This window comes from Salminus brasiliensis, chromosome 18 (assembly GCF_030463535.1).
Source record: "Salminus brasiliensis chromosome 18, fSalBra1.hap2, whole genome shotgun sequence".
Lineage (NCBI taxonomy): Eukaryota > Metazoa > Chordata > Actinopteri > Characiformes > Bryconidae > Salminus > Salminus brasiliensis.
The window spans coordinates 25,688,935-25,761,023 of NC_132895.1; the positions used below are offsets into that span (position 1 = coordinate 25,688,935).

General features: G+C 39.6%; 2 protein-coding genes and 1 long non-coding RNA gene across 5 annotated transcripts; 2 read left to right on the top strand and 1 right to left on the bottom strand.

Annotated features, from left to right (window-relative positions):
* Nucleotides 1-764: 764 nt before the first annotated feature.
* Nucleotides 765-30,720, bottom strand: rad50 (RAD50 homolog, double strand break repair protein). 3 transcript variants are annotated; one of them, XM_072661635.1, is made up of 28 exons: nucleotides 30,637-30,720; nucleotides 29,807-29,950; nucleotides 28,715-28,798; nucleotides 28,220-28,374; nucleotides 27,631-27,816; nucleotides 26,953-27,157; nucleotides 25,970-26,098; nucleotides 22,310-22,475; nucleotides 21,555-21,748; nucleotides 19,403-19,609; nucleotides 18,874-19,056; nucleotides 18,571-18,728; nucleotides 18,148-18,323; nucleotides 17,234-17,471; nucleotides 14,887-15,076; nucleotides 14,218-14,344; nucleotides 13,356-13,549; nucleotides 12,964-13,074; nucleotides 11,242-11,334; nucleotides 10,724-10,837; nucleotides 10,507-10,634; nucleotides 9,448-9,672; nucleotides 5,773-5,858; nucleotides 4,046-4,188; nucleotides 3,095-3,228; nucleotides 1,389-2,935; nucleotides 1,212-1,265; nucleotides 765-887 (listed from the first exon to the last, which is right to left on the bottom strand). In XM_072661635.1, the coding sequence occupies exons 2-26, from the start codon at nucleotides 29,933-29,935 to the stop codon at nucleotides 2,749-2,751; spliced, it is 3,942 nt and encodes a 1,313-aa protein (XP_072517736.1). In that variant the 5' UTR covers nucleotides 29,936-29,950; nucleotides 30,637-30,720; the 3' UTR covers nucleotides 765-887; nucleotides 1,212-1,265; nucleotides 1,389-2,748. The 3 variants fall into 3 exon arrangements, with proteins under 3 accessions (XP_072517736.1, XP_072517733.1, XP_072517735.1); XM_072661632.1 differs by having other exon boundaries at nucleotides 1,212-1,268; XM_072661634.1 differs by having other exon boundaries at nucleotides 1,212-1,268; nucleotides 30,619-30,653.
* A 94-nt stretch (nucleotides 30,721-30,814) lies between these two features.
* LOC140539842 (uncharacterized) lies at nucleotides 30,815-33,828 on the top strand. Its single transcript, XR_011977849.1, has 5 exons — nucleotides 30,815-30,968; nucleotides 32,781-32,878; nucleotides 32,991-33,038; nucleotides 33,320-33,460; nucleotides 33,664-33,828. It is a non-coding gene; the product is annotated as an uncharacterized lncRNA (long non-coding RNA).
* Nucleotides 33,829-46,939: 13,111 nt separating this feature from the next.
* Nucleotides 46,940-51,887, top strand: drd1b (dopamine receptor D1b). The gene has a single exon (XM_072662507.1). The coding sequence runs from the start codon at nucleotides 48,502-48,504 to the stop codon at nucleotides 49,837-49,839; it is 1,338 nt and encodes a 445-aa protein (XP_072518608.1). The 5' UTR covers nucleotides 46,940-48,501; the 3' UTR covers nucleotides 49,840-51,887.
* The last annotated feature ends 20,202 nt before the right edge of the window (nucleotides 51,888-72,089 follow it).

The following is a 72,089-nucleotide window of genomic DNA, read 5'->3' on the forward strand; positions in this document are numbered from 1 at the left end:
CAGGATTAATGAAGTTTTCTATGTCGTTCTGTCCATCCATTGATCTACATTGATTTTTTTTTTTTTTACATTTGTGCTTTTTGGGTTATCATATTCATATTTTTTTTATTTAATAATTTGTGAGTGAACTCATGCTTCTACACACCCTAGAAGCTACATTAGGCATTATTATATTCCTGGAAAGCTGCTGATAAAGTAAGATGGGTTAATGAGTATATACTGTACACAGAAAGATAGAAATGTAATTATTTTGCAATATATTTATTTCCAAAACAAGGTATAAGGACAAAAATAAATACAAATGCTTTTGATATAGGGGCAAACAAGTAAATTTAAATATGTCCTTTTATAAATTAGAAAAGAAGAGTACTGCTCAGTTGCGTGGTGCATTGGAGATGTTTTTCTGAATACATTTCTTCAGGCTCTCCAGGAACTGATGCAGGCTGATTTCTTGCCCTGTGCTTTTGACGGTGCAGGTTTTCTAAAAGGAACACATCTGATTTTAGGACACACTTGTAACAATAAAGATGTGCTTATGTCTACTTTAGTTACACTAAAGTCAATTTTGTGCTACACCACTTGCATGCTATCTCCATGTTAAGATTAGAATGACCCTAGAGGTGACCTAATTAATCCCTGGATCAGGGATCAGGCCAACAGTGCAAATACTTGCTTTCTTACACCATTTGATTCACTATGCATTCATTCACAATAGATGATGAAGACTAATTATTAACAAAAGGATGTTATATTATATGTCATACCACATGATGCTTGTTGTGTGCCTCCAACTTCCTGATTAAGCTTTTAACGTCCTGGAAATTAGGCAGCTGGGGCACCTCTTTGTTTCCAGACAGGACTTTCTCAACTTGACAGAAAAATTCAGGCTAAAAACAACATTGGAATCAAAAATTAAGCAGATAATCTATGCATTTTTCTACTTCTTATTAGTATTAAATTAAATTAGTATGAAATAGAAGTAAAACATTTCTAAAAAACAAGCAGGAATCAATATTTTGTACTAGAAAGTTACAGACGCCACAGGAAATGATCAATTCACATATCTTATTCAGTTTCCCATGATGGTGAGAAAAATAGTATGTTATTATAAGAAGACATCAAACTGTTAGAAAGTAACCACATGCATCACTGCTGAATAGGTGATCATACACAACATTTGAGAAAATGAAAAGAAAAATGATGTGCTTCACCTCACACTGGCTGGCTATGTTCTCCTCAAGCTCGATGACATATGTAGTGTTTGGCTGCTTCAAGAGCAAAAAAGGAAATATTGTAATATACGTTGCAGAACAAATGCAGAATTTCTTATATCCTAGCCCCTTTCTCCCCAAGTGTGACTCAAAAGCAATAAACTGAACATGTCTTACCTTAGACAGGTTCTTCAGGACAATGTCTACTGCTATCTTCATTTCCTTTGCCTCTTGAATAGGCCCACCATAGGCATATGTAACAGCAATAGCGAGAAGCACAAAGACAGCCTTCATCTTGGTTGACTAAGTAAAGCTTGGTTGAGCCTAACTTGGAAGGACCCTTCTGATGGTCGATCCTAACTGAAGTGATCCTAACCCTTGCTGGGGGTGCATTTATACGTATGTAGTCGCAGACACGCAACCCACACAAACACCGTTTGTCCTTTCTTAGAATCAGACATTTTGCATTGTAAGCGTTAAGGAGCCGAGTGGCCTTGAGGCAGACTTGAGTAATCTTGATCTTGATGTGGTTGATTAGGTTGTTGGTCTCGCATGTAGTGATGCTTTCGAATTCTCTGAATAGCGGAATTGAGTGCCGAATGACAATTTGCCAAAAAGATTGCAAAGGTTTCAGCCAGGCCTGAGTGCTGATGAGACTACAAAATTCCCGCAACTGTGTCTGGCTGTGAGAATATGCAGTGGTTGTATTAGAGGATTTAGACAAATAACTATACTATGTACACATGGCTAAACAGTAGATGATCAATTAATAAAGTAATAAATAAACCATATAACACAGTCTGCATCTTAACGGTGTGTCAGATTAAAATGATACTGAATAATTATGCAAAGGCAGGACTTATTATGTTTTTTATGAAACAGTATTACAGAGGGCAAAAACCACAGAACATTTCATCTCTCAGTAAAGGCACAAGTATAAGTCGGTTGCTGTGTATGGTAACCAAAACTTTGGATAACACACAGACAAACAGCCAACTTTGTTACATTGTGACAGGATTTCCGTATTGACTACATGTCTGCAAGAAAACATAGGAATGGAAACTGAGTTTCAATTGTCAAGGGAATTTAGTGTTTAACCACTGATTTGGGCTTGTATCTGTCTAGTGATGGATTACAACCACATCTCACTAAGAAGAAAAAAAAGGGTGAGTATGAGTGTGCAGAAGCTTTTAAAGTTTAAAGAACCCCAACAGTAATGAGTATTGCTTATGAAATATCAACGTATCTTGATAGCTAATGTTAATTTGTTGATAAGAAACAAAACAGACCCTACAGGACAATGGCAAAACAAGGAAATCCATGAAAAATCTGAACTGATAATCTGATTAAAATGCTTACATCAGAAGTGTACAGGGAGTACTTTTTGCTAATTTACTAATTATTACATTCCATTTGCACTTTTTGTCATTTTGGCCATTTTGTAAGTCTCTGGTGTCTTTATCTGTACTTTCATGTGCAAGCCTCTTCTTTTCCATACATAACCATGGCAGGGTGGAGACATACTGAAAGTGAACTTTCAGTGCAGGTAGGTGTTTAAACTTGAAATGTTACATTTGGTGATCTCGGAACATTGGTCCTGGTTCTTCTTGATCCTGTAAAAGTGCTCCACGTAGTTGGACCGGCCCAGGAGCTCCACAAAGTCCTCATCGTGGGTGATGATGAGCAGCTGGAAGTTGCGCTGCCGGGAACGACTCTTGATGATTCTGCCACAAGATCAAGAATAATATAATTCCTGCATGTTAGCAAGGTGTCCCATTTCTGAAATGAAGCTCATAGCTTCTTAGATATTGCTTTGTGAAATACTGCAAACACAGACAATAACATCTTAAGGAATAAAAAAATTATTTAAAATCCACACTCACTCCACCAATGCGTGGGCTAAGGACTCAATGTTTTCTCTGTCCAGATTAGTGGTCGGCTCGTCCAGGGCTAAAATGCCACAATTTAGACAGAATGTCTCGGCCAAAGCCAGACGGATGATGAGGGAGGCTAACACCTGTGCAAAATGGGAAGTAAAATAAAAACTGATTAACTATATTAATAAAATAAAAAGCTGATAAACAGTTTTGACAGTTAAACCTGAACCTTTTATTACCCATCAAACAAAGCATTTTGAAAGTGATTCCGAAAGCAAGTCTGATGGCTGCTACAATTACTACAAAACAAACCACCTTAAACAACAACAGCTGCAACTAAGTGCTTTCACTGCAGCTCAGTTTTTTTACATCACTTTGGAGAAATGTGGGTCTACTCTTGGCAAAATTGCTTTCATTTCAGTGACAGTGGAGGGCTAAATGGGTGGCTGCAGCATGAACCACCCATTTAAGGTGCATGGCATCTTAATGGGGTTCTAGTCAGGACTCGCAATGCACTGTAAAAGCTTTTCACATTATGTATTATGAGTATATTCTGAGGCAGACTTGATCTTATGCCTTGAATTGTCTTGCAACTACACTTGATCTTCAGATCACGGATTGATGACTGGACAATCAAGGTTCCGTCAAGCATCCCCCCCATCACATTATGCTGTAAACATTCTAGTGCAATGTTGTGCTTATTTCCGCCAGCTGTTTTCTCTGTCTGAAGTCTGACAGGGCTCTCACTGCTGTTTTCTTACATTCCAGAGCCTTAAAAATGGGTTTGTAACCCTTTCTCTCTCATCTCTGAGACAGACCTTTTAGTCTACTTCATCTTGAAAATATTCTGTTTAAATGATATAAGTGGACAGTAAGCCTGCGTGTCTAGTTTAAATGATCCCAATTATGTTCTAAATGTGGTTAACTGGTTAAGTAACTAACTGCTTAATAGCACACCTTTTGTCCAGCACTGCAACGTCCTCTCATGTCTAAAGCTGTGTCTCCTTTGACCATCACGACTCTGTAGTTGTAGGTTCTTCTCTTTACGCCAGCAGAAGCATTCTCATCCACGTCGGACCGGATCTCCACATACTCAATGTCTGAGAGGAAGCATGCATACAGTTGCAATCGGAACATTTTAACCCCCACTGCAAATGAGGTTTATTAGCAAAATGTACAAAATGTTCAGCTATTTGCAAGAAACCAAACAAGAATAATTTAAATAGCTAATGACTAATATAACACATGCTTTGTCCACATTCAACACAAAATGCCATTCTTGTTGACTACTGCAGTCTCATAAGAGCACACATTTGCAAATCAGGTGGCAAACCAGGGGTTTCGTTAGTTCAGGTGTGCTTGAGATCACATCAAATACCTGGACTGGCTTGGGAGGGTTTGTTGACTGTGGAAATATGGCTACATCAAGTGAGTTTTTCACAAAAAAAAGAAAAGGATACAAATAGAGGACAAAAGGCACTGAATGTTTCTACAGATACAGTTGGAAGTTCACAAGATAAAAGAAACACTGGTCACACTACTTGATGTGGTAGGAAGTGGAAGCTATTCCTAGATTCTTGAGAAGGCAGGTGCTTAAAAACCCTTGAGACACTGCAAAACACCTGCAAGCTGCAAGCTTTGGTGGCAGCAGGCACTAAGGTCTTAGTTTGCACAGTAAGGCACATACTAAACACTGAAGATTCTCATGCATCACACACTCTACCGACGAAAAGTCATCTCCAGTCTGCTCAAAACCCATATAAATAAGCCGTGGCGGTTTTGGGATTTTGTTCTGTGGAGCATTTTCAGGCCTATGAATCATCGGAATGTCTGCAGGATGACAAATAAAGCACCTGCTCTAAGGCTGCTTTGCTTCTTCTGGCACTAGAAACCTGCAGTGTGTGGAGGGCAAGATGGATTTAATGAAGTATCAGGAAATCCTAGGAGAAAACATCATGCCTTCTGTGAGGAAGCTGAAGCTTGGACATCATTGAACCTTCCAAAAGGACGCTAATCTCAAGAATATCTCAAAGTCCACCAAGGCTGGGTTTCAAAAGAAGTCCCAAAAGATTTTGGAGTGGCCGCCCCAGTCAACTATGAATAAATAGATATGAATAAATCTGAGACTGCAGTAAAAATGGCACTGAATCTGGAGAAAGCACTTGACAAGACAACAAGACAACCATATTTACCATTTGTGATGGACACATATGGAATTTGGCTTTTGCTTTTATCACATCCGTGCAGTGAACACAAACACACACACACACACACACACACACACACACACACACACACACACACACACACACACATAACAGTGGTGGGCAGCCGTTGCTGCGGCGCCCGGGAAGCAGAGAGGGTGAAGGGCCTTGTTTAAGGGCCCAACAGTGAGCCACCACTGCACCCAAACCAATTATATTATGTTATATTAGTTGTGTTGAGCTATTAAAATTGGTCTTGTTTGGTTGGTTTATTGCAAACAGCTGAAACATTTTAAGAATGAAATACCAAATGACCAATTTATTAATTCATGATTGTTCTGAGACACACAGACGGAAAAGAATAGGTTTAGATAATCCCATGTATGTTTCATCATAGTCTATCAAGATTCATAAACACAACACAAGTTAAGACTCAATCAAACAAAATAAAAAAATAATAAAAAAATAATGGAAAAAGACCTTGTCCACGGTATGTGCTTCTCCATAGGTCTCGAATGATTTTGTTAATCTCTTCCATCTTCATACTGTGAAACTTCATGATTGTTCTAGAAAAACAAACATTAAAAGATCTTAGACATGGATTCTTTGAGCAATGCCATAGAAGGACCACTTTTAGTTCCATGAAAAAAAGGATTGTTTAAGGACTGTAAGTGTGAAGAACCTTTAAGCTGAAATGAGTGTTCTTTATGTACTGAAAAATGCTTTTTAGCTGCTTCTATGGCATTGCACCTTTATTTTTTTTATTTATATATTTTTGTGTAGCAGAATATGAAAATCTTAAGCTTGGTCTTTCCAATCAGATAGATGTACAGAAAGTGCAGTGATGCTATCTCATGAGAATCTACTGGTCTAAGCTGATAAAAGTTGACAAGCAAGTGAACAAAATTCTGCAAACAGCAACTTTCAGATTTCCTCTGGGGTAGCTGCCTACATGCATACTCACTCAATTACTATGTAAAAGTAAAAATGTATTTAGTAATGTTAGCCTATTTTTTAAAATGTCATATGAATGATAAACATAAAAAGAGTGGAAACATATGTGGTTGATAAGGTGAACACTTGTGATTCATTGGACAGCTGCACATTAATTACAATCTGCTATTATCTACAATATGCAAAAATAGCCAGCCAAACATGTTCCAAGATCAGAGCCGACCCGATTCCTCTCTGTAGTTCTAGATGTGTGTACATAGGTCTTTTACTGAAAAGTTAGATGTGAGTAAAAGATTAATGGTCTTAAGATGAAGCCAGGTTATATTTATACTGTAAAACGTGGCATGTTGGTAAATGTTCCCTCACATCCTATGGAACAGGAGGACACTGGTTTTCTCCTGCACAAGGGGCATTTAGTCATGTCATGTGTGGCAAAATAAATGTAGGTGAAATATGCAGCTCTGCACAAATCAAGCGGGTGGTACAAGTCTATGGCAAATGTGGAAACCCCTCAAGTGTTGTATGACGCAGCATTTAAGTCTTGAAAATTTTCTAAAGGACTTCTGAGAACTTCTGAGCCACACAGGCCTAAAGACTGGTCTGCCTGACATGGGTACCATACTGTAATATGTGGCTCCACCACATTTCTCTTCTTTTATCCAACCTGCCCTGCCAACAAAATACCCTTCGACATTGACACCTTTTCTGATTGTGTTCTTTAATAGTCTGCACCAGGGGGTCCAAACCCTGGTCATGTGATACTTTTAGCTCTGTACATTTTTGGTGTTTTCCTGCTCTCAACACACATGATACAAGTAATCAGCAAGACCTTCCTGATTTAAAGTGAGAGTGTTAAAGCAGGAAAGCACAAAAGTACACAGGCCAGAGGGTAATCCAGGACAACGGTTGAGAACTTGCAGTCTAGACATAGAAATAGAAAATACTATACTTGACGGAGTGGTGTGAATGAACCGTAGCTTCTTGGTTAGGAAAAAACTAAACAAATGAAAGGATTTAAAAAAATTTATGTTCAAAATTAGGTTAGGATCGCTGAGAAGGACATACGTGGCAAATACAATTGATTCATGGCTGGCATTTAAATAAACTGAAGTATTAAGGCTTAAGGTTATTAATTATATGCCACTGTCTTTGTGAAATAAAATTAGAGGTGTAGGCCCAGAAAACCAATTGCACAACTTGCACCACAAAGAGAGAGTACCATGTTCTAGGACTAAGGTTGCTAGGTCTGAGCTGTCCTAGGACATGGTGTAGCAATATTTAAAAAACATGGGAAAAGGTGTGAGCATGAGACCTTTGACAAAAAGAATGCTGAGGGGGAAAACTAGATACAAGGACACATCCTATACAAACATGACAACGCCAGACTGCGTCAAAAGACCCCACGCATGCTTTTGTAACCTCATGCTCAGTAACTGGATGATGGTAATCTAAGCCAACAATGAAGCGAGCTTCCTCTGTGCATTCATTACAGGAAATGTGCTTTAGGGCCATCAAGAACTAGAAGCACAAACGTTTAACTACTTACACTTTCTTTTTTATCATATAAGCACAGTCATTTTTGTTCCTGTGTGAAAATAAGTCCATTGTCCACCCCAGATTTATGTAATGAAAACAATCCAACTGGGCAAAAATGCACATACAGAAACATGTACAATCCTATTTCTGTGATAGGAGCAAGAAATTCTCTCCAGTGATTGTTCTCCGCATTCTCACACTCAAATTATTTTGCTGGTATATCAGACGTAGCCTAGCTAGTTTCTTGGCCTTGCTAGAACGTACAATTTGATCTACAATGATTGCTCTTACTAAAACCAAACTTTATGTTGTCATTTTTATTAGCATTTTCCTTAGCTAATATTCAAGGTTCATAATGAAAGAGCATCCACAGGTGTACAACACAGTCTGCCCTTTCAGGACAACTTAATATTACATAACAATTGCTCTGCTCAAGACCATAAAGCATTACAGAATGCACAGATGATCACTCAAACAACTTCCAAATGTGTGGGCACACCTGGCCAAATGCCTGTGTGCATCTAGAATTTGCTCAAAAGTAGTGGTGTGATTTTGGGGCTATATTTTTCCAAACATCTGTCAGCATGCATGTGTCTGGCTCTTCCAGGGGACCAATTCTAGGTCATATATGAATCTATACTGGTTTTATACTGACTTTTTGATCATGAATCATACTGGAATATCCCCACCTCCTCACTTCTACATCAAACCCCTAGCTGTGATCAGATGATAATGAAGCAGAATGGAATGAGTCATTCATCCTTTCTCTGCTTTATTAGTAAAGTAAGGCTTGCATTTGAACGAATCCTCATTGCAATCAAGGGGTATGCTGACCTTACTCGGGGAGCAGTCAATAGTCTCCAGTCTTTTCATGCATCTTAAAAGTAAAATATGTATAAAAATTACAGCAAAGAATGGTACTGTTCTTTTGGAGGTGCGGGGTGCTGGAGAGGGGATTTGCCCAGGGTGCCACACAAAACTAGAAGTACCACTTAGACCTAACAATCTGGAGCTGGAAATAGGGTGATCTCAAAAACTATGGGACAGAACTGGCAAAATTCTGGCAGAAAAAAAGACTTTCACATGCAAAGATTGGTGGCAGACAGTGGTTCAGTTTGTGTTGTGTTGAAAGCAACAACTATGGAAAACTGGTATTTCTTGCTTCTGGGCTTACCCTACAGTCGCAAAGTGTAACTTATGCTTTGGGCCAACCTGAAAAACATATTTTTCTGGACAAGCTGAGATATACAGAACCATCACTGAAAGTGACAGAAGAATATGGACTGAGACAGTAGAGTAATATTGCCAGATTTCACACAAATATGATGCTATCCTATTATTTGTTGGCACATCAGTGGAGCTTCACAATGATTCTGAAGATTCTGTTATTCTTACTTTAAATATGCTACATAGTGATGCTTTAAACCCTGACTGCTAGCCAGCTGTGTTGTACTCTTAAGATCCTACTGTTCAGATTGCGTAAAAAGTAAATTTATGTTTACTAAGATTTTATGCATTTAATGGTGTGTATGGTGTAACCCATGTATCACGATACATATCGTATCGCCAGGTGCTAGTCCAAACACAGCCCTAATATTGAATAACAATGTAGTTGTTTTGTAATGCACACAATAAGCAAACAAAAAATATTTGCCACCCACTTACTGGTCAAGTGCTTTGTAGTAGATGTCCAAGTCTTTGTTAGCCAGCTCAGTGGTTCTCATGACTATCATCTTATCCCGGAATTGCTCCTCAGCTTGGCAGTACTGGTCCTCACGCAGCTCCTTGCGGAAGCGGAGGATCTCCTCTTCAAAGCCCTTTTGACGGCCTAAAGCCACACTGCGGTTCTTTTTCAAATCCTCCACCTTCCGCTCCAACTCGCGCCGCTCACTAAAACAAAAATACAATCGATTGTCCTCTTTTTTTCTTAACAGAAACAAAGTGTCACATAGCAGTGTATAAAAAAAAGTGTCAAATAGCAGTTTATAAAACAGAAAACTCTCACAATGTACATAACAAAAAATAAGGTCACACTTGCAGCTTACAAAGGCACAACAGCTGCAGTTATGGCCAATATACTATGTACTATGGTTAGAGAATATCATAATATTCATCACAATATTTTGACACAAATACAAAATGCATCAGTAGCAGAAGACTCAGCAAAAGACAAAAACAGCAATTCAAATAGTACAGTGATTTGTATTCAAAATGTGCTGCACTTCCTCTCATTAAACAGGACTAGTTATACTCTTCAGTTGGTCAGTGTTCCTTAAGCACTGATGATATCCATGACACGCTCAAAAATGTATATTGTGTATTACAATAACATTTATCATGATACAATAAAGTATTGTCATATTCCCCAGCCCTACACTGAATTCACACAAAAATACACAGAAACAAGTTATCCGTTTACACTTCTCATTTTTACATTTTAACCGCTTGATTACACACAAAGAGGTTCCACTCACTTTTTCTGATTGCTCCGTAAATCATTTACCCACAGAACATTCATAGCACTCTAAGTTCAGGGTCACGGATCAGGTCACAGAAAATCTTCACACAATCTTTTATCTTGTGAACTGTGATTCTATCATTACATGGCCTAACTTTAGCACAACTGTACTTACAATTTTGTAGACACCTTTCATAACCTGAAAAAAGGTGAAAGTAATACACAATTCTGAAATAATAATCAACTTCTGACTAATATCTACTTACCTGCGCAACTCTATAACCTTCATGTTGCCCATCTCCTTGAGCAGGACCTCTCTTTTCTTGCACACCACCTTCAGCTCCTCCACACGCTTTCTGAGGGTCAAATTATCCTGTAGCCAACGCTCTTGAACCTATAAGGAAAGTAAAACAATAATCATTCACAGCTAGAGACAAAGGATTCGGACAACATCAATCTCTTATACTTTAAATTACAGAAAACCTTTTGAGTGTCTATATCTTGTCGGATATTGCCCATGTCTTTGTTGATCTTCTCCCGTTGTTTCTCTGCTTCTAGCAGCTGGCTATTTGTCTCCTGAAGTTCGGCTTCTTTTTGCTGAAAGAAGAAATAATATGAATGCATTAAATAGTGGAAACTTCCCAAAAAAATAAACTAACACAAACTATTGATAGTATTAAAGTGTATTTGAATATAACATGCAAAGACTGTGGCTCATTTTGTGTTAAATCCTGACCGCTAGACAGCAGAGTTGTACTTGCAGTAGCAGTGTTGTCTTCTGATCCCACTGATTGCATAACAAGTCAACTTTTCTTTCACTTAGATTTTATGCATATGGTGGTGTTTTTTTATACTATGACAGTTTGCCTAAAATCGGATTTGCTTACAGTAATATATAGCAATATATTAAATCGTAACCCCTATATCATGATACGCATCATATTGCCAACAAACTGATTATTTACTATTTAAAACAAACAAACAAAAAAAAAAAATCATACCTCCTTGTATTCATCTTTTCCTTCTTCAATGTACCTGGTAATTTCTCTTTCAAGACTGGACAAGTTCTTGATCCTCTCCTTGATAGTGTTAATCTACAGTGGGGCACAAAAACATAAATACACATACATACTAGCACTTAAAGGTTTAGCATCACTTATTATTTTCTTAGAGGTTTGTTTTTTACAATCTGAGTTCGTAAATCATAGATCAATCTTAATCACCCTCTGTAACTAACACTTATCCCAACAGGCTGTGTCGTTACACCGAAATTTTGCATAACTGACTTTAAAAAGGACCAGTGGATTTCCATTTCTTTACTTTGTGCAAAGTACAAAGTTCTTTGTGCAGTGCAATATTTAGAATCTCAGGCACATTAACATCTCACTATCATACACTATCATTTCAATTTCCCTTCTACTGTACTTCAGTGTTAATTTTAGGTGGTCTTACAGCCTAAAATCAATTCACTTCTTAGTTTAAGCAAATATTGAGTTGGAAGTTGCACAGTTGAAGAATGTCTAAAAAGTCTTCCTATATGCAGATTCGTTATCAGCCTGATCATTGTGGTACTGTCTGCAAACATAAGCAGTTTCACTGTCATCATAACGGTCACAGTCAACTGTGTACTCAGAGAGGCAATACAACATTAAACAATAAAACATTAAAGATCCAGAAACATATTGCCTTGTTCACCACATTTCCATTTATTCCATGAATTTCTATTCATCTGAAATAAAAGCCTATGTGGTATAATTTGTGTTGGATGCAGAACTATGTTCCACACAAAGATGCAAGGCCACACTTCCTCTGCTCTCCTGCACATATGTTGAAACAGTACAGACAACATATTCAGTGATGCAAGATTAGATGGGATCCTGCAGATTAGAACATTAAGCTACTTGCAAAGCAAAAATGTTTTATGTAATTATTGAAATGCAAATTAAGGTAAAATCCAAAATGAAATTTCAGGTAAAATAAAACAACTGACATATGGCTGATATGTACACTAACGGTCTAAGGTTTTTCTTTCAGTAGTACAATGGTAGTAACAGATTTTCATACTGCCACTCCACCTGAAGTCAAACCTGAAGCTCCAAATCTTCTCTTCAGAGTTGATACTAAGATTTGGTGCAGTGTTAAGGTTTGCTACAAGGTTTTGTGAATTGAGCTGCCTAGCACACACACTGTTGACTCTCTGAAACTTTGCTGTGGATTTAGGTCAGTCAGCTCTCTTTCTGTCAGTTTTCACCAGTTTCCAAGAGCCTTTTGATGGCGTAGGCTCACCGCAAACGACCCCTTTCTAGTCATTATGGTAGCAATTCATCCATGCAGTGTTGTCTAAATCCTGCTAAAGACAGTGCAGTAACACCATCCATTCAACACTGCTTTTATGCAGACAAAGACTAACTAATCAGCAAAAGTTTGGACATCAGTTGATTTGCGTTATTAGCATTATTATTGAAGTAAGGTGTAGAAGTGTGCCATTTGGGATGCGTCATCACCCCATGTTAAAAGGAATTTCTGCACTGCTGTTAATACTGAGGTATTTGTTGTTGCAGAATAATGCCTCTAATGTGTTTTAAGAGAGGACAATATATCTCATGTATTGAAGGCTGGAATGTTCCAAACAAAATATGAAAAATGTGGGGAAACATTATTGGAATTGTAGCTGTAGACTAATGAAACCACAGTAAAAAGAGAGAAGTCGCCAAGCCACACACCTTTTCCTGACCTTCCACTTGCTTCTGCCTTCTCTTCTCAATTAGCTCCAGCTTTTCCTGCTGGAGCTTCTCAAAAGTGGTTGCCAGTGGAGACACCTGCTCTTTTGCTTCCTATAGCACAAATCATGACAGCAAAGGACAAGGATATTTCAGTCTTTAAACTGTGTAAGAGTAAATTAGATCAAGCTTGGGGACATACTTGGGGACAGTGACAGTGCTGGGCGGTATTAATAAAGAATTCTATTAAAATACTGTCCAAATACTTTCCATGTAGTCACAGAAGTTTGGATTAATTAGGTAAATCAAATATCTATTTGCTGGTGGACTTAATGCTAAAAAAACAATCTTAATACTACGGAAAAAGCAGAGGCTAGCGCTCTTTAGAGCATTACCCGTATTTCTCTGTGCAGCGCCTGAATCTCAGTGCTTAACTCCACACATTGCTCTTCCAGCTGCTGCTGCTTCTGCATGTTGCTAGAGATTTGGAGCTTCTCTGCGCGTATTTCATTTACACTGCTCTTCAGGGTCTGGATCTGCTCTTGCTGGTCCTGGATAAGTTTGCGCTTTAGCTCCATCTTACTGCAGGCTGTACATGGAGCAACAGATAAAAATGAAATCTTTCTAATAGTCACATAATGGTCCAAATAATGTCTAGCCAAAGTAAGACAACATAAGAATTAGTCTCACTATTCATCTACATGTTACACATACAATTCAGTCATGCACTACTAACCTAATCCAATCTAATTTAATTATTTAGATTATATATAGAAGCTATATATTGTTGCACAAAAACCTCTCTAAAACAGCAACTTTAATGGAGGTTTGATGGGCATCAGTGTGAAAAGACTTTACGCTTTAAGTCATTTTAGAGCATTTCAATTGGACCATTCATTGTGACATTAGGATACAATGTTAAGAACTATTCACATTACATCAAAAAAGTGAACATAAAAAATGAAGATTGTGATCGTAATAATACAGCCTAAATACAGCTGCAACTGTGCATTCTCAATTAGGTCCTTAGTTAGCCAGAATAATTTGGGTACTTATTAACAGACCTCTCAGATTTGTGCAATGCTAAGATCCCCTAGTAGTTCTTAAGACGATCCCCATGGACCCCCAGATGATTGTTGTTTTTTACAATTCTGCTGTAGGGTAGGAGCAAAATACTATTTAATCTGGGGGTCCCCGAGGACTGGCTGGAGAAACATTGGTCTAAGGTGCTGGATGTGAAATGTTCAGTGCTCATACTGGTGTCCAAACGATGCTGAGTCTCCTGCTTTTCTTGGCTAACATGCTGCATTGTCCGGTTCAGATCCACTCCCTGAAGCTTGGCTGCATGTTGGGCTATCTTCCTCTCCACTTCCTTCAGATCTAGCTGCAATATAACAAATATACAAATATATTATATAATATACAAATACAACATCACAAACATATGTATACACATTGACCTAACAACAAAATTACATTTAATTATTAAACTAGACAGACAACTATACAGGTAGGGGTGCTATAACATGATTAATAAATAAATTAGGTCACTATAAGTGTTTATTGTGGAAACATTGTTTATTGTGGGAACATTTACCTTTTAACAGAGATTTAACAGGGATTCAGGAACATTTTAAAAGGTTGTAAGTTAGGGTCACAACCATGCAAGGGTCATTACTCAACTGATGCAGGATGCTAGATATAGTAATGCATAGTAAACCAGTGAATACCACATAATAATATTTGTGATAGTATTATAATTGCAACCTTACTGTTTTACTGGTGCATGGTCTTTACTGCAACTCATCAAACCCTATTATTATTTACTATCAAAATGCTCTACACAGGGTTATGTTGATATTTGACAACATACTGAACTGCACTGCAATGCATTATAACATTATAACCTAAGGATGTTTGTCAGACCTGGTAGCGGTCCATTAGAGAAATGTCCTGCAGGCAGGCCTTGGATGTGTCCTCCTCAGATATCAACATGGACAATAGAGTCTCCTGTTCCTCTATGTCTCCCTTTAACTTCTCGATCTCACGGTTCACGTTCTGCAGCTTATTCCTCAGCTCTGGCAGCTCCTTCTCCTGCAGCTCTGCTAGAGACTGCCTGTGTATGCAGAACACACACCCACACCCACATATACAGTTTAGTACATCTTCATTGTTTGGAACAAATCATCTGAGCCATAACTCTACCTATTGCATTTGTTCTAACTCTGTCTTTGTTCTATGTTTCAGGTCAATAAATAATTAGTAGCAGGATGGAGTGTTATTTTTATTATTACTATTTTTTTTTTTTTTTATAGATCAATGTAAATCATTCCAGATTAATCTGACAGACTATATTTTGAAAAACTCTAGAAAGTACACAAATGCATATGCAGAGATCAGCATAAAATGGGATTTGTACAGAGATGCGGGATAAGACATAAAGGTGAAAATGTAATGGATATTAAATCAATAGGTGTTATTCAGTTTAAAATGTTTAGCTTTATTTACTTAATTAAAACATATGAAATCAGACACAGAACATTGGATCTCACTTACAAACAGTTTTAAAGGGTATAAGTACTGAATTAATACATTATTCTGGTACAAGTTAAGCTCTGTTACACTCTTTTAAAGAATCGTGTTTCAGAACTGCGCAGGCTATTTTAGATGTCTTCTAGCAAAGACTAATCTTTGACCTTAGTGCTGACTTTGACACCATGGATCATGCTATCCTGCTCGATAGGCTTGAAAATGCTGTAGGAATTAAAGGATTGGCCCTCACTTGGTTTAGTTTACTTAATCCCTCAATTTGTTTAATTAAATAATGAATATTCTCACTACTCGAAAATAGCAGAATAGAACACATATTGGTGTTCGGGACTCAGACACACGGAGTTTAAATCTAGATTTTATAACCTACCTATTTGCTCAAGCTTTCGGATAATCCATCAATGCACTGTACTGTTATTCTTGCTGATGTAGCTTATATGCATACTAACACGTTTGGACTTGACTGCTGTACTGCTCTGTTCACAGGTTCTTGATCAGTACTGCTGAGCATTTCCTGCTGATGCAAGTCCATTTGTGGTTGGCTGCCCTTGCCTACCCATTGGATCCTGTCCACTGTGTCGCCATTAGCTTGCTCAAAAGAAGCTCTGACTTGGATCTCTGTAAAGCTGCTTTGTGACAACATTCTTTGTTAAAAGTTCAATATAATACATTTAAATTGAATTAATCTGGCCTTTCTATTTTTAAGTGCTAGCAGTAATTTGTATATCAAGGTACACCCTCTTATCCAGAGTGACATACATTTGAATGCTGATTTACAAGTAGGTGAATGCAGTGTTAAGACTCCCACAGAGTCTTACTGATGTAATACAGTATGCCTGCCTGACCAAGAAATCAAACCCTAATCTGCCATTGGGATAACATTGTTGTTGTTAGTCATTGTTAGTTTACACAGGTTTTTGAAAGAGGTCTAACATTAGTAATTGCAGCTTAGAACGGATTTGAAACCCAGGCACTTCAGATCCAAACAGGCGAACCACAAGTGACCTACTTATATTAATAAAGATGTCTCTTGATTGTAGACTTTGACAATGAATCGCTAAATCCTCTTGACTAGACTAGATGATGTGAGGGGTTTTTCTTATCCATAGAAATAACATCACTTAAAGTAGTACTTTCACACTTCAGACCTTTTATTTCCTTAATCTGTCATGAAACAATGTGGGAACAGGCCACATTCAGCTATGAAACTGCTTATCAGTCAATAACATTTAAGCATGTGGTATTAGTGTGACTATGTAAAAATGGCTATAATTGAATGAGAGGGGTGTACAGAGACAAAATGCAATGTGTGCAAATACTATACTATAAGATAAAATGTAAACAAGTACTATCTGCTCTGATCTGATCACTTTAGCTGTTAGGCAGCCGTTGACTGTAAATAATTAGTTTGTCTTTGAACCTGTGAAAATCAAGAGACTATGCAATAAATGGCTTATGAACTTCAAAAGCTATATTTGTTGTTATACTTTTACACACTTAATTGTATCTTGATTGTTTCACTTGTTTACATCCACTGCGTAGGTATAGAAAGGCAAAAGTCCTAATAATTTAAATCACTGACATTATCTATACACAACAAGTCATTTTTTGGTCTTAAATGCCCCCTTGTGAAGTAAAGTGAAAAATCTACTACTTGTGTCAGACTACATATTTACACAAAGCCTTGGCAATTCAACAAAAAGACTTTAGCTGAAATTCTGACCTGACAGGTTTGAGAGCCATCATGTCATCACGTTTGCGTTCTTTCCTCTTCAGGTCCTGCTCAGTGTTCTTCAGTTTGTCTGGAACCAGGCGCAGCTTGGACTGCATGTCATTAATGACATCCTGGAGCTCAGCCTCAGAAGGAAAGATGCGCTGGCACACCGGGCAGCAGGGCTCACCCTCTTCAGTCAGCTGACTAATGAATTGTGTGTACACAGCAGTAGCACCTGCCAGCATAGCTGATAGGAGAAAAGAGACAGTAAAAAGAAAAAGATAAAAGAAGTAGAAAAAAAAACAGACAAGAAGAGAGAGTTCTGTAGAGTATGTGGAAAGATTATTGCTCATTACATAATATGAAGTATTTGTTACTTTTCATTTAGCAAAAAGACTCCTTTAGTTTGCAATTAAAACAAATGTGAAAAGTAGGGATCGGGGACGTGCCAGGCATACATTAAATGATCAGGTATCTGCTATTTTAATCTCAATCCAGTCTTTGATTTAACCACGGTTATCAGAGTGTCATCTGGTAGACTCAAAGCACCATTAATGAACATTATTGGCAAGTCGGCAGCACTGAGGATGTTTTCAGAAGGTAAATAAAAGAGGTTAGTTAGAGTCTAATAAATGAAATTTTATGAAACTATTACAAAAACGCTCAGTTTTGCACACTTTTCTTTGTGCTTAAACCAGCAACGCTAATGCTAATACATGCACGCTATAGAAACCCAAATGACAGCACATTCACCCACTATAAAAGTTCTCTCACATCAGTAGTTCAACAACATCAAACAACAACAGATATCAGTCCAGAGTGCGTACCACTACACACACACAACGTGACGTGACTGCAAGTGAATAACCTGACAGGGACATCCCTAGTGAAAAGGTCTTCCTTTAAGTAGGGCAAAGCTATACCTCTCTGCTTGGAGCACTTCTCCAGGTCATCCTGCAGCTTGCTCAGGTCTGACTCGAAGTCCTGACTGCCACAAACATTGAAGAGCTTCTCCTCATAGTTTGCCAGCTGCTGCTCTTTGCGTCGGATCTCGGTCGTAAAGTGACTCTTATTCTGCTCTTTGGATGCCAGCTCTTTGCTGAAAGAGAGAGAATTGACATTAACCACTGAACCACTACATTTTGTAAATAAGCTTCTTAACTTCATGTAACTGAAAAGCAGGTGTTGCTACAAAGCAGCTAAACAGATAGCTGGAGTGTGCAGCAGTGTGTTACCTGCACATTTAAACTACGCTCTCATATTAGTGTTGAGAAGATGAAGGAGAAACAAAAGGAAAGTCAATTACACAGCACATATATAACAACCCATTTATCCTTTATACTTACTTAAGCTTGCCTAGCTTCTCTCTTAGAGAGTTGATCTCTCTAGATTTGCTATAGATCCAGTCCTCCAGCTCTCTCTTGTTAGGGAAGTGACCCATTAAAGACACGAGGTCTTCGTTGTGCCTGGACTTAATCTTCCTCACTTGATCTTCTTTATCCATCTAGATTCCGACATTAAAACACAACCATCTGAATATTTTACTCAAAAGTAATATGAGATAAAAAGTTTTTGTACTTTTTTTATAAGAGGGACACAGGTGAGTATAGAGGCAGGTTTCAGTGAAAGTACAGTGCACATGTCCTCACTTTATCCTTCTTCAGCATGTCCATCTGTGTGCGTGCTGTGGTGTGCACGTTGAGAGTCTCCATCTCCTGGTCCAGTCTGCGCTGGGACTGATCCAGTTCTGCCTTCTCTCTTTGTAGCTCCTGCACCTCTGCCTTCAGACTGTCCACTGTCGAACTCTGCACAGCATTATCCAGTTCTCGCTCCTGTACATAGTTATCATAAGCCTCTCAATCTAAATACTTGTTCTATTCAAAGTTTTCTCGACCTAAGCACAGGGTATGATGTACGTAGGTTCTCAAATTCCATATCTTTGGCACAGTAAATATATACACGATAAAAAACAAACAAAAAGAAAACACATTTTATTTGTTTATGGTAATTGACCCATAATACAATTCAGATAACTAATCTTGAATGCAAGCAGCCCTGCTGAATGCTGAACTCACTCGTATTAAAGTTTACTATAATGCAGTGGTTTTTTGTTTTGTTTTGGGTTTTTTACAGCAGACTAGAGACATCAGCAGATATATGATAGGGTGAACAGCTCACCGCTTTTGTGAGCTCAGTGTCCAGCTCCTGAAGTCTGGTGGAGGAGCCCTCAAGTCTCTGCAAGTCAGACTTAATGTTCTTGAGCTCCTGCTGCTTCTTGGCCTGTATATCTCTCTTCAGCTCGATGGTTCTCTCCAGGCCGGTCTTTTTATCACGGATCTCGTCGATGCTTTGCTGCTTCTGGGTCTCTTTTTCTTGCATGTCAACCTGGAAAAGAATTAATGTATGATCAGATAATTAGGCGTTAATGAGACCAGTGGTCCCTTGCCTTGCACCAATAATGTTAGGTAATGGGGATAAAGGGGATAAACCTTTATATATATCTGTGAAATACAGAGATGTTTACATTACGATGTACATATTCACACTGGATAGATGTCTTTGGTGAGTGCAGATCAGATGAGCTGAGCTCACTGGTCTGATAAGACCATTAAGATTCTCCTGGATTTCCTCAGACAACGGCTGGTGTATAAAAATCCAGAAGGTTTGGAGGCTGAACCCTGATGACATGCTGGGCTCCACCCTCTGCAGAGCTTTCCGCTCAAGAGCAGTGCAGTTCCCATATCAGGTGGTGATACTGTCAGAATGCTCTCCACAGTGCAGGTGTAGAACTTCCTGAGGGCGCTGGAATTCATACTAAATCTTCTCACCCGACTAAGGTTAAAGAGTTGCCGTTTTGCCTTCTTTGTCACTCGTGTTGTGTTCTGTCTATAAGATGTGTGAACACCAAGGGAACTTGGAAGCTACTGATCCTCTCCACAGTGGTCCCATTTGCACATTCTCCTGACTCCAGAGGTCCACTATTAGCTCCTTGGTCTTGCTGTCATTTACAGAGAGTTTTTTTTTCCTGGCACCAGTGGGTCAGGAAGCTAACCTCCTCTCCTTGACATTGTCGGAGATCAGGCCCACGACAGTTGTGTCATTACTGAATTTAATGATGACGTTGGAGCTGTGTCTAGCAGTGCAGTCGTAGGTGTACAGAGAGGACAGGAGTGGAATGAGCACATAGCCCAGAGGTGCTCCGGTGTTGAGTGCCAGTGAGCTGCCCATCCTTACCACCTGCTGTCAACTGTCAGGAAGTCCAGGATTCAGCGGCACAGACCCAGATCCCAGAGCTTGATGTCTTGGAGGGTATGACGAGAACCCTGCCAGCTCTAACACTTTTGTGCTTTAGAACATTTAGAGATGCATAATACTAAAATTTAACTGATGCTATGCTAACTGATGACGACATTTCTATTTATTTAAATGTGTGTACTGGCTTTGCTGCTGACAGCAAGTGGTGGCCAGTGGCTTAGTAATATGTGAGGTGAGCCAGTATGGTAACAATGTAGTTTCAAATCCCCAAACTGATGGCAAAATCCTGTTTTGCCCTTGGCAAGGCACTTAAGGCCACACTGCCTGAGGCAGTGCTGCTTAGTTGGAGACACTGTGCCCTTCCTGAGGCTGGAAATAGGTAGGCAGTCTTGTACATAGATTACCTTAAAAGAAGAGCGAGGGGGATAGAAACAGGACATTATAGTGTATTATTAATAAAATAACAATTTACCACAGTATAGTACAGCATATTCACAACATTATATGATGTGAAAACAATACTCTTAAAAGCCAACAACTCAGCCTAGTTTAAAGCACACTGCATAATTTTAGAAATCTTGCTCTTTGAGGACAACTCACACTGCATGTTTAAATTGTCTACTTTGTACGACCAAAGTCCTAGATTTCTTTGCTTACACTGTATGTGAAATGTGGTGTCTTTCAACACTCTAAGCTGCAGTCCCAAGCACAGCCACTTTACTAATTTCCGCCACACTTTGAACCTGAAAAATGAGTTAATGAGCATTTAAGGTGAGTGAAGAAAATACAATCAGTGTTCCATTTTGTTGAAACAACTCACAGGTTTAACAGAGCAAAGTGAACCTTTTTGCCTGTGATTTGTTACTTACGGGTGTTTACCTGTGTAGGGGCAGTGGCATTTGTGTTTACTGTAATCCAAGCTGAACTTTAGACAGATTCTGAAGTAGAAATGGTCCAACAACGATATAAATGATGGTAAAAAAACAGTGTATGCTTGGCTTAATACTTAAAATGCCCTTAAAGTAAAAAAAAAATGTAAAAGAAAGTGAAAGAAAACATAAAAACAATGAATTACCATAATCTTGTTGAGGGCCTCAGTTTCATGGTCCTGTCTCTCTTTGGCCTGTCTATGAAAACTTTGGAGTTGTCTTTCACTGAAAGGAGTCCTCTCATAGCCCTCCATTTCCAGATAAAAAGCCAGAGACTTGACCTGAGCATCCCGGTTCTTTACATGTGATGCCTGCCTGTCTGCTTCCATCTGGAGACGTCCTTAAGATAGGATAAATACATATGATTGAACAAAAATACAGATACAAATGTAATGGCTAAATGTCAAATGTGGACAAAAGGGTATGCAGATGCTGATGCATTACGTTAAAGCCCTTTTAAGGGATGTCTGAATCTAATTCAGTGGACTGGAATTGGAGTCGAGGCATGTTTAAATGGATTGGCTATTGTCTATTCTACGTCAGATCTACTTCCAATAAGTCACTTTTCCGGTCCTTAAATTATGGTTAGAAACAAAACTATCGAGGAATCTAAATACTGTGGCTGTATTATCTATTTAAACACAAAATTCAGATCAGAACAGACTGGCATTGGCCTATACTTAGAATTAAGGTACTTGGATTGGCTCAAGGGCAGAAAACTGGATTCCCTAGTCCTTTCAGAAACTAAGCTTAAGAAAGAATGTCCTACTCCTGGCCAAGCTGGCAAAACAACTCTACTTTCAGCCAGCTTTAATTCAGTGTCTCTGAGAACGCACAGTAAATCGCTGCTGTCCGCTGAAAAACATGAATGTCCATTTTTGTCTGTTTTTTGATTAGATACCTTGTTCAACAAGCAGGTCTGCCTTGATTCGGTTCATTCTCTGGCACTCACGACCCGCCCTCTCCAGTTCACGCTGACATTCTGTAAGCCTTCTCTCTTTCTCACTCACTGTGCGCTGGTGGTTCTGGTACATCTCCTGCAGCTGCTCATCTGAACCCTGAAATACCTACACACATCAAAGCAATAAAAAACAAAAATCATGAATATATCTTCAAGCCTTAGAAGAATATTGACCATATAAATTTATCTGAAAAGATCTTCAGGAATTTTATAATCATTACAATTAGATCTATGTCTACACAAACTGATTAGTCAATATTAACGTCCTCAAAATATCTTTTACATAAGAAATTAAACTTTTTTCCCCCCTCAAAATAAAAAATATAAAAAGATATAAAAATATAGTGTTATTGCACTCAAGGCAAAACAAAGTCCACTTCTTTGATTGGTTTAAGAAATTAAATTAGTTAGTTTTGGTTTATAGTATCTGTTAGCTTGCATTGTATTAGCAATGTGTTGCTATTGGAAATGCTCCATCAAGAGCACTGATCAGTTCTTATTTCTGCCAGATTCCACTGAGAGGCAGACTTGTGCCAACTATGACTACAAGCAATATGGCATCCTGAATACAGTGAAGTAATATCAAAACTGAAGTGACAAATTAAATGAATAAAATAAAAAAATTATTAAAAGTGTGATCACTCTGTGGGGTTGTACCTTCTGTTTTTTTTTACATGGGCTTGGAATTACATTGTACAATTGTTTTTTTTTATTGTATATTAAAGGAGTCTATCTTGGTATAGTAGCTCCAGCATTCTGTTTGTTTGCTCAATTAAACTAGCTTTTCAAACTGTTCAAACTTGAATCCTGTAGTGGCAAGTGAAGATCCCATTTTTCCCAGCAGCCTCTTTTTATAAACACAATTATCTTATCAAGGCTTGCTACCTACATAGTGTGTAGTTAAAATTAAGCCATTCTAATCATGAACATCAATCACTGTTATGACTGCGTCTCAGCTAAACTCAACAACACCAAAAACTACACCACCTCCACTAAACTAGATATGACTACTCAACACAACAGATGTATATGTTTGTGTAATTTTAGTGTACAAGGCAGTGTGTGTAGAAAGTATATAATATGCATTTTACCATTATGGGAGTGGAGGGCAGTTTTAGTTGAATTAAACAATTAAGCAACTGATCTAAAAACAGTTTGTTTATGTAGAAGGCAGTGACAGAAATAACTATTACATTAATGCCACATCAATAAACTCTACTTGTACGTTTTGATGCTGGAATTCATTCAAATCCCCACTCCAAGAGGGGTATCAAAAAGATGGCAAACCAGAAGGGTCATTCCAAATTAAACCTCAGGTTGGAATTACAAGAGAAGCACTAGCACAGAATAAGGGTTGGCTGGTAAAAAAGTATAATGGTTGAAGAAATCAAGGGAAAATTTTAAGGACCTACACTGCCCTCAGCTGGACTAACACATTATCACAGCATACATTCAAACAATGGGAAAAATGGTTATAAATGATAAATTAGCAATATATGAATTAGAAGGTTAGTAGCTGACTCTTCCATTTACACACACAACCCATCGCTGGTCTACATATTTCTTCCATTTAACTATTAGTATAGAACATATTTGTATATTTATTATTTATGTGTTTATTGTCTTAGTACTTGTCTGTCTATGCAACCTGTCTCGTTCCTGTCTATTGTCCTTGCACTACTGTACCATGTCCTACCTTGTGACAACAACAGTTGTAAAAAAGCACTATACAAATACATTTGACTTGACTTGACCTATACTGCACTGGAGATAGCCCAACAGTGTCTGGTTGTACTGCACAACCTTGTACTAGTATAATGAAAATAAAGTTGAGTTGAAGTGGGGCGTTTTGTTGGCATGGCTCAGGTCCAGTTGTCACTTTGGCCTAAAAGAAGTTGGTTGTGGTAATAGCACTAAGTGAAAGGGGTCACACCTTTAGCACATTATATTATTTTTTTTTTTAATAAGTATGCAATAATATTTAACCCAAAAATGTGGCCATGCATTTGGTGTCCACACTTTAAATCAATCAAGTCACCTTAAACACACAAAATCAGTTTTCCCTAGCATTGAACTCTATTAAACAGTCTATTAAAACGGGTCAGAGAAGATATCAGCTCATGAGTCAGTCGTCAGTGTGTATTAAGAAGTCCTTAGGCTTGACTGCCTGAAGTGATAGATTTGCCAGAAACACAAGTGCAAACCCAACTCCCATCAGGTGGAATTGCATGTCCCCTTCAAGCCACCAAACCACCAAAAACTAACAATTAGTCAGGGTTTACATGTATGACTCCAGACTTGACTCTAAGCAGCCGTGCGAGAAAGGTAAACTCTACTGCATGAAAATCATCATTAACATACAAAACATGCTTTTCCTATTGTTTCAGACACATTTGTTTCCTATTGCCCCCCCCCCTCTCCTTTTGTGACAGCTTATTGCTCGCCATATTGCAGTGTCTCTCATTTGTTCAACAGTACTGTGTGTTTGTGTACATATGTGTATGTGTTTAATGTTACAGGCAGGATTGTATATAAGCCAAATCCAGTTTGGACTAACTATCATTTCCTTTGTACAGGCTTTGGCAGCCATTATGAAAGGTATGTACATCATTCTGTAGACAGATAGAAAAAGCACCACAAAACCAAGTACATATTGTAACTGTCCAACAAAGGCTTATTACATACTGCGCCATTCTGCACTTTATTGAAATACAATATGAAAAAATTCCATAACACTATATGACACTATAGATTTTAGGCACATTGTCTTTAAAAACATCATGCATCATACATTTTCCAGCAGTGTAAGCTTAATAAACCTTACACTTACACAGACCATAAATACTGCCAAAGGGAAACTACCAGTTTGAAATCAATTATGCACAGAACATCAACTGTTTTACATATCTGCATGCTAATATGACCAAATACTGTGTCAGCTTTAACAGCCAGCTGAAAACACACTTGAGTAGGGCTGCATAATATTGGGATGCATAAAAACTGATCCTGCAATATTTTTTTTCTGAGATATATTGCAAAATTAAGATATTACCAGAAAACAATAATTAAACATTATATTTATAATGCCCTCTGTGTATCCAAGATTAAAGTAAAATAATGACATTGGGTAGATATAATCTGGTTATGCCAAAAGAAATCTGCTTTGTGAGAGAGGTCTCAATGTTATGTTCTATACTTCTATACACATAAATGTCATAAAGTTGACTTTCTGTATGGGCCTTGTTTTTTTTATTTTCACTTTTAACAGAATTAACCAAAGCTGCGATTTGAACCTTTGCTTATGACTACAGGCTGTTCTTTACTAAATTAATATTCTGAGGAATCCTATCTGAAAACCTGTGATTCAATAATCGTGCAACATCGGGATTAGCTCTGACTTGGATGCAGAAACAGAAATCCCTAAGAGGTCCTTCAAAAGCTATGAACAGACGGAAAATTGTGCAATGATTTCCCCAGCAACCTGCAAAGCAATGTACTTAGTAACTTCCTGTTGCTACTGCTGGCATTTAGATCTGGTTAGTGTGACTAATATTAATAGTGCTGTGGTTTCTTTATATAAAAAAAGAACACCTCTCTCACCTGTTCCATCTTCTCTTCTAATTCACGATTATCATCTTCCATCTGTTTCTTCCTGCTGTCCAGAGCCTTGATATCATTATCCAGTTTCATGACTTTGCCTAGGTTATCATCAATGTCATTCAGTCGATTCTAAAAATGCAGAGGAAGATGACATGGCATGAAATTTTGTCATGTGAGGGGACCAAAAAAAATCTGACGCTGGCCTACAATGCCAAGAACGAACCAGCCCCTCCATACTTGATGGCAATGGTCAAAAGCCGATCCGCACCTAGAGGCCTTCGAGCTGCAGGTACGGCTCGGCTCGACCCGCCATCCCTCAAAATCCGCTGAAGACAAGCGTCCAGGCGTTTTTCTGTCCTGGCACCAAAGTGGTGGAATGAGCTTCCCCTGGGTGTCCAAACGGCCGAGTCGCTCGCTGTCTTCAAACGCAGACTGAAGACCCACCTCTTCCGAGAATACTTGGACGATTAGAGTACTATGGTCACCTTGTTGTCTTGTGTTTAGTAATGTCTAAAGCTTAGAGGTATCCTTTGAACTATTAGTCTATTCTAACTAGCTAAAGTTTTTCTTGGGTAAATAGCAAAGCACTTTGTAAGTCGCTCTGGATAAGAGTGTCTGCTAAATGCCGTAAATGTAAATGTAAATCATGATAATGGTAAACATCATATTGCCCACCCATAGTGATTGGTGTTTGATGATGGCAAGCGCTTCCTAGTACAAACACAGATTCTAAAGCTAAAGAAGCCTCCTAAACTTTCACACGTCTCAAGCTAACAACTAATGTAATTAGATACCACTTGTTTAAAATCATTTATCTTGGCAATAAGAGTAATGAAGCCTTTTAACCATCTCCACATTAAAAAAATGAATCCTGTCAGAAGAGTTTGTGGCATGCTAGATTTGGGTTAAATGTAAAAGAAGGTTAATGACCAATACTTTAGACTATGTCCTTTTAAACTATATAAGCTGTCTTAATGCCTCACCTCTAGTGGATCAATCTGGCTCTCGATGCGCTGCACACTTTCTTTAGAAGCCGCTAGCTGGGCTTCTTTAGTGGACAGCAGATCCTTAATCTCCTGAGCCTTCTCCTTGTTCTGCTTCAGATATTTCAGTTCCATCTGACAGGACTTGACAGTGTTGGACTGTTTCAGCCTCAACTGCCGCAGGGTTTCTAGCACCTTGATGTACCTGTAGGAAAACAAACCATGGTAAAAATGGGTGGTCTGCTGCAATGCTAACGTTTGAAACACGTAACCGGGAACTACATAGCAAAGTAGTGAAGGACAGTCAGTCAGTTATTTTGACTTTAAAGAAGATTATATAATATAAAATAACTAATGTACAAGTTAAAGACTGACAGTGAATGAGGGAAGGTTCCAGGTAAATTTGACAGATTACAGGAAAAACTGGGTCAAGAAACTGGGTCAAGAAACTGGGTCAGCACTCAAGTACTGAAAGTGTATTACAGTGGAAATTTTACAAGCCTAAACAAACATTGTCAAATTTACAATTCTCACACAAGCAACAGGAGCTGTAATCAGCCAATGTATTTGAGTAAAGGTAATGCATATCTAGGTCAAAATAACACAGAAACAAACATCTACTCCAACTTATTAAGAATGTAAATATATTGGGAAATATTCATAGTGTAATATTATTACCTTGTGGCTGAGAAAATCTCATCAAATTTTTGTTTGAGAGCTTTTCCTTCGCTAAGTGGCCAGTTGGACTCTTCTTGGTGGCAGAAGATGACATGGTTGAGGACAGCTTTGGAAACTCCCAGAGCAGAGATCATCTCACGGTCAATCTCTGCACATTTAGAACTCAAACTTACCTTCTCTCCATGCCTGAGATGAACACAAGTTATTGTCAATAACTATACTAATACTGAACAGTGGCATAAATATACATTCATCCCATATTACACGCTTTTCATGGGTGGCAGCATGGATGAGCAATGTAGTGATCTCCAGGAGAACGAATGGTGAACACTGGTTTGGATTTTGTAATCTTTTTAGTTCCACAACTACAGTAAATATTCTGCATGTGGCAACCATTTTTGTACTTCCATATGTAAATCTCAAAAAGGCATGAATATCAAAAAATGTTTGTCACCAACAGGCTAATACCTAGACATAGCATTTTTAATTGTGAAATACAGCATTAGCATGCACCCAATGAAAGCTTAATAAAACCCATAATCAAAACACCAAGTCGTAAAACCGAACCTTAACTTATCATGAAACTCACTTAATTCTAGTGATGACTCCTTCAAGAGTTTTGAACTCTGGTGCTTTCTTGCCCTTCTGTGTGCTCTGCATGGACCGCTGAACAGCTACAGCCTCCCCGTTGACATCTCTGAACTGCAGACGAATCTGGGCACGCACGTCTGTCTCATGGGCATCCTAAAAAACAGTGATTGTTAAACACACTATATGTTTGCGAACACCCTTCTAATTAATGCATTCAGCTACTTCAAGCAACCCAGAGAATGCACACAGAGCTGGTCTAGTCCCTGTAAAGAAGCCAAGAAAATAGGACTCTCTGGAGCAGATAAGCATGAACCTATTGGCTATCGGTTTTAATACCCTTGGAACAAACAATAAATGAGCAGATGTCCTAATACTTCTGTCCAAACTTTTGAATACAAACTAGCACACTACTGTTTTATTTGTGTTTATATGCAAATGATGATATCTAAGCCAAGGCATGACAAGACCTGTCAACTTTTTAATATTTATCTACCTTTGGATCATGGACAAATGTATTTCCTTTGCTTCCAGGGGGAAAATCTCCAGACGTTACATACTTCAGGCATTCAATTATAGTCTGAGGAGAAATATAAGAGGGGAAAAACAACAACAAAAATCAGAAACAAGATAACTACATGGTTTAACCCAATTTCTAGTGTATGTTAGGAACGGTATTAATATCTGGCAACATGGCCTAAATGGCTATTGACACAATTCTACACAGTCTTTTCACAATATACAGTCATGGGGCAAAAGACACCCTCCTTCATTTACGTTTTCATTTATCAAGGCATGAATTACAGTTTACATCACTTGACCGACAGGCCGCAATATATGTTAATGCTCATGACACCACAATTAGAAAAAGACAGCACAAGCATGATATTAGTAGAAGGATGGTTAGCATCTGAACTGCATGTGAACAAACCACAAAAGCTTCTGGAACGAACTCATTCGGACTGATGAGACCAAGTTGGAGATTCTGACGAGAACCAACCATAGCATATTACCACAATCACTTTATGCCAGCCGTCAAGCATGGTGGTGGTTGGATAAACAGCTTGTTTTGAAGCCACAGGACCTTCAGGGAACTTGCAGTCTTTTTGGCAATGATGAACTCTCTGTTATATCAACATAATCTTGAGTCAAATGTAACTGCATCAAAGTCTAGTCTTTCACCTCGTTGAGAAGCTATGCTGAAGACCTAGACATGAACCTTCCCAGTTGGAATGATGACTACTCAGATATATTAATGCAAACAAACAATTAACTTAATTAGCTTTTTTTTTGATTATCAGTAAAACAGATTTCTCATGAAAGACCTGCAAGACAAGCAGACATGTTGCTAAGAGTAGATCTCACAGGTAGGGAAATTTCATAAATTTCAAAACTCAAGTGAAGGAGGGAGAGGAGCAAAAAAAAAAAAAAAAAAAAAGTTGAAACTGCACTTTTCTTACAAAGCTAAAGGTTATCCATGTATTATCTTTATCACCATCTTGTTGGAGGTCAGAGTGGTTTGCATGCTGTCATTAGGAAATGAGACAAGCTTTAAGAGGGGGAAAAAAACAACAGAAAAGGTACTAACCGTTTTGCCAGCTCCGTTAGGTCCTACCAGCACTGTCAGAGGACTGAAAAATGAGATCACTTGTTTGTCCTTGTCCTCTACACCAAAACTCCTCACCCCGAGGATGCTCATCTTCTCTATTTTTGACATTTTCACCTTTTACGCCTGTACACAAAAACGAAAGAAAACCAAGTCGATTCTAACATCATCATTGCTTACCATCTTCATCATCAACTCCTTCCTCAAGGACAAACTCTCATTTTTATCCTCCATCATGATGATTTGACTAAGAAAGTGCTGGCATGAATAAGTAACCATTGTTTGTCAGGCTTAAGATGTGATTATTGTTCTAAGCGTACATTATGTACCTCATTCAAACATGTAAACCATTTTGCAAACTCAAATAACTTTTATTACTGATGAGCTTGCACAAAATGATCAGAATCATACGGGTGGTGTTGTTATCATACTGTCACTGTTACTGTTGTTGTTATTCAGGCAGCAGTGACAGAAACGTGAACCAGCTAGCTAGCTAGCTAATAATAAAAAAAAACTAAACAAACGAAAGTTACCCCAGCAAGTTAGCTAGCTAGTTTAGCTGACCAACGGTTAACCTACCCAACTAAACAGTTAGTTAGCTACAGTTACTGCTGTATTCACTCTTCCACTGTTTACAGCCAAGTTAGCCTTGGCTAGTCAGCAACTACGAAAAGAAGCGGGTGCAGCGAAAAGCTCTCAAAGAACTACTGCTCAGAAACACCCGCAGTAAAACCCAGCTGTAACGCCAACACACGCCCAGCACATTGTCGAATACTGACTGACGTTAAATTTACTCCATAAAAGCTCCATACGTTCACAATGTGGGCTACTTTCCGCGGCTAGTGCTGACGTCCACTCGGATTCCCCACTTTCCCGCGTCGCTGTGACGTTCTTCCGCGACGCTCGAGGCACTCTCAAGACTCAAGACTCCAGTTCCCACAATGCACCAACGCTGCAACCCACCTGTAGCGAAAGTAAAGGGACTAAAGTCCTGCTCCTGCAGTGCTTCCAACACTGATGTTCTACAAGGGTCTCACACATTTTCGACCTCAGTTTTAAATGTTACGCTGTTAGCTATGCAAACAGAGCGCTTCCAAAATACCAAGGCTCTGCGACATTTGGCTTCTTGTGCTGTTTGCTGTCTGTAAGTAGATTATGGATGTACCCTGGACGTTCATTTGAGTGAACTGTTGTTTGCTAGCTGTGCAGCGGTCTTAATAGCCTTAGTCAAATGCTCGAATGTTATCTGAAGTCAATGAACTTAGAAGACGTTAGAGTTTCCCAACACTGGGAGTTATAAAAACACGCTAGCATGACTCACCCCATAGTGTTGAACAGCCGTGATATTTCCTCCTTGTTGACCTCAGTTCTGACTGACCTGTGATAAGAGTAGGTGGTTAGAGGGACCTAAAAGCACTCAAGAAAAAGTCTTGTTTCTGTAATGATCCTGTAAGGTTGAATTTTTGTGGTTCCTTGCGATGTGTGTGTGAGTGTAGGATGGCCTTAAATAGCTGTAAAACCAAGCATCTTCAATACGTACAATTTTACTCATTTTTTTAAAGATTAATAAATAGAAATTAAAGTCTCTATAGGCTAACATTTCAGCTTATGTTTTGTTATAAATAAATTAAATTTAATTAAAAAAAAAATTAAATTAAATTAAAAAGCAAAAAACTTCAGTTACATTTTTTAATCAGATTTTTTTTAAATGTATAATTAAATTTTTCTGTCACTGGACACTGATCAGCCCGTTTGCTGTGTTTGACAGGCTATAACTGAGTGCGTGATTGATTTGATTATTGATTTAAATCTTAAAATAATTAAATTAATGCTTTTGGATCACTTGGTTCTACAGAGACAAAACCACTGGATTTTTTTCTATAACTGACTTATCACATATTTACGTATGTCTTTAGTTATTTTTTTATGCTGTGGTCCATTGGCTGTTCTGGGAAGCAGCTTAGAACAGCCAGTATAGAACAGTTGTGCGATTGAGAAGTGTTTCATGTGTACAAATATCTGTATACTTAACGTGGGGTGACCGTAAACACTGATGTGAAATCAATGCAAAATCCTGCACATTAGGGGTTGGAGGGCAAAAGGAAAACATAAAAAAAAAAGAATGAACGTACTGAAGTTAAAGCTACGCTTACTACCTTACATGGCATAAGATAAAAACTAGTAAAAAATAATTAGCCAGTCTAAATGAGTGTGATACATCCGTGGCTTATGCTTAGAAGCAGGTGATACAAAGGAATGATCCGAAGATGAGTAGTGGAACACATTAATCTCAGATTCAGCCAAATGTTAGAGGAAATATTCAGCAGAATTCCACTGCTTTTTCAACATTTTAGCAGAATTTTACAGCTAAGATTTAAAAGCAATTGAGAGTGGTTTGCTGTAAAAAGCTGTTCTGTGGTAAGGAGTTTGTTGCAGTTGAAAGCTTAATGTTTTACCCACGTCAGCATAACACATAAAACTCAAAGACACAAGTCGCTTTCTGTAGAATTAAGCATTTTGCACAAAACCGCTGAATTAGCACTTAATGTTAATTTCCCAACCACAGAATTATGCTGAAACTTTGAGGATGGGATTCCCCTTCAAAATCACACATTTCACTTGTTAAGAATGAGAGTCAAATTTGTTACATTCTTGGTTGACCATTTTTGTTGGTCGTCACTGTGATCCCACTGGTTAGACGCTGCAAGGACGTCTACATTGACCCAAACCGCAACTCTAGATTCTTGTATGCGATTTACATAAGTCGGTCATATCTCTTCACACCCTCAACTTACTGAATGATCCACAGGCTACGTATAGGAACTGCTAGTCATTTGAATTCCTATCAAATTTCCCCACCTCAAGCTAAGTATATAAGTAGCTTGACGTTGGGCAAGTTCAGCGTGTTCCCTCATAATGCTCAAATTGTGTAAATGTGTTGTGTTCCTTTGCGTAGTGTTGCAGGATGCGACTAGAGGGGATGACGCAATCGGTGAAATACTCAACCATCTTCAACATCTCCAGCAAAACTTTGATCTCTTCATCCTGAGTAGTGTGAGTGATGAACCTTCATGATTTGCAATAGGCAGCTTCCCAGTGATAAGGTGATGTAGTTGCAAGAAATGATATGATTGATTAATTGATTGATTCTCTCTCTCCTTTAAAGGATGAAGGCACAATCTACCTCCCAAACATGCAGATGGATAGTAATGATGTAAGTGGCAGAGATCTACAGAAAGTAACTGACCATGCCAAGTATATCTTGTATTCTTAAGCTACTTTTACTAGACCTTTTTCTGTGTCAACTGATGTTACATGTTCTTAGATGCCTATGGTGAATGATCAATTCTGCACACCCTGAGAAAGGGTGAAAATCCTGATTACTTGAAAAGTTGTACTCAAGTCAAAACTCTGATTCATCAGTGGGAAGTTAAGTCTATCCGTGTTACCATACAGGATAAACATTACAAAACTCCTTTCTGCTTTGTTCAACAGTTGTGCAACTGTAAAGAATTAATTGCTCAAGAACTTAAGAAAAGTATTTCACTGATAAAGTATACTGACCAACACATGACCAACACTCCAAAGCCCGTCTTACTGCTGCAATCCAATATTGAGTCACTACTTACAGAAAAAGTAAGTAAGACTTTGCTGTTCTCTTTGCATTCATATATCCTCCATAACTCCTGAACTACTGAAAGTTATTATTATATTGGGCTTGTAACCAAAAACAAAAGCGTGCAGATATCTGTTAGATTGCATGTTAAAATAATTTCAGTTCAGGTGCTCTGGTTGTGTTGCAGTCTTGAAGACATTTCTCTTTCCCTCTTTCTCTGCAGAATGTTGGAGAACACTGTTCCAGAGATAAAGTGGTGGTGGTGGCCAGCTTGAAAAGCAGACAGAAATCTGAACACTTTTTAATGCGGTGCATCACTTTTTTTCAAGCTTGGAGGAGATCATGTATGACCAGATCCTTGATGTAAAGCCCGCTCTAGTAATGACACCATGTGGCACAACTTGTGTAATAAAGGCAAGCTGCATGATGGTGGACCCTTGCTTCTGGATGACTGCTGTTTGCCTCAAACCGGTCTCATACTACTGGGGTGGGGTTTTGTTGCCGTATGCCACTAAAACATCTTGGATCCAGTGTGATTCAGCTTTATTTCCACAGGGAGTGAAGCAGCATCACATTAGATCTTAATGGAATTACTGCTTGTGGTATAATAATATTTAGGAGATTGAAATGGCATGAGCTGCGGTACCTACAGCTCAAAAGCAGAGGGCAGTGTCCCTTAAGAGAATGATGTAAGTTGCTATAGGCCCATGTTCTGTGTATTCTAAATGTATTGTACTTAAAATACAGAAGTTTATTATTAGTAGTATTATTAGAATGACATTTCCATACTATTTTACCTCCAGCTCTGATGGAATAGTGAATATGATATGCATTTTATTTTTCAATGGTCTCCAGCAGTGTATCTACAAATTACGGGTTGAGGTTGGGGTGAACCGATAATTCCAGTTGTGGTCAGATTGTACGTACATTACATGCATTATGTACAATCATCATGGACATAAATGTCATGGCAGTATTGGGCTTCCTTCCTGTAGTGTAGTCCTGTAGAGTGTACAACATAACATCTTTAATAGGAAAAACACCTTTTTAAAATAGATATTAAAACAGGTTTGAATTTTTTTGAGATATTTTAATATCAACATACAGTCAAAAATACTGTATACATACTATTACGCTCTAATATTTAGTTAAATTATGTTAATTACATTTTTTATTTAAGTTTTGCTGGCACAGACCTGACTTTTAAGCACAGTTTACATTTTAATAGGGTTAAGGTCTGGACTTCTTTTATCCATTCTTCAAGCACTTTTGATGTGTGTTTGGGATCTTTGTCCTGTTAAGACACCCAGCTCTGCCCAATAGTTTAAAGTTATGCTGAATAATTCTGTGGCAGTCCTCCTTCATGATTCCATTGACCTTTTGCAACGTACCAGTTCCACTGACCAAAAATAGCTCCCGAACATGGTGCTACCACAACTCCTTCAAACATACACTATATGGACAAAACTATTGGGACACCTTCTCATTAAGTGTTTCTCCCAAAATCAATGGTTTAAAAACAAGGTTATCCTTCCTTTTTTGAGTAAATGGCTCTACTATCCAGTGAAGGCTTACTACTCGATTTTGGTGCAGTGTTGTGAGGATTTGATTGCAGTCGGTGACAAGAGTGTAGGTGAGGAAGGAAGTTGGATGATCACCACCCCAACTCATTCCAGAAGTATAGAACTATCAGAACTATCATTCCAGAGAACACAGTTCCACTGCTCCACAGTTCAATGCTAGCCCACGCCTAGCATCAGGCATGTTTATCGTTCCCAGAGTCCTACTCTATCACGTGTGTGCGTGTGCGTGTGTGTGAGTGTGTGAATTTGCATATCTATGTCAGTAATAGGTGCAATTTAAAGTAGCTGAATGCATTCAGCAGAAAAGATGTCCACAAACATTAGGACATAAAATGTACCTCTGGTCATTGTGGGCAAGCAACTTTAGGTTTTTCTGTCGACTGCAAGCTTTAGTTGAGTTTGAAAGTGTTGATTTTGAAGAGGTGGTCTTCTTGGACAGCATTTTCACAGTCTGCCTCAATGTAAAACTTGCTTGTGACACCAGTGTTCCTGCAGCTTTCAGCTTGTGGAAGGCCTGCACCTTGGTGTTCTTGGGTTGTAGCCATTTAATAATCTAAACAAATGTTCTCTCTGACAGTTTGGGTTTTCTCTCAGACATTGGTAAAGTGGCTACATCTCCCCATAGCCTATGTACAGTTGTATTCATTGATGTTGGAATCTAGAGTTTTGTTCAGAAATGGGTCCAGGAAACAATCATCCTTCTCAGGTCTGCACTGAGCTGCTTGTACTTTGCCATTGTACTGTTTTGGTCAGTCCAATGAGTGCTGTCAAAAGGAACAGCACTAATCAGAAGGTTAAGAGGCCTCAGCCAATAACTGTCTCTTTTATAAGGGCTCACATTTGAGTCTTTTACTTTTCTATGATTTTTAAAAGTAAAGATTTAGTAAATATGTCCTCAGACATAGCCTGCTGGAAGCGAACAGTCTCTGCTGCCAACTTTATCCTAATTACATTCTTTGGAAGCGAGTTGAATGAATTCAGTGACGAGCTCTGGGAATTTCATGCAGGAAGCAGTAGCAGCTCAAGGTCGACAGTAAGACACTGACTGTGAGACCAGAAGGACTGTATCTGCCTTCTGTGCATAAAGATTCACTGATTATGACCTATTTCGGGTGTGGAAGGTACGCACATACGCACATATGCACACAAAACTAGCTCTGCAGCTGTTTCATCCAAATACATACATTTAAGTTAATTAAGACATTTTTAACTATTCCATAGGTAAATAATCCTAACACACATTTTTTATTCAGAACAGCTCTTTTATACATACTCCTTTATTTTAAGGCAGAATAATGTCTGGAACATGGGGCTACAGGTGTTTGTAATTACCCAGGTGTGTTTAAATGCTCAGTGCAGGTGTAAAAGAGGACTAAAGACTATGGAAGAGACTATGGTAACTATGGAAGTCAAGGAAACCTTTATGAGAAACAAACCTCAGGCTTATCAAAATCAACAGTTTGGAACTTTAGGAATCAGGAACTGGTGAGCCTCATAAATAAGCAGGGACTGGTCTGACCTCCACATCAGACGAGCAGAAGACAGAAGAATTCCTATCATAATGAAGAATCCACCTGTAGTTTGTACAGTTTGCTAAGAAGTACTCAAAAGAGCCTGCATAGACTTGTATTAGAGCAATGGCTAGAGTAAAGATCCTGACTCACCGGCACCTTGCAAATATAGATGCTTTGTATTTTTACACACCAGAACTACAATGAATAAAAACCTTGATTAAAATTGGGCAACAGTGCACACCAAAAATGTGTTTTTCATAAATCCTTTTCAGATAATCAGTGATAATTGTAATTTTAGATAATACAAATTATCAGTAGTCTTCAGTAAGTACATATATCTTATATCAAGGCCTTTATGCTCTGTACTTTGTGAACCCTTTAGAGTAACTGCTAAGTATAAAATGCACATTCATAACCGTACATATTTCAGAAACGTACTCAGATAAAGTTCCACGAATACAGCTTGGTAAATGGAGAAGTACAAGGAGGAAGGTTATGAACTCACCGGAAGACTAATGGACACGGGTGACAACATAACTCGTACTGAAAAAGCTTATCTCTGCATATCTGTCCCGCCCCAGACTTCCTCACTGAAATGCTAAAGTATAAATGCTGGAGGTACGCTTTTGTTTTTGGGCAGTGAGGTTGGGCTGTGTCGTTGATACTGTACACTGGGTCCACCTTTGCAAAGGAAATAAACACATTCTGCTTGTGGAATATCAGAGTCGTCAAGTCTCTTGTTTCAACATTTTTTTTTTTGTGACAGTACGTTGTTACTCTCCATGCTGATGAACTACACTGGGCATCAAGGCTTTAGCATTAGACAGAGAGGATTTGAAAGAGATTTGATCGAGTGAAGGTGGGTGGAGTTGTCAGTGATCAGAAAGAGGCATTATAAAGTACTCTTAAGCACTGCCCATGCTTTGAAAAATATATATATATATATGTGTGTGTGTGTGTGTGTGTGTGTGTGTGCCCTTAATCTCCAAAATGTGACACCCTGGCACCACATGTGGAAAATGTTCTGTACATGATGTGCCATATATTATGTACAGAACATGGACAAAAATAATGTTAGTAGCTTTTCGTCCAGACAGATATTTTGTATTCCTCAGTTAATTTTATGCTAATACATTTTCATTGCACATAACCTGTTGTGTTAATTAATTCACCTCATCTTCACCAGCACTGGTGAGATATGTAAGTCTGAATAACACAATGAACATAACACACTGTCCGTTAGCTGTGACCAGCCTCAGGCAATCAGTCCATTTTCTGTTTCTTATCAGTCTATACTCACCCGCTCAGGAGAATAAAGACACAGTGAATTGGAAGGAAATGTGAGGAACCAAAATGAATCCAATTTTTCAACCAGTCAAAAAACCCTCAGCATGACATTTGCAGGAGTTATGAGAAGCAAGGAGAGATTACATTGAATTTCATATGAATGTATGTATAAGACTATAAGAGTTATCTAAACCACTCTGAAATGTTAAAGGACTCATGGCTTATATATTTTGTCCAAGATATTCTCTACTCCTAAGGTCCACTTATGGTACATGTACATTAAAACCAGACTAATTTAATTTGTTTTTTGGTTTTGTTCTTGTGCACTTAGGACTGCAATAAAATGGATTACATTAAAAGATATTATACTGGACCCCACAACTCTAACAATTCTGCCAAAATCCCCATTTAATACATTTTAAGGCCCTAACTCACAAACCCCACCACAATCCTGTACTGCGCCCCAGCGCTGCTAATGAACAACATTGACAACTAATGAACTCACTAACAAAGGGCTAGCTAATAGTACACTAGCTTGTTGATAACTTCATAGCAATAACAACAATGCTGCATAGTGTTAATTTAGCACAATCCTGTAGCTGTATATCTATTTTAACACTGTGTTTAACATTTTTAAGTAGTAGCTAGCCTCATTAATAATGTTTGAATTGCCTTTTTTTCTCGCAGTGATGAATATGATACATTTTAAATTTCAAAAGGTCAGTTTCATTTCAATCTCACTAACATGACCAAAAAAGGAAGTTCTATATTAGGATGCTTGTTCCGCTTTCAATGCTTTGTCCTTGAACATGTAAAGGACAGTGGTAATATTTTGGCAAATAAGAAACTTAGCTAAGCAGAATCTCTCCCAAGCCATTTATAACAGCTGCCAAGGGAGCTAAATGTCCTTTCCACAACAATACATGCAAAGCACCTGCTGTAGGAATAGAAATGCTATCAGTATGCAGTGTGTGTGCAAGAGTAGCTGTTTTAAGTTTCTTCTTCTGGGATACCCATGATGTGCAGATAAATGAAGCAAGAAATATTACTTTAGGCCGTATCCACAATAATTCAATATTTGTGCATAACATTTTTGAAGATACATGTTCCTGTGCTTGAGTACAGTTTTTCTTTCTTTTTTTTGTTAGCTTTTCTGACATTTAGGGACCTTTACATTCTTTTAAATCTTGGATTACAAAGATGATGTACTGCTGCGCCAGCACATTTCTCCTAGCCCAATTCCACAAGAAATATCCACACCACGTTGAAGCAGGTGCTGAAAGTCAAACATGTTGCCATTGTTGTAATCTGAACGTCTAACATCCGCTGCAGGGAGCTGTCCCTCAAACTGAGAAATGCGTGTCGCTTAGGGCAACGGCACTGACTAAATGGCAAAATACATAATGCTACAAAACTAGAAACTCTATGCATTCTATTCAGTTGCCTTCACGGATATCTACCTGCAGCAATATACAGTGCAAAATAACCTAAACTCATCACGCTTTCATAAAATGCTCTTGTTATTGCAATGCTGATGAAAAGACTTTTTTGGATAGTCTAGCATTTCTTTGAATCATTATCATCCCAACCACACCATTGCAAAATTTCCCCTGAAAATGCTCAATGAAGAGACTTATTAGACTTTTTAAACAAGGCTGCTCAGATTCTGTTAGATGCCGAGGCATCCCAGCAAATCCTATTATGGATGACCACATGAGAAAATCAGTAGGATGGCAAAGGTAATGAATGAATAGATGCTGATAGTCCTATTGGCCGATTGATGAAAGCCTGAAATGGAATAAAAGATTTCAGCCAGAACAGGCCTCAAAGAACAGAAGTTGCATCAGTGGTGTAAAGCAGCGGAAATCTGCCAACACTTCCTGGAAATCTGGATTTCAAAGCCTCCAGAAATTTCCCACCATTCAATAAAACTCTGAGACTGGAGGGAGAAGAAAGTAATTAATTTTTGACTGCCATTGAAATTGACTTACCATTAGGGGCTTCAAGCTAAGACAGTGGTGTGGTCTTTTATTTCTTTCTGCCATTATCTCAGCTGACAGCTGCAAATCCCAAACAAGCCATAATATTCAATATGGCACTGAAGCTGCAGCACCGTTATCCTCATCATCCAGGGGAAAAGTTAAACGAATACAGAGTCATCAGTGCCACTCCATTGCTTTCACAAAGAACTCCTGACAGCTTGGTGCCTGATTAGAAAGTGAAAGTTGTCTGATTAGAACATCAAGATCATTAAAAGTTTTACAATGCAAACAGTGTGCCTGGTCATCTCATTTAACTGGGTCCTCTTTATGGGTATGCCAATTAGAAGAGAGTCTTGTCAAAATCGTATAAATCATTATCTAACTTCAGGTTAGTGAAGAATGGCGTGTGTGAGATTGTTCATTATTGAGATTGGGATGTAATGCACAGGCCTAACACAGATTGCCACTGTTATCATTGCCTTTCAGCAGTAATGCACATAAACACACTGTTTGTTGTCTTATGCCAGTTTAATTTCATAGTAGCTTCTATATACAAATCATACAATAATACAACTGTAACTTTGTATGTTTTTAACAAATATGGCAGAACAGTTTTTTTGCACTGATTGTGCATCTCCACACTGCAGCTGGTGTCTAGTAATTGTGAGGTAACTCCTCTAGGCCTTCTAATATTAAGTTAACTCAGCCAGGGCAGAAGAAGACCCAGTTTAGGACAGAAGTTAACAAGCTACTAAATATTGATATATTCAAACCTATTTTAAACTAGATATGAAAAAAAGAATCTATATGGGGCATTTATGTTTGGTTTCCAGAAGGATGACACTCAACAGAGTATAGTCTTGTGCAATTTATGCCGTAGAAGCACTGCAGTTAAAGGTAGCAGTTTGAGAACTTTATTTTTACCATAAAGTAAAATTACGGTCTATTGTTTATTAAAACAGATATTTACTCTTTAAATATACAGCATGTTACAGTCTTACAAATAAACACTGATCCTTTAACATTTTAATTCATTAAGGTTTTCTTCCCATCCTATTGAATATCAGCATTTCTCTTAAGCAAGAGTTTCTTTTTTGTTTTGTTTTTTTTGTTTTTTTTTTAGAGATATCGGCCAGTGTTGACAAAGCAGCTCACACTAATGTTAGGTTGTTAGCACAGATTTTAGACAAATTATGCAACATAATTATATGTTGAATACTACTACTGCTAAAATAATAATAACAATAACAGTAGATGTATGTTATATAATCACATGATAACTTGAAACTAGCTTTAAGTGTTTATTAACTACGTAACTAGCTAATGTGGGGTGTGGGAGTGTAGCTTAGTGCATCACTAAACATAATCTTTTTAGTTTGAAGAACATATTAGCACACTTTTTTTTTTAATTTTCACTATTAAAAGTAAATGTGCTAAAGTACTAATACTGAAGTATTAGTGTTCTTCATTGGAACTCCAGCCACTATATAGACGTTCCTCCAGCAGCTTAACTGATTTACTTTAATGAAGGATGGATCAGATAAGTAAAACTAGGAAACGGATGATTTAACACACTCTGCACTCAAAACGGCAGTCTTCTGAATTAGTTAATGGGAAACCAAACCCCATTTGACCATTACCAGCTGTTACATAGCCCATTTAAGGCTGCACCAACCTGAATCTTATATTTTTTGTATTAGTAAGCAACCGCCCTTATTTAGAAACTTTTATTTTAAAGAATGCAAAAGTTGAAAAAAAGCAACTTTTCTAAACTATAACTAGGACTAATACACCAAAAAGAGTAAATATGAAAAGGAAAGTTTCTAATATCCCTTTTCTTCACTGCTTGAGGTGCTCTTTGTGTCTCAAATGAAAATCTCATAGCCGAGACGTTAGCTTCCATGTTTAGCCGCATTAAGAAATCCAGTCATACCCACCTCAAACAAACATCAAAAGGCCTTTGATTTTCAGCCAGTCCTTTCACACTAACCCCAACCATTTAGTGCTAGCTGGAGAAGACGATGCTCTTTGACTCCTTATCCTCTGGCAGCTCTCAATACCCGGATTAACACCCGGCGCTTACTCTTCCCCGCCTGTCTAATACACAGCTATGACCCAGAGTGTGATTCGTGTTGATGATGACAAAGAGGATTTGTGGTGCTGCACATCTCAAGTCATAAGCTCAGTGTTGCTTTTAGTGATGGGGGGGCAACATGAATTTGGGGCTTTTATATCTGCAAAATCCATCCAGAACAACCCAAAACCCTTCAGCACATCGTCATATGGGAGGTTTTAGCAAGAGCGAAATAAATGAGCTCTAGATTCCCCGCAGCAGTTGATTCATGCTGACAATTTCCTTCAACAAGGGGCCTGCTGGGATGATTTGTAAGCTCTCAGATCATCCCAGCATGCTCTAGTCTAGGACATATTCTAATACTTTGAAAGGCTGGAGCATCAGGGAAGGGTCAGTTTCAATGCTTAGACTGAGGATCACTTCTGAGATTCATTCCACACACAGTAATTATTAGGTAGAAACAATAGCATTTGAGCGATTATGTGCAAACCCAGTTGGTCTATTTATATTTATAACTCTAAGACTGTAAAAGACCAGGTATAGTAGACTATAGTAGTAGTTTTTGAGCAGAAAATACCAGGCTGTGTTGGATTGTGGCCATCCTGGTGTAGAGATGCCCACCACAGTTCTAGATGCATTATTTATTTATGACTCATGGGATGTTTCAATGCTGATAGCAATTACAAAGTGAGATACATTTCCCCCACCCCTGTGAAATGTGTGTTGTGGGCATTGTCTGAACATTTACTTGGAGTGAAATCTTATTACTAAGAAATCCTGTTTTAAAGATGCAACATTTTGTTACAATGGTGATGTTCTTCACACTCTTTTTTATATTATTGTACTGTTTTTTGTTGGATCAGTTAATGGTGAACAGTATTTTCCGCGATGTGACCTGGAGTTTATTCACTTATTATAGGTCAGTTTAGGGGGACGTAACAATATACAACTACAAATATGTATTTAACCAATACAGCCACAGCATCTTTCTTTAAAATAACCCTTTTTACTAAACCCTTAAATGGTTATACAACTAAAGATAAGGATAGAATAAGGAGGATAAGCAAGCATACACACTGTGCCAGTGTCATAACCACCACACTGAACCACATTACCCCTCACTCAATCTTTGTCCTGCTGCTCCTCATTTAACACAGCAGTGCAGACCACAAGTGTGGTGTACTGACAAAAGTGTAGGGCCAGCCCTTGCACAAATGATGAATTATCAAAGCTGGGTCAGTTTGAGTTTGTCACTCGTGACCGCTCATAAACGCTTAACTGATTGGCAAGAGAAAAATAAAAAAAAGGAGAAAATCATCTTTGGACATTTGTAAAGAGTCTTTTCAAGGTGAAAGTGAAAGTGTAAAGGAATAAAAATCATAAGTGTAATGGTGTAAAAGCATTTAGCAATTTTAACAATACTCTGGTTGGTCTTGGTCAAATTGCGAGTTGCTGTGTAATCTTCAAGGAACCTAATAGGTGATGATTGCTCCGATAACCATATTTATAATCGTGGTGGTGAGTAGAATAGCACCTCAGACCGCACTACATGTCGAACCTTTAGGTGGAAGGGCTACAAAAGAAGACGATCACGATGGGTTCCACTTCTGTCAGCCAAGAACAGAAAGCTGAGGCTGCAGTTGGGACAGGCTCACCAAAACTGATGACTAGAAAAATTCAGCCTTGTCTCCTGAGGCTACTCAGAATTTGAGACCAACAGCATGACCCATCCACAGATTCAACCTGCCTTATGTCAACAGGTTAATGGAGGTGGTGTAATGATGTGGGGGGTGTTCTTGGCAGACCTTGGGTCTGTTAAGGCAACACTATGGGAAATTTCTTGCTTCTGGGTTCCCCCTTCAGTCGGGACATTTCTGTTTTATTATTATTATTATTATTATTATGGTAATTTTCTGTTTTAGCCACCACCAACGAACACTTTTTTCTGGATGAGCTGAGAGATAGAGTATTGTTACTTAGAGAGAAAGAAGCATGTGGACTGATGCTGCTTTTGTTGCTCGTACTGACTATGCTCATCCCTTCACGACCACAACTTACCCATCTGGTAATGACTGTATAGTTCCAGTATAGTAATGCACCATGGTCACAAAGCAAAATACGTCTCAAACCTGTTTCAGGAAAATTACAATGACTTCAAGTACAAGTTTTTCAGTGGCCTTCCCAGTCACTGGATCCACATTCAGAAGAGCACCTGTGGGATGTGGCAGAACGGGAGATTTGCAGCATAAAAGTGTTCCTGAAAAAACTGCAGGAATTGCGTGGAAATCTTGTGGAATCCATGTCACAATGAACCAAGGCTGTTTTGAAAGCAAAGAATGGTCTTACCCATGGTTTAGTATGGTATTCCTATACCCAGCCTCCTCGTCTGGCAGATGAAAGTAGAACTGTATGGATTTGACTGTATTTGTATCATTTTACCACATGCTAGTGACCCCTCAAACTGTTACAATTAGCCCATGCACACTTCAACTTTGACTGAATTATTAATAACCACTAATTGCTGGAAAAACATTTTCATTTGTAGCAGAGATGTGCAGGTTGCTTCTACAAACTAAACAATTAGCCTTAATCCACCCTGAATAGTTAACATCTTGTTACAGAAAAATAATGTTTGTCAAAGTAGCTAGTTTACTACTCAAGGCAGTAAAGTTATAATGATTGCTATATTGTTTGTTTAAACCATCAGCCAGGTCAGGATGTGATTTTGTTTGCTTTCTCTAGACGGACAACGCCACCTGTCTAACTGTCACGCACCTGTGTTCCGCAGAGGCGTCTAATCAACAGCAATAAGACTGCTGTGGCGAATTAAGTAAATGTGTCCTTAGGTCTGTGCAGATTTCACTATCTGCAGCCTCCGCTGTCGGCTTGCGTTTCTTGGATCAGGTGTATAAGCTGAGTGCTAGAATGTGAAGGAACAAAAAGCTCTTTATTTTGGGCCCTTAATAGAAGCTACTTTCTATATCACTGGACTTCAGAAGGTATTCTCTCAGCTTTACTGAAAGCCTTTAATACAATGGAGGAAATGAGGCAGTTCTTGATCGTAATCCCTTACCTTGAATGTTCTGTGCACTTGTGTGTAGCTTGCTGTCTAGGTCTCATACACAGAGCTGGCAATCAAGGGAACAAATTGCAACTCACCTTGGGTTCAGGCCACAAGCTAAGACCATGGTGGTTACTCACCAACTTTGTCAGCAAATCAATAAGCTTGAAAATCATTTCCAATGGATGTCAATGCCTTGTCCTGAATACAAACAGTAAGATGGCTGTTAAGGGACGCACAAGCAAGATTATTCTATTTGCCTGCTGAAATTTAGCTATGGCTCTTCTGGCAGGGATGCTGTCCAAGGTGCTGCAGCATGTCACAAGAGGCAGGTGGTGCTGAATTCCCCTGAAGCAGGTTGGGATGTTTGTTTGTAAACACCTCGATTCTTTCTTCTCTAGCCAGCTAGGACATATCATATTATCATCTTTTTAGGTTGAACTGATGACTAATCATCTGGTCACATACACACACACACACAAATGATACTGCTTATCCTTAACTTTAGGCCACACCTTTTGACAAGAACATCTGTTTATTCTATTAGAAAATATGTAGTGGCATACTTTATTGCTTAAAGGGGATTTAAAAAATAGTCTGCAAAATGAAACGGTTACTATGAAAACATCAGTATTATAGAGTGAAATGTGTCATTCATGAGAAACCTACAGAGACTGAATTCCTCACAGTGCTGGTGAATGGAACAAGCCTCCTGGAGAGTTCTAAAGCCTCTTAAAGCTACATCACAGAAAGCTATTTAAATACAGTGGTTATAAATAGACTGTATAAATATACAGAGAAATTACTGTACAAAAAGGCTGAGAAGGTTTTGGCCAAAAACAAAAGCTCCCTTGTGTTTATACTCCCTGCACAAGGACATGTGCAGGGGGTATAAAAGCAAAGCAACCCCTAAAGAAAACTACTATGCAGAAGATTTCAAAACAATCAGTGAACTTTCTTTAAGGAGAACCTTCCCACCTTCCTCCAGATATTACAGTGTGCCACATCTGTAGACAATACCACAGACAATAATTCCCTCATTCCACAAGTCAAAAGACAGGTTGAATGAACTGCCCATTATAAGCATGTTTTGAGCGTGTCTATTTGCCAAGAGCAGAAATGCTATGAAATGTCTGTGCTAATCAGCCGTGTAATACCAGCAGACTGGCTGAAAAACGCTGGAATACCCCTTTAATCTGGTGGCCGACAGACTTGGTCATGTTTAATCTGTTCCTGTATATCTTATTCAGTGTGGGGGGAGGAGGAGAATAAAGCGAGGGATAAAGAGAGGGTCCAGAAGGAAACAGGCATTTGGCAGTATGCGCACTGCATTGTTCATCTATTAGACCTCATGAATAAATAAAGAAATAAACAAACAAACAAAAAGGTCAATTTAAAAGAAAAAAAGTATACATATCCTTTCTGTTTTTAGGCACATTTCACATTCCCAAAGGCTCTCAGAGCTAAGCGGATGCCCACACATCCTTGTCCAAAAAGGATATGTGGGCGTTCTAGCTGCCAGGACTTTTGCACTTGCTTGTCTACATGGATTACTTTAGCATACACACATACACACACACACACACACCAGGCAGGCCCAGGCAACACGAAAACCCATGGAGAATTTGTGTGCTCTGTCATTAGCATTCACACTGTGCTGAGAGGCCAGAAGTCATGAACCCTCGGCTTCTTCACAAAACAAAAACGGGGGGGGGGTGTCAAAGAAAGGGGTACTGTAGGTTTGCATGAAACATTAGACTCTGTTATTTATATTAGCTCGAGACGGTTCATTCATGAAACTAATGGGCCTGCAGTGGTGCTGATGGAATCCAGTAGATGGCCTCATCGAGCCATTTCATATGCAAATACGAGTTCAACGGTCCAACGTGGCTTACCGGGCACGTTACGCTCCAATAACTACAGTTCTAATATTTCACCCAGTGAGGTATTAAGCCCAAGACCTTCAATTTTTACACATCTGGAATTCATACGGACCAAACGCAGCTAAGCCACAGCGTCTCTCCCAATGTCTGCACAGCCACGATCACGCAGTAGAAGAGGCTTGAGCAACACGCGTAAGATGATGGTGCCTGGGTCAAATATATAAGCTGAAACGACTGTGAGCAGCTGCGTTGCGTTTTCACCCAATTCTACATTCGAGTGGAAACCGAGCCAGGCGCGCACGAGCCAGGTTCGGCTTAGAGACCATCCACATCACCATCATCATCATCATCATCCTCACGATCATCATCATCATCATCATCATTATCTTCCTCCTCACCCAAAGCACTGCTGACGCGTCAGCACCGTCTGGGAAGACAGGGGCGCAGGGCTGCTTCTGAACTTGAATCATGCTCCAGGGAAACTTAGGAGGGGAAAGCGAGTGAAGCGAGAGCAGCGAGAGCAGCGCGGGACTGCTGCCTGCCGCGAATCAGACTCTGTCGGTGTCGAGGACGCGTTTCAGTTCACGTCAGCGGCGAGAAGGACGTGGCGTCTGCACCAAAGACCCGCGCTTTCGGAGCTGAAATGAGGAGAACCGTTCAAGAACGCAGCGCGCAATGATGCGCTTCGTTACGCACAGACGATGCCCCCAGAAGAGGAGCCTGGGTGCCTTTCGGGTGATGCGAACAGGACGATGGCGACTTGCTGAGGAATCCTCTAACTTATAATAATAATAATATAAAAAAGAATCGGGTGGAACAGATGCGCTGCGCACGCGGCGGAAGTTGACCTTATGTTGACCGAATGCGTTTTTGGCACGACAAAGTGGAACGTGAGAACGGACCGTCTGCGTGTGTCGGTTCACAGCAGGAGCCACTGATCGCACTAGTCTAGAAGTGTAGCAACAGTTCGGACCGTGCGCTCGAAGGCAGTGGATTTTTGGTGTTGTTGTTGTTGTTGCGCGAAAGAAAAAAGGGGACTCAGCGTGGAGTGACGATGAGGGAAATGCATGTGTCCTGTAGATGCCTGAACGGGTGTCCATCCGGGCTGGAACAACAACAACTGGACAAAATCAAGCAGACACGCTTGGACGGTCATTAACGAGGACGAATCAGACCAGCGCGCCGCAAACACAATCAATAGACTGTATCGATAAGCTCATATATAAGGCTAATGATCGCGCCTGCCTGGGTTTGCTTAACATGTTGGGGAGGATAGGCTGTGAAACCACCAGCAGCTGCAAGCGGACAAGCTACTGAGACGAAAACAGAAGGGAGAAAACACTCCTCATTAAGATTAATCAGCATCAAGTAACTGGGGACGATTCGCAAGTTTCTTGTATGAAGTTCTACAACGCTTTTAATGGTGGAACCATGCTAATTGAGGTAGCGCTTAGAGATTTGTACGTGGGATACCAGTTTCTGGCTTCTGAAGAGGTAATGTTTAGATAATGATGTGGAGCTCTTTGCAAAATGACTGCTATGGTGATCATGGCCATGGATCGCACCGGTCATCTAGTCCCTCAGCCGCATGCAGCTGCTCCGATTCCTGTGTAATCCCTAACACTCTGGACTATTGGAATTATGGGGTGACTACTGCTGCCACTCGATGAAAAAGCCATGGATGTGAACTACTCCACAGTCCTTGACAGCAATTTACCGCAGCGTGGCTCGTCAAAGCGCGTCCTGACCGGCTGCTTCCTCTCGCTCCTCATCCTGACCACTCTGCTGGGGAACACCTTGGTCTGCGCTGCCGTCACCAAGTTCCGCCACCTGCGCTCCAAAGTTACTAACTTCTTCGTGATCTCGCTGGCCATTTCCGACCTCCTGGTGGCCATCTTGGTGATGCCATGGAAGGCGGCCACCGAGATCATGGGGTTCTGGCCTTTCGGCGCCTTCTGCAACGTCTGGGTGGCCTTCGACATCATGTGCTCCACCGCCTCCATCTTGAACCTGTGCGTCATCAGCGTCGACAGGTACTGGGCCATCTCCAGCCCGTTCCGCTACGAACGCAAAATGACGCCTAAGGTGGCGTTCGTCATGATCAGTGTGGCGTGGACGCTGTCTGTGCTCATCTCCTTCATCCCCGTGCAGCTGAACTGGCACAAGGCTCAGAGCACCAGCTACACGGAGCTAAACGGCACCTACGGCGAGGTCCCAGACAACTGCGACGCCAGCCTTAACCGGACGTACGCCATCTCCTCCTCCCTCATCAGCTTCTACATTCCCGTGGCCATCATGCTCGTCACCTACACCCGCATCTACCGCATCGCCCAGAAGCAGATCCGCCGGATCTCCGCCCTGGAACGAGCGGCCGAAAGTGCCAAGAACCGCCACAGCAGCATGGGCAACAGCGGTGGCATGGATTCGGAGAGTTCTTTCAAGATGTCCTTCAAGCGTGAAACCAAAGTCCTCAAGACGCTCTCGGTCATCATGGGCGTGTTCGTGTGCTGCTGGCTGCCCTTCTTCATCCTTAACTGCATGGTGCCCTTCTGCGAGCCCAACGAGAGCGCAGACTTCCTGTGCATCAGCCCCACCACCTTCGACGTCTTCGTGTGGTTCGGCTGGGCCAACTCCTCGCTAAACCCCATCATCTATGCCTTCAACGCCGACTTCCGCAAGGCGTTCTCCATCCTGCTCGGCTGCCACCGGCTCTGCCCCGGCAGCAACTCTATCGAGATTGTGAGCATCAACAACAACGGAGCCTCCGAGCCTGCCTCACAGTATCAGCCCAAGGGCCACATCCCCAAAGAGGGCAACAACAGCAACTATGTGATCCCACACAGCATCCTGTGCCAGGACGAGGAAGCGCAGAAGAAGGAAGAGGACTCTGGGATTAAGACCCTGGAGAAGCTCTCTCCGTCCATGTCAGGCAACATGGACAGCGACGCCGACATTTCCCTGGAGAAGATTAATCCCATTACACAGAACGGACAGCATAAATCCATACCTTGCTGAGAAAATAGGACTCCAAATGGTGTAAAGGACACTGACAACAGAACCCTGGTTTGAAAGGAGTTTGGGACTGAAGACTGAGTTGAGTTTCACTGAAAACCTTAAAACAACATCTTGACTAAATAAAAAATTGTGAAGATTAAAAGAATGTTCAAATTGAAGGCACTTTATCTGGATAACTATCTGCAAAATACTCACAGCATTGAGTTGGGGAAGGCGACAGGTCAGTTATACGTTAAATAACTTGAATAAAGCGGGGCGTCCATATGTGCACACATTTTGCGTTTGAAGTGTGTCCACATATGCATGCCTGTTCAGTCGTGGCAGAAACACCATTCAAGCTGTTGCAATGTGGACGGAGCGGTAGAGTAGTAGTAGGTGACCTAGTAAGTGAGTTCTTTACATAGACTATGTACTGCTCACACGTAGAGACATTGGTTGCATTACTGTCAACGGAAATGTGTATATAGTGTCGTTTTTATTTTTTTCACTGTTTATCAGAGTTGGCTCAGTTGACAGCTCCATATGCTGCTAGTTGTGCTAATGTTATTTCAACAGATGCAAGCGTGCTCAGATGTCCTATTATTCATGGAGTGCAGCAGCATCTCTCAGCTACTCCTTGTACTTATGTGCATTGCTATGACGTGAGCCTGAGGTAACACCGATTCTGTGCAATTTGAATTCGATTTATCAGCAGATGTTATCAGGTATTTTGGTGTAAAAGCAACAAACATTCGTAGCTTTTCTTCATTGATGAAGCTACTCCTTTTTAGTGCCGGTGCAAGCCCTCCATTAACAATCTGATTGGCTAAGACCAACTTTCCAGAGAATCCTTGTGTCGCCCACCTGGTCAAATTGAATGGAAGGTAACAAAACAAAGAGAAGACCATCTCTCTTCTGAAAGGGCGATGAAGGATGTTCGGACAATTTTGCCAGAAGCCTGATGCGGATGTAGTGCTGCTATTTGCACAGGTATTGACTTCTGACAGTACCTTACGCGAGAGCGGTGACCTTGGTTAGGGCGAAATGCCATCAATACATAATTGAAAAATGTAATCATCGTGTGTCCAGCAACGCGTCAGCCCATCTATCCAGGAGGCGACTGACTCGCTGTGACCTCTGTGAGAACCCACCCAAACTTCATGCTGCAGATTACATCTGCTTCTGCGAGTGGAAAGCAGGATGCAGACAAGTCTAGCGTCTTCACTAGAGCAAACCTAAGCCATTCAGCAAACCTATTCCCATTCACTCTTTTTTTTCTACCACAGTAAGCAGATGGTGAGAGTGCGTGTGTGAGAGAGCCTACGTCTTTAGCTCCTATACATTCAGCTGACTTCTAATGAGTCATGTATTCGTTACAGCTTCTGAGGGCAGTAAATTAGTCCCTGATAATTGGACCCCAGTGCAGGAGGCCCGAGACGCCGTACGCCGAACGAATGCTCTCCGTACCTCTGCACAGATGAGTAAACATAAGCAGGGACAGTGCCGAGGTACATGTGGGCTGCTGATGGCGTATTGCTTCTAATCGTTCGCCGAGCTGTGTTGTCTGGTTATGCAAGTGGCCTAGATCCAAGTTAATTCCGGGCCCTATGAATGCAGCGGGAGCTGCCCACAAACATGGATTTGCAGAGGCTACACACATGCTGGACTGTATGTGCTGAACACATGGGCTTGTACGTTTCCATGAGAAAATGCAGTAAGCGCTTTTTTTTTTGTTGCTGTTGTTGCCATGCCACTTGACCAGCTTCTCTGAGAGCATATTTCTTGACATCCGTTCCACCCCTCCTCGACGAGTTTTTCCGAGTGCTTTTCCAGTAGTATTACAAGATTTGTTTGAGACCCAGGCATCCATCAGATTTTGCCTTCTGTGCACAGTGCCAAAACCTTAAAGCTTAGAGAGATCACCTCCCTCTGCCATTTTGGCACTATCGGTCTCTTCCCTGCTGCTACTATGGCTCTCTCTCACTTTCCTAATGCAGAGTGGAAACAGACTACTAAGCATCACTGTTTGTGTGATTTTCAATGTAGGGTTGAACTGAGTGTCATGCAGTGACGGGGCAGCGCTGGAGGGGGAGGGAGAGGGGGGAGGGGGGCCGTAAGAGGCCGGTTGCGGAAGTCAACATCATTTTTTTTTTTCTAAAACTGGACATTGTTTGCCACAGGCAATTTTCCAAAAGGCTCTATTTGTGCGTCTGTTTACGCCCACCCCCACCCCCCCTTACAGTTCACCCCGGCTGTTACAAAGATATTATGTTCAGAGCAAGCATGAATTGCACTGAACCAACTCTCTGTTTTTTGAGGCGCTTTTAAGGAGCCCCACACTGAACATTCAAACATAAAAACAGGAGAGAACTATTCCAATCTTAGCCCCTCATTCAGTTAACCAAGACAAGCCCCATTCTTTTAAATGGCCAGATTAGCATTTCAAATGAACCGGCGTGGCATTTGAAAAAGTCCCAGGTGTTGTCGTCCCTGCTTATACTATCCTAATCAAGACTCGGAGGACCACTTTTTAAAAATCCGTTAATTGGGTGTGAATAAATTACAGAAGCCCGAATTTTCCGTCCTTTCTTTTCTTGCCAAAGAAGATAGCTTTAATGCAGGTGTTTACAAACCAGAAACCATTCCTTTCAGAGCGAATGCCTTCTCCTCTGCTCATATAGAGATTTACAAGTGGTTGCTTTGGCAGCAGCATAAAGTTCAGTGGGAGGATGGCTGTTTTCTTATGCGTTTTTTTTTTCCCACCCGCTCTCTCCTATTCCCTGTCGCTGGCACAGAGTATTTTCTTTAAAATGCTTTATCAGTCACATGTTTGCCACGCTCCCGAGCTCATTGTGCGCTCACCCCAGGAGGTTTCGGTCTGGTTTCAAGGTTCATTTTCATGCTACCTTTTTATCAGCTATTCGACAAAGCACCGCGAGACCTAAATGTACCATAAATGGAAGAAACTGAAAAATGTATTGTACAATGTTCAAATGTAGATGTGAACACAAGTGCTTTTTTCTCTTTAAGATCCTTAAGTGTGAGTAGAGCAAACAAATACATGTGCTGTTTTTAATGTTGGTTCGTAAATGCAGTGAAGGCACCGTCAAGGTTCAAATGTATGTGCTGCTGTTGTTTGAAGAGCATTCAAGGTAAACCCAACAAATTTATTACAGTACCTAGTTTACAGTTTGTACAAAAATGTTCCCTTTCTATTTGCAAAATAAAAATGGATGTTGGTTTTGTAACACTCTTGCCAGCTGAATTCTTTCTTGTGCTTTCAGTGAGGAATGTCGAACATTTCGCTAGCAAGCCAGTGTGGGCTATTGCTCATTACCGAGGCTTGTACAATTACTGATCAGTATGTAATACACGAATGACATAAGCAGGCTGAATTCAGAATTGATCTTTCTGATCATGTCTGTAGTCATATTTAGCACGCCTCATCATATCATACCATATTAGCCAAAGGACAAAATTCTTCCATCAAAATATAATGGGTTTTGTAGCCCATAATACATCTCCTGAATTTTTTTATTACATCATCATGCACCAGAGGACGGGCGGGAGTGTGTGGTTGAAACCAATAATATCACCCCCCCCTCATCCATCACTGAGGTAAATCAGTCAGCCTCAGAACTCCAGTGTGAAGAACTAAAGAAGCACAGACAGACAGCGAACATTTCTTAGCTGACTGACCCATTTTGGATAAGATGAATGTCATGTGAAGTTTTACAAATTGAATTTTAAATGATTTCTTGAAACCCAGTAAATCATGTGTTTTTTTTACTAGGTTTCATTTATTGTTGGCTTTTATGATGATCTAGTCAATACAGTTGTTTTAATATAGGAGGCATCAATACATCACTATTCAGAGTGAGCACACAGCTTAAAGCAGTGAAAAATATTACAGTGCCGTGGTTGAGATATACAGTAGTTATGAAGTTATGAAATTTACACAGTGTTCACAGAACATTTGTAGAGTGACAACCTAACTTTGAGATTTAATGGCAGTTTAATTTAATGGAAAAAGGAGGCATGGAATCAAAATACAGTTATACAGGCATTAAACTAAATGCTTAATGTGTGTTGTGTTGTGGGTGGTGTTGCCATTAATCTGCAGCAGTTAGTAGTATGTATGCATAAATCAGTGGGATTGTGGGCAGCATTGTTTTCAACTGTCATGAATTTGAGTGGATTTTAAAAAATTGTCAAAATAAATTCTTTTGGTTGTTTGGCTGCCCTGTATTGTGCCTCATTCAAAAAACACTCAGAGCTGAAACATCTAACTTAAACAGCAAAATGGGTGGAGCTAAACTGCTGTAGATTAGGCTGGGTATATGTAGTGAATGGCTTTTTTTTTTTCATGATATCACAAAAGCATTGATTTCATGACAGACTGTTTTTGGAGCCTGATTTTATATATCCCTGCTGTCTAATGAAAAATAATCAAAACAATGCAATTTACCTTCCCCCCCCCCCCCTTTTTTTTTTTTTTTTTTTTTTAAACATATCGATATGTACGTGGTCACATAAACGACTAAAAGACTAAAAAAAAAAAGGGAAAAAACACTCTGATAAGGACGCCCAATGCCCCCACTCAGCTCATCACAATCACTGGTCATTTATTCAATATAAAAGGTACAAACACACACAAGCACACATTTAATTGGGTAGTGCCTGAAATAAGAAATAAAGGGTGGTCATTAAGTTAAAATTGACTGTATATCCTCTCAATGTGTATTTACTTTTTTTTTTTAAGTTGGAAAAAAAAAAAAAAACGTCCTTGAGACACCAGAAAATAGAAGGATATTCAGCAGACTTCCAATGCAACAATACAGAATGTCTTTCTAATAAGGATGTGAAAGCTATAATGTCCTTTTTGTGTAGAGTTAAGGATCAAAAATCCCAAACATGGCGTAAATAATAAAGTAAAGTACCCCACCCAGAAACCTCTCAGATCAAGACAAAGAAAGAACATGTGGCTAAGGTGACAAGGGAATGATGGCATTTATCACATTTGTCTTCCACTTCTGGATACAGTTCAGATAGTCTACACTTGGAAAAATGCGCCCTGTGTAAGACCTTAAATTGGAAAAGTCCAAGACGAGCACAGGAAGTGGTAGATCATATCCTCTTCATGTATTTGTATTTCCAAATTCCTTTCCCACATACACTTAAGCTTAGCATCTGAGTGGTTTCTAAAAGCCAAGATAATGTCATATGGCTTTTAAATAATTCCTCTGGGATGAGGAACAAATAAAAGCATGGTTTCCCACCACTGTTCTGGAGGTAAAGAGGAGAAATTAGAAAAACCTTTAGCCACAAAATTGCAATCTTGGGAATAACGAAACAGATGAGTAACAGGGAGGCTGTACCGTGATGACAGACTGGCAAAACAATCACCATCTAAGACACCATTTACATATAAATATTTGAATTGTGTAATACTCTTGTCATACCACACTGAAAATGTAGAGTCTGAAAGTAATGGAGGAAATAAATAGTTGCTATTTAAAGGACCCAAGGAAGATGCAACTATGAATGCAGAAAATGAGGGATTGACTGGAATTAAAATAGAAACAAACATTAATCTTGCTGATTAAGGAAAGGCGGTGGTTACCCTATTTTTGAATATGGGATGTAAGCTTTGAGATGAGGGGAGTGAAAATAGCAGATGCAAGGCTAGAAATAGAGCAAGTCACATTGATACCTAAGCATTTAAACCCAGATGGACTAAATTGAAATGGTAATGGTTGAAGATGGCATGCAGCGATATTAATCAAAGATTCTCTAGAATTCTTCAAATAGCAGGGATAGAAAGTGTAGGATCAGTTATATACAATAACAAATCATCTGCATACAGCGATAATTTACATTGTATTCCATTACGGGTGATTCCTTTGAATAAGGGGGCAGATCTCAATGTAATAGACAGAGGCTCAATAGCGATGGCAAAGAGCAAAGGTGACAACGGACAACCTTGGTGCCTTCCACGTCCAAGGGCAAAATAATCAGAATAAACATCATTAGTGTAAACACTGGCCTTAGAGGACCAATAATGGAGGCGAATCCAAGAAATACATTTATCACCAAATCTGAATTTCCTTTAAACTGCAAACAAGTACTCACATTATACCCTATCAAAAGCATTTTGATCAAGAGAGATCACAAACTCAGAGAGATTTAAAAGGTTTTAAAGAAATATGTTCATTTTAGAGTTGTCAGTAGGAAATTCAGATTTATATAATGAAGAGTAAAATGATTTAAAAGTAGCATTAATTTCCAATTCATCAATAGTAATAATGTCATAAGTGCTATTAATGCTAGATATCAAGCGGGAAGTGGCCTGTCGCGTAACTGATGTGCCAGTAAATGACTTGCCTTGTCACCTTGTTCATAATATGAGCCACGACTACATATTAATAAGCGCTCTGCCTCTTTAGTTGAAATTACATAGAATTCTGCTTGCGAATCAAAATGCTGCTTAGGTAGTTCTGGACAATGCTACTAATCGCAGATGTAAGTTCATTAAGCATTAATCTTTTTATTAGAAAAAGAAGAGTAAGAAAGCATTTGACCTCTCAGGTAGCATTTAAGTGTCTCCCATAACAATGAACATGAAGGGGAGTCATTTTGATCAAACTCATCAACAGAATTTGAAATGAGTCTGCCAAGAGTGTAAAGTGGGATACGTGGTGGGATACTGTAGTATATTCATTAGCTATGCAGATGTTCATAGACCTGAAGGAATGATATGGAGTTGAGGAATAATATAGTGAGGCCCATGGGTTAGACTTGGGAAAGGAGAGCGAGATCCATTCCCAGGCCTAATTTGGTAAACTGTACATGAACTAAACAAATATAGGATATTGTTTAAATTGGACATACTCTCAATTGTATGTGACCGTGATGTTAAGGGGTCACCTGTGTCTTCACCACATAGACCATTTATGTTAAACAATGGTGGGGGCTGATTTATATCCCTTATGGATAAGATGCAGACAACCTGCATATGGGAACAGTACAACAACATATGATGTGTAGTAGGGTATAAAATGCGAGGTGTTCCTCTGTCTAGAGAGGCACAGGGGCACCGAGAATCGGCGAGCTCTCTCCACACTGTACTTTTGATTGGAATAAAATGTTTCATTATTGCAGCTGAAAGACGTTGTCATGAGTCTTCTTTTCCGAGAGAAGTCCTTCCAAGAACACCTCAATATGTTTATGGATAGAAAGCTGAATATCTAATAATAAAGGTGAATGGTCAGATATTACTATATTATCTAAATAGTTACTAAATTACTACAGTAATTAATTAATATTACTATATTATCTATATTATCTAATTTTACTAAAATGGTGCACCTGGGAAAAGAAGGAACATTTTTTGATAGGGGGATAAAGGGAATAAAATAAAAAACAAAGACTTCCATTGAAAAGAAGTTAAGATGTTAAGAAGGACTCTTGTACAGTCGCTGGTTAGGATATACAAGTTTTTTTTTTTGGATAGCAACAAGATATGGACTGTAGTGGGAAGTTAACATAGTCTACATTTTGAAACTTCGTCATATTTACTAAAGCAAAGATTCCGTTTTCTATTATATGAGCCCTCTATTTGAATATGTAATTCCTGCATTACAACAAGCCTGCGTTTCAACCTACTTACTAATTGGTCAGCTGGTGCAACCGGCCCTTGGATGCAGAGCTACTGTGTCGGATATAGAACAGATCACTACCTGCACCAGGTACATTTCATTGAATTGTTTACCTTTTATGCTGTATCAAAAAGCCTTAATGCTCACATTTGCTATTCACAGCATGTGTTTTAACAATGTGTGTTAGCAAAGAGCAATTTGCATAAAATAATTAGCTAGCAGAACAAACATACAAATCAAAGCTTATAGTCAGCCACGTTCTGACCTCATTACAAAAAAGATCCAGTGCCTACACTGCAAAACCCTTTGTCCAGGGTTGAAATGATACCTGCTGTATTGAAAAAGCCACTACAGCGTTCATTTAAGTTCAGCTACACATGAATGAACACTGTCAGAGTTCATTTAACATTGGGGCGTGTAACGAAGCAGCATAGGCCTTGCGAAGGGCTAGAGCGAGCTTTCACGCAAACTAGCGGCCTTAACAAGCCCTCACACCCTACTGTTGCTGTAATTACTGCAATTTTTCCTTCATTATCATTAACCCAGCATGGTAGTGCATGCTTCGTGTTTTCAGACTGGGCCAACAGTTGGCTATCCACGTTGTTAGAATAACGACTACTGTACAAAGGGTTTCACACTACATTCACAAAGTTGCATATTTATGCCTGGAGACAAGGCAGGGTGTAGGGAAGCAATGTCTTAAATATGTCTTAATATAGTAAAGATATGTTCCCCAACTAGAGATACTGAAGCGGTACCACCACAGTGAGGGGTACCACCCCAGAAGCAGTTTGGTACCTTTTTTTCCCTGAGAGTATAGCAAACCACCCAGTCATTTCATTAAAACTGCTAATGCTTGCTAATTAACATGGAAAAAAAGAGCTACTATTACACATATTCAGCATGTTGGCTGAAAACATTCTCCAAGTTTGCTGGAGGTGCTATGAGTCATGCTAAGAGTAAGCATGCAGGAAATGGGATTCATTAAGCAATTTGGGGGGGGGGGATTAGTGGACTCCCAGGACCCTACCTACCACTTCTGAAATGAAAATCACCCCATGGGTTATTCACGGTGAAAATAAATCAAGGCAATATACACAGGACACAATTTGTAGTCGTAGCCACAGGCAAAGCAGCCCTGGAAATTAAAATGAAAGGTACCTAAACAGTTCTGGGCTTCATCAAGGAACCACCCTTTGAAAACTATTTTAGGGAAGTGGTTCTTCCATGGGCTCCTAAGAGCCTTTTTCTTGACAACCTTATTTTAAAGAGTGTGCATGGGCAAAGAGATGTTCTACAAGAGTACAGATGTGATGTGACCTGGTCTTCTTGTTGGAGCGGCCTTCGTCCCAGCACAGTCCTCACTCACACACACAGACACACACAGTGGTTAAAGATGGGCCCTGTTTGGAAAAACACATAGTCAAGGTTAATGACAGGCCCGGGGCAGTGCTCGCTGTGGTGGAAATGGAGGGTGGCTATGAACTGCTGTAATGTGCTTATGTAACCAGCGCTCGGGTCCTGATTTCACCACTGTGAGCGCAGTATTGACACTGGCACTCGCCAGCCTCAACTAAAAATATCTACTCTACAAAGGCACCGGATTCCCTACACTTGCCTCGGTAAATGGCCGTTTCAGTTTCCCCCTGTTCTTTTTGGTCTTGGGCATTCTGGAGGCACAGAAATAATGGGATTTAGCCTCTCGGTGCAGTTGACTGGTGTGCGAAAATCCCATTATTTTAAAGATAGAAACACAAATAGGTCTCCCCATGGACCATTAAGCCGGGGGAGTTCTTTAACTGGAACAAAAGTACATCTTGGCAGCTAAAATAATAATACAAAAAAGTAATGCATATGATATAGTATTTCCCATTATGATAATTATTTTTGGGTATTTTACTTATTTGATAGACAGATCATTTAGATAATTTAGCTTGTTTCAAAAAGAAATTTTTGACAGAAGCAGTATCATCTGCCACTGACAAGGTGAGGACACATGTGAGGGGAGGTGAGATAAGGTCTTTTGTGTACTTTGAAAGTCTAAATGAAAACTCTGGGGATACAAAGTATATATAATACAAAAAAATATATAAAAAACTAGAGAGAATATTAAAGAATATTATAAAAAGAATATTATAAGGTTATTTGTGCCACAAATGTGCCGTTTGTCATCTTGCAATGTGTCCACTCCCTGAAATTATGTTAACTGAATACACAGGTCAACCAGTCGGTAAGTAGAGTAATTCTACTGATGAACTAACAAGTACAGAACAGTAATACTAGAAAACAAATCACTTTCATCCACAATTACATTATATTATATACATATGTGACAGAGTGAAATGTCATGTTTATAGCGATCTACCAATGATGTTTATAATTGTAGCTACAGCAATTGAATACACAGTGTTCTTCCATAAGCCCAGCTATGGCTATAGATAAAGTAGTAAGTTTTACTAGCTCCAACATTATTATGTAAAGAGTAAATGGCTTTAAAGAAATGCCAATCTGAAGGTAAAACACACAGTTCAGTCTAGCAAGGAAATGGGTGATCTAATCTTGCGCAGTGTTCATGTGGAGCTGAGCCAGCAACTAAATTCTGTTAGCGCACAATCCCTCACTAGGCAACTCACACACGCTTTTCAGGGCAACACAGAGTTACATTTTATTGTCATATTTCTGCTATTCAACTAAAATAAACATTTTTAGGGGTGTGAAACCAATTCTATTTCTGTGCAAGTTGAAGTAAATATCTGAAGAGTCATGTCACGCCTATGCACATTTTTTTTCTCAGCTGATATCCTTTAACGACATTGACACACAGTGGAAATAACTGGCAATCCACACTCTGTTCAATGAGGGGAATAAGGTCAAATAGCTAAAGGTGGGTTTTGTTGAGTTTTTATTACAGCAATTTGACTGTGAAATAAGGTTGACGGTTCCAATGCACAGTTAAAGGGTTAAAATGCTTGTTTCCACAGGAAATGTCCATTTAGGGACATAACGGACCATACATTGTTATAGTTTGGAACACACTTGCTTCTGCAAATTAAGGAATGAATGCTGCTGTAAAATGTTAATTTGATATGTGCATTTGTTTGAGAACTAATATGTATTAGTTTGGAGTGGGGTGTAGTGAGTGTCTGTGTAGGGTAATACTCCTGAGGTAACACTACCAAAAAGATGTTCAGTGGACCAAGGACACACGCCCAATCCATCACTCAGAAATGATCCCTTTGCCTTGCCGTTTTGTCCAGGCTTGGGTGTGTTGTCCTTGCTGAAGGACTTCCTGCGATGGATTACAGAGCGATGTGATGTTGATAGAGCGATCCTCAGAGAATAGACTGCAGGACAACTGAGAATGAAACTTCAGACGCCTTCTCATTGAAACTGCTGGTGACAGCATTAAACGTTGAATGAATGGGACGTTCTGGTCGACCCTGAGAAAGCTTTCTTCTTAGAGTAAACGCTAACGTTTACACTAAAAGTAACTTAGAGTAATCCTGGAGACAGATTAATCCTTGTTTACAACTAGAAGAAAAAAAAGAAATATCAATACAGAACCAGTATGACACTGTAACCAGAGACGTGGAAACCAGAGACGTGAATCACAGGATGTTGTGGATGTAGCCAGGCCTTTGAGGAAGGCGAGCTTTGAAGTGGATTCAAGCAAATACTCATCTGGCCGTTACAATAAAGTCGCGGTTAAAGGCTGAGCTACAGCATTTCCTGACACAGAAACAGAACGCACTCCATATCTTCAGAATGGCTGATGTTAGATTACAGTGTGTTGTAAAGGTTGGGTTAAAAAACAGAAAGAAAGGCAGACGTGAAGCACCCTGCCAAGCACAGTAAGGAACATGGCGCCTGCCTGAGCTGTGGTGAAGAGAGCATGGCATTAGCACACTGGATCAATCCACATGACTTTTGGGATGTAGCCTGCCTGTGACCAATGGGCTTCACAGCACTGGTTCCAGCACAAGATGGATGGAGCTGACAGCATGTGAAGCACTGGTCAAGACAAACTCTGTGGAATCTTTCGAGAAAAACAGCCAGGAGCTGAGTTGAGGTACGGGTTGACCTTGTAGTCTGGTCTCGCAGTTGTCATAAAAAAACAGGCTTATGAGCTTCTCCACAAGTCCATTACTCATTACCAGAGAATGTGTCACTTACTCAAGACAGACAGCCGTGAACCTCCTATTCGCCCTCATTCCAGCTTTGATGCATCATTCATCAGCCATAGAAGTATGAATCATAACCCAAAGTAATGTAATACAGTTGAGCCCACCTGTCAGCACGGCCCTGTGTCTTAAACCAGTGTCTTGTGCATAACAAAATAGCTCACTGTAAGTATATTGCTACAGCTTACAAACTTTTCATGCTGCATAATTGAAGGTTGGCCTGCATTAGGATCACAGGGTCCCCCGACACTTTCCTTCTCTTGCCTTCTTTGCTCCAGCTTTGCCTCCTATTCCCCATAGCTCCCCTTCTCCTTATTCTCCTGCTCCCCAAACAGTAATTGTTCCCAAGTGTGTGTGTGTGTGTATGTAATTTTATATATATATATATATATATATATATATATATATATATATATATATATATATATCCCCTGTGTTTCAAAATGGCATCTTAATGTGGACTGCGTATACAGTAGGTGACCTAATCAATATGCAGATGTAGCGGGCATCCTAAGGGTGCAGAGACCTTGAGGGGGCTTGAGTTAAAAGTGTGCATTTAATACAGAGTCATGCGCACTCTGCAAGATGACACTACTGACTGTATTTGTTTCTGATCAAAAGTGAATGTTCCTGTGTACAGTGGCTCTATTTAGATGATAAGCATAATGCAATCTTATTTGCCATCTTGGTCAGACAGCTGTACACAAACCTATTCACTCGGGTTACTCTGGAGTTAATCTGCAGCTTAGAGTTATTCTTATATTATTTTGACCTAACAAACCTGGAGTCACTAGCAACACTCGCTATACTCTCTATAAACCCAAAACCTTACAAGTTAAAGACTGCCTACCTGTTAAGCCTGCGCTGATGGAAGCTTCCCTCTACCTGCCTCAGAACAGCTTATTACCCTACATTCCCAGCGTTCTGCTACATAAAATAAATGTTCTGTAATTATACCTGTACAGTCCTGCATAACAATAGACTTGTGTGGGGTTAAAGTGACTAAACCATGGTCTCCGTGGTCTCTTCCCCCAGCTTCGATCTTTGGTTTGCTCACTTGGGGTTACATGCACATTTTACCTAATTTCTGGATTTCTGCAAATCTGCCTTGTAACCTCTAAAAAGCTCCATACAAATAAATGCCACTTGACTAGGGAAATAAAAGAAATGAACTGTGATAAATAACAGGCAGTCGAAAATAGTACTTAAGTGCAGTACAGACTGCCTGATATCAAAAGACCACTTCAGGATTCATACTAAATTGCATACTAAATATAGCTCGATCTTTGTGCATGTGTGTGATTTACTGACGCAACCCAGACACACAGAAATTAAACAATTTTAACTGAGAATATGAAATTCAATAACTTAACCTACCTTAACCTAACCCTGACCCTAAACTTAACCATAGTACAATGTAAAATTCTTACCATTCCTGCAGGAGTTTCCATCCATTAATTCCTTTAGAAGGATGGAGTACATGGCAGACAAGTTGTGTGTATTTGGCAAAACAGCACCACCAGTGGCCAGGAGCTGTAGTGTGTGTAAAATATGTACAGTGGGGAAAAAAGTATTTAGTCAGTCACCAATTGTGCAAGTTCTCCACTTAAAAAGATGAGAGAGGCCTGTAATTGACATCATAGGTAGATCTCAGCTATAAGAGACAAAATGAGAAAAATCAAAATCAGAAAATCACATTGTAGAATTTTTTAAGAATTTATTTGCAAATAATGGTGGAAAATAAGTATTTGGTCAATAACAAAAGTTCATCTCAATACTTTGTTATATATCCTTTGTTGGCAATGACAGAGGTCAAACGTTTTCTGTAAGTCTTCACAATGTTGGCACACACCGTTGCTGGTATGTTGGCCCATTCCTCCATGCAGATCTCCTCTAGAGCAGTGATGTTTTGGGGCTGTCGGCGGGCAACACAGACTTTCAACTCCCTCCAAAGGTTTTCTATGGGGTTGAAATCTGGAGACTGACTAGGCCACTCCAGAAACTTGAAATGCTTCTTACGAAGCCACTCCTTGCCCTGGCAGTGTGCTTGGGATCATCGTCATGCTGAAAGACCCAGCCACGTTTCATCTTCAATGCCCTTGCTGATGGAAGGAGGTTTACCTTCAAAATCTCACAATACACGGCCCCATTCATTCTTTCAAGTACACGGACCAGTCGTCCTAGTCCCTTTGCAGAGAAACAGCCCCAAAGCATGATGTTGCCACCCCCATGCTTCACAGTTGGTATGGTGTTCTTTGGATGCAACTCAGCATTCACTCTCCTCCAAACACAACGAGTGTTTGTACCAAACAGTTCTACTTTGGTTTCATCTGACCATAAGACATTCTCCCAATACTCTTCCAGAACATCCAAATGCTCTCTAGCAAACTTCAGACGCGCCCGGATATGTACTGGTTTAAGCAGGGGAACACGTCTTGCACTGCAAGATCTGAGTCCCTGGCGGCGTAGTGTGTTACTGACGGTAGCCTTTGTAACGTTGGTCCCAGCTTTCTGCAGGTCATTCACTAGGTCCCCCCGTGTGGTTCTGGGATTTTTGCTCACCGTTCTTGTGATCATTTTGACCCCACGGGCTGAGATCTTGCGTGGAGCCCCTGATCAAGGGAGATTAGCAGTGGTCTTGTAGGTCTTCCATTTTCTGATTATCGCTCCCACAGTAGCAGTTGCCTATTGCAGATTCAGTCTTCCCAGCCTGGTGCAGGTCTACAATTTTGTTTCTGGTGGCCTTCGACAGCTCTTTGGTCTTCACCATAGTGGAGTTTGGAGTGTGACTGTTTGAGGTTGTGGGCAGGTGTCTTTTACACTGTTAACAAGTTCAAACAGGTGCCATTAATACAGGTAATGAGTGGAGGACAGAGAAGCCTCTTAAAGAAGAAGTTACAGGTCTGTGACAGACAGAAATCTTGCTTGTTTGTAGGTGACCAAATACTTATTTTCCACCATTATTTGCAAATAAATTCTTTAAAAATCAGACAATGTGATTTTCAGAATTTATTTCTCATTTTGTCTCTCATAGTTGAGGTCTACCTATGATGTCAATTACAGGCCTCTCTCATTTTTTTAAAGTGGGAGAACTTGCTCAATTGGTGACTGACTAAATACTTTTTTTCCCCACTGTATATACAAGTCACACATGTACGAATGTTATGAGATCTTGCTGCATGTACTTTACCGTTTTAGATGACACTCCACCAGCTGTCTCTCATAGAATTTTGATGAAGTAGCTACTGATAAGTCTGCACGGCCTGGGCCTTTTCTGAAGGTTGCACCAAGGACACATAGGTTGGCAAAGGACACATTTGGCAAAACGTGAAAAGGCCTTAGCACCATATGCTCACAGTTTGCAATTTTGTATGGGGTGTGTGCTGTGGCCACATACTTATACAGAAATCCTGCAAATAAATGAATATATATATATATATATATATATATATATATATATATATATATATAATGATAATGAATTAACCCAGTCAAAATGGTTATAAAACACAAAAATCCCTTCCATCACTGTCTATTCATAGGAAATGCTATGTTCTGTAGCCACAGGGTCTGCTATGGGCTGCTCTGCCAGATCTACACTGTTTGTGCTTGCTAAAGAAAAAGCACTTAAAAGATGGGAGCTAAGAATAAACGGGCACCCGACGTGTTCTCTCTCTCCTCTCTCTCAGACTTGTTCCTGCAGCGTGTGTAAATGCATGTCCCTAATCCACTGAGAGCATCCTCCGCTGACTTCTTAATTCAACTCAAGTACTCCCATTCAGACCTGGTGCCCGGAGAGAAGAGAGGAGCGAAACTCAGCAAGACCCGCTTAGACACTCGCTCTGTTGACTTTAAGAGGCTGAGGGAGGGTTGAAGGGTTGTTGCTTTTCCTGATTAGAGTTACAGAATTATACTGAATTAAACTGAAGTGGAGGAAAACAGCAACACATTATGTGTATTACCAGTATATTACTGGCTTCTTTCTTAGCAGAGAGCACAATTGTATGTTTGAATATCAAATCAATGCGGTTGAATGTTTTTGCATAATTTAGCTAAAATTAAATGAAAGTGGAAGAAAGCAGCTACAAACCCCAAGCTGTTCCAACATGTACCACAGCTTTCTAGTCTTTCTGCAACTGTGAGTTTCAACATCCATTTTAATGATGGTTCACTTCAGTTCCACACTGATGCCACATAGCTAAAATCATGACCATGGTAATACTACGCTTTTCCTGCTGTAGGGCTGCCACAATTAGTCACTGTAGTCGATGATGCTGATGCTGAAAACGCGGCTACATCAACAAACCTAGTACTGACTTAAAGTCATTGAGATACCGTCCACAATGCACAGTACAAACGATGACCAAATCAAACAGACTCCAGGATTTATACGTATAACTGGGTGAGGGTGAAATTATAAGAAGGTTCCCTTTTCTCCAGAGATCACATTATATTTGACATTAGCACATAACTATGAATTTCAACTTTCTGACCCATAAGACTTTATTTCATCATGTTATTAAAAACCAGACAACAATGTAAACACTGCTGGCTGGTGTTGCCAGTGTGTATCTTTGGGCTCGACTGAATATGAACCATATCTAATGACTATTCGCACACTATTTTAAGCACATTTCATAAACACAGTAGATCACATTCACTTTGGTAAATACCCCACTGCACTGCTGACTAGTGTTCTTGTTTAAACTTACAGTTTTTACAGCACTTAATAGGTAAACCTTTATTTCCGGTTTTGTCAAAATAAAAGGAATTTTAAATGAGTTGAACCTTTCTGGAGCAAAATGAAAGGTTTAGATTAATCGACTGATCACCAAAACATTATTTGATAAACTAGTCGTTAGTTGCAGCTCTAGTTTGCAGGTAATTTAGCTGGTTGCAACGGCAACGGAGTCAGTGGCAAAAATATTTGATTCCATGATTCCAAGCATTTGAGAAACGAGTGTAGGCTACCAAAAAAAGAGATCGAGCCCCTAACTGAGCCCCCAATTTGTCTCTGTGGGAACCTCCCAAGACGCTTTAGGGAACCTGCAAATTACTCTTTTGCTTTTCCTCCACAGTTTCAAATTGAGGAACCTCTTAAAGTTTAGCCTCTAAAAGCTCTCTGGTAGCTTTTATCATTTTTTGGTACTACCGAGAAGCATCTTGTAAGTAGGTGTGATGATTCATTAATCTGATGCAGTCACATAGTCTTGACAGTTATCCAGAAGACGATCATCAATATCCTCCATAAAGAGTGTAAGCCACAGAAGGTCTTGGCTAAAAAGGCTGGCTGTTAGTAGAGGGATGTATCAAATCATATTCATGTAAGGTTATCTCAAAGGGGAAAATGTGGCAGGAAATGTAGCACAAGCAGACAATATCCTAATTCTTTTTTTTTTTTTTATAGATGTACCAGTAACCTTTGTAAGGACTCTGGCTCAGCAAGGCTTTATAAGTAATCGACTAGGTGTAAACCAGTTTTTTAGCATCTTGTGAGGAAAACGCCTGTTTAGCCATAGACTGAAGATGTAGAAAGGATTATTTGTGGCTTTTAGACCAGCAGAAGGACCTGCAGAAGTTAAGCAGCTGCACAATATTTATCATCCAGTCATTTCAATCCTAAGATGAAGTGTACCATCTGCTTTGTTGAAAATGTAGGACATGTCTGATGTGTCAGATTTCTCTTCTGCGTCTATCTATTTCCTGGCCAAATAAGCTTATTCCCTTTAGTTAGCTGGAACACGGACTGTGCTGTGGTGTTTAGTGTGCTAGCTAACTTATCGAGTGCTAGCTGACCAAACACAGCAGACCCTGTCTCTCAGTTGACCTTTCTGTTTCTCAACACCAGTCGCTCGACTTCTCTCTCAGACACTCAGAAGGTTTTCTGGTCAGCGCTTGTGTGGGAGCTCAGCAGTTAGTCAGCAGCAGCTCGGTGGAGCTGTAGCTGAGCTAGCTCAGCAAAGACTAGCTTAGCGAGTGAGCTACAGATCCAGAACCATGGAGGAAAACGTTCATTTCAGCCTCTGTTCTTTCAGCAGCAGGTTTAGATTTATAAGTGCATTTTCTGTCAGAAACTCTGTATTAGATTAGGTTGAGGTAGATCCACTTGCACTGTTTAAGTTAAACCTGCCTCAGTAAGTACTATCTGTATTCAGTAAGGTTTTCAGGCTGTCTGGAGTACTTCATTAAGTCAGCTGCCATCTGAATTCGAGATTTTGGGCTGATTGGTATGAGGATTATATTCATCCTTTAAAACAGAGCCTTTTCTGCCTAACTCTTTAGTTTCTTACAGGCACCACATTATAGAGTGAAACATATGATCTAAACAGTCAGTTACAACCTTAACCAGAGAGCTGATTTAAGGTGATGAATCTGGGAGACCAATAAAACGACCAGCCATGAAGGAGGTTATAGTACACTTGGCACAACAGCGTGGAGATGAACATTATGACAATAATGAAGGTCAAAGGAGACACTAGGTGTAAGAGTAAAATGTGGAAAGTGTGTGGTTGTGGTGATGAGTAGGCCGCTGTATATTTTGAGTAAAGCCAAAAGCCTAGGATAGATAGATACAATTATTACTTTGTCAGTATACAATACTACCAAAAAAAAAAAACCCTATTTGGCAAAAAAGCGAGCAAATGACTGCATCGTAAGAACAGCGCCCTGGCAGTCCATAGATCATAATTAATTAATAAAAATAGTTCTTATTTGTTGCTGGATAAGCAACATTATGAAAAGAATTTTAAAAGAGGACAATCTGTCACCAAACTGGTTAATGCTTAAAGTATTTGCATACATTATAGATAAACGTCTACCTCCGCTGCTTATATGAAGGTTGGGTATGTAACTACGGCCTTGTTTAAAGCAAAAGTAATCTACCAGTCTAATCCAAGTGTCTGCGAAACTGTTCAGTACTGATCAATAATAACGACAACTCACCTAGTGAGTTTATGTTAAGCAGTTTTAGTAAATCTAAAAGTGCTGCAGTTGAAGCACTTCAACATTGATTAGGTTGCTGAAAGCGGTTTGTTTTTATTTCCTGAAATTGTGTTCTATCCTACACTAGCGGGTATCTAACAGACTATCCTCCTGCAAGGGGTGGACAACGAAGGCCAGGCTTGCCCTCAAAAGGTAGAGGGTTTAACAAAGACCTTGTGGTTTTCTGTGCACAACTGGACAATGGTAATAGTTGTATTTATTTATTTATTTATTATTTTTTTTGCATCTGACATCATCTGGGCTAATGTACACACCTTTAACACATTTACACACATTTAATATTACTCTTTGTTGATTTCTGATGTACATTAATGACTTTTCCAGAAATACTTGCGCAACTTACAGCTTGCCCCCCCACCCCCGGTAAGCCTAAATTTCGTGCAGAGATGGAAACTAATATCACATACATATGTATGTATGTATATGTATGTATATATATATATATATATATATACATATACATGTACATATATATATACATGTACATATATATATATATATATATAACACAAATACTAGAGGTCCTAGAACAGACCCATGGGGGAGACACCACATCTTACCTTTGTACTCACCTCTTTAATGTTACTCTTGGTCATCTCTGACTGTCACAGATGATCATCGTTAGTACCAATGTACATGCATGACTTTCCCAAAATACCTACTGTGAGCCAACAGCTTCAGCTTCCCCTGAATACCTCCCAGTAAACTGCAAACCCACTGGTGCTTCTAAAGGAGAATCTATTTTCATGTGTCATAGAATAGAATCACCTATAACCAGAGCACTTTCAGCAGGCTTCTCAGTGGGTGTCTCGCAGAGCGGAGCAAACCTGTTGGACATGTGAATTAGAGAGGAGTCGTGCTAACGTGGGGAAGCCTTAGCTTTGCCACTATGCTGCCGAGACATCACCTATTCACTCTGCTGTGAGGGCTCTGCAGCTGAGGTCGAGGGCATGCTGTCACTCCCTGGGGCACCTGGAGCTTCAAACTGGGAGTTTGAGCTCAACTTACTAACCCTACTCTTTACTAATGTCCAGATGCGTGACTAACTGTATAAGCTTCTCTGTCAAAGAAAAGCCTACAGTAAAAACACACGGATATCTGCCATATTGATACTGACTTTTGCTTTGTTTGTTTTACTGATTTTGCAACGTCAGCAAATTTGAGTCATTTCTCCAAGTGTATCTCAAGGAACTACGTGTAAAAATCAATCGTTTTTTTTTTTTTTCAATACGGGCATCTTCTTGTGTTTTGTTGCCCATTTATAAACACAATAAGCATCTTGAGGCCTTGCATCACAACGATTTTACCACTAATAAGCTAATGTTTCTCTCCTGGCTTATTGCTTAGTCAAGGTAAAAGCTGTGTAAGGGCCCCTCATTGCTTATTGCTTTAGTAATAGGTGGCAGTCCTGCATTTTCTGGGAGTTCTAGTGAGAAATACCAGGGAGGGGATCTCACTGTGTGTTTTTAAAGTAGTACTGTCTAGCCAGTGCACAACTAAAAGTGGCTTTTGGCTTATGTATACACAAACACACAAAAAAATGCTTATAATTGGACTAGAGGCCACAGACTCCAAAACAAAACAAGGGAACACTGCGCGTTCCGCCATAATTACTTTGGGGACACTGGCTCTTTCTCCCTCCCCCCTAATCTTTCTATGCCACATAGTTATAGGCAAATAAACATGAAATTACTAAATGATCAAGAAGATGCACTGCAGGTCTTCTTTCAGATTCTATTCAAATGCAGGAGTAAAACAAGTGCCACAGCATTTGACCAGTGTTCCAAGGGCTGTAAATGATGTAAAAAGAATGTCAATTCTTTCAGAAGACTGCCATTCCAGTTGCTGTAGTCATTGGAAACACAATTTTCGATCTGGTTGACAGACTTTCAGCGATTCAACTCCCTCCCTGCGAGGTGGAATGTATGTTCCAACGCGTGGCAGGCTAGCGCTCTAATTAAATCACGTTCAGCGTGAGGGAAGCAGATGTTAAGAGGGACTTTATCTTATTAAAGCCATGTCGCAATATTTCCTGCTCCAGTTCCATTCATTACACCCAAATGAATCAGCTAATGTGTTTAAAGCAGTGTGTGGTCCACAGGTTTAGCATTTTATTAGCATTTCACTGTTGACGTACTGAAATCTGAAAAGATATATAAGAGGAGGCAAACAATCATCATCATCATCATCATCATAGCTATGTCATAACTTTTCCAATGGACGAAAAGCACAAACTGGTTACTGAAGCTATACTGTTCATATCAACATTGTGCTGTACATTATTAGCTCCAAGAATTAAATGTTCACAGCCTTTTTTCCAGATTCCAGAATAAAAAAATTGCATAGATCATCTGACTTGGTACTATTATTTTTTTTAAATCTCAAGATTAAAGCAAAAACAAGCAATCAGAACTTTAGAATAGTTTTTCCTCAGATCTCTGCATCGATCACTGTATATGAACTTGGGGCTATAACACTCTAGCTTTGTAGTTCCTTCAGCTTCAGAGGAAATCAGAACACTAGCTTGTTTGATACTTAGATCACAGCACGCATCAAACACATATTTCCCAAATAAATGCATTAAATAATTTTACTTGAACAAGAACATTTTCTAACCTTTTTGTCCCATAAAATCAATACATTTTAAGGAATAAATTCTGTGCCTTTGAGACAGACATATGTAGATGATCTCTGTTCTGATTGGCTGCCCTTTATTGAACATATATACATATATATTATATGACATATGATGTCTTGTGTAATTGCATTTAAAGTGATATCACAACATTATTATTATTATTATTATTATTATTATTATGAACCTTAGTTGCCATATGTAATATATCCTCCATTACAAGTATAAATATGGCTTCTTTAAAAGAGGCAGTTTCAGCTTTTAATATATATAAAATGAAAAAAAGTGGTTTCTGATACATAACATAAAAATGTCACAAGCAGGAAAAAAATAAATCAAATACAGGATAAATGTATGATATGGCCCCTTTAACACAGTGGGGCAAGGCTAACGGCTAGCGTTGGCCGAGAGTGATGACTGGGGCTAGAACCCTTTGTTCATGTCTTGTCTTTCCTACTGACCTTTATTCTTCCTCTACTATGAATCACTCTTGTCTCTGTTTATGTTGCTGTTTAAACGGCCTGATTTATGTCTCCACCATCTGGGACACACCAGTAACGTTGTGGCTCTCTGTGTGCCGGCCCTGTGAGTTTTTACAAGACTGCCTTTGAACTTCCCCTTTGCTTTTTCAGTTTATTCCCTTGTACACCACTGTTCGCCTGAGACATGTTCTGAGTCAAGCTTTAGAAACTCTTGCTGTTACTCTTTGATGTTTCTGGATGGAAAAACAATGTCAGCCTTTGGAATAACAGTTTAACACATTTGCTTGTTTTTGTGCAAGTTTAATGAAATCGT

Coding starts and splice junctions, on each gene's coding strand:
- rad50 (XM_072661635.1), bottom strand. CDS start 29,935: ATGTCAAAAATAGAGAAGATGAGCATCCTCGGGGTGAGGAGTTTTGGT. Junction 28,375..28,714: donor CATTTGTCCATGATCCAAAG/GTAGATAAATAT, acceptor ACTGTTTTTTAG/GATGCCCATGAGACAGACGT. Junction 2,936..3,094: donor TTAGCCCACGCATTGGTGGA/GTGAGTGTGGAT, acceptor ATCTTGTGGCAG/AATCATCAAGAGTCGTTCCC.
- drd1b (XM_072662507.1), top strand. CDS start 48,502: ATGGATGTGAACTACTCCACAGTCCTTGACAGCAATTTACCGCAGCGT.